The 72089-nt window shown below is 43.9% G+C and overlaps 2 protein-coding genes and 3 non-coding genes across 5 annotated transcripts in view; 3 read left to right on the top strand and 2 right to left on the bottom strand.

The window, feature by feature from the left end:
- The first annotated feature begins 16140 nt into the window (after nt 1-16140).
- Nucleotides 16141-16213, top strand: trnav-cac (transfer RNA valine (anticodon CAC)). Its single transcript has one exon. It is a non-coding gene; the product is annotated as a tRNA-Val (tRNA).
- Nucleotides 16214-27236: 11023 nt separating this feature from the next.
- Nucleotides 27237-27308, bottom strand: trnac-gca (transfer RNA cysteine (anticodon GCA)). Its single transcript has one exon. It is a non-coding gene; the product is annotated as a tRNA-Cys (tRNA).
- A 6895-nt stretch (nt 27309-34203) lies between these two features.
- Nucleotides 34204-34275, top strand: trnac-gca (transfer RNA cysteine (anticodon GCA)). Its single transcript has one exon. It is a non-coding gene; the product is annotated as a tRNA-Cys (tRNA).
- Nucleotides 34276-45074: 10799 nt separating this feature from the next.
- Nucleotides 45075-58479, top strand: LOC137312963 (probable G-protein coupled receptor 139). Its single transcript, XM_067979322.1, has 2 exons — nt 45075-45297; nt 57581-58479. Exons 1-2 carry the CDS (start codon nt 45075-45077, stop codon nt 58477-58479), a joined length of 1122 nt encoding a protein of 373 aa, XP_067835423.1.
- Nucleotides 58480-67293: 8814 nt separating this feature from the next.
- Nucleotides 67294-72089, bottom strand: part of LOC137312906 (probable G-protein coupled receptor 139) — a 13345-nt gene continuing 8549 nt past the window's right edge. Inside the window, exon 2 of the mRNA XM_067979280.1 lies at nt 67294-68204. Within this exon, the coding sequence (XP_067835381.1) occupies nt 67294-68204 (911 nt within the window). The remainder of the gene's footprint in view (nt 68205-72089) is intronic.

The raw sequence follows: 72089 nt of genomic DNA, 5'->3' as shown, positions 1-72089 counted from the left end.
TCATGAAACGATTTGGTGATCACCAACAGATAAAAACAAAAAACCCAGCGCTGCTCCTGTGTTCAGATCTTTAATGTTTAATGTTGTCAGACTGTTTGATATAACTGAACATTCTTAAAAACGTCATTTGTAATATAACTGGACAGTCGGTCTTTGAAATGAATTAAAATTTGCATATTGCACACACTGGATGTGAAGTTTCTGATTTTATAAATAATTCCATCACTGGTTGAAGTTACTGCAATCGATCGACATAAAGTCCGAAGTAGTTGCTCTACTGTCCGTGCCTCATGACCCCATGCACTTTGCAAAGCAACCGTTCCACACCACATTGGTACATGGCGGAGTTCCAATGTGCTTATGATTTTGTCTCCCCTTTAAACTCCAGAAATGTTTGCCTTGTCTGTTTCAGATTGATATCCAATTGACTCTCTGGTCTGTTTCTCCCATAGAAAGTTTCTCTTGCCCAAATATCACAGTCTAATTCGGAGCACGACCATCAAACTTATAAAGAGTTCCTTAAAATGTTGATACTACTGATTTCATCAGCGCTGTCCAATGATCCTGCGTGGACTCCATGGAATCAGACGACACGTGATATTGACTTCCATTTCCCTATTTAACAAACATTTTACTGGAGCAGTGAGAGGAAATATATTTATCATATTTAATTAAGATACAACAGCCAATTGGATAAAGCTGAAGGGGAAAAAATCCAGAATTAAGGGGGAATAGTGGAAATTGGGCTTCTTGGAAGGCGCATTCAGAGAGCTGGCAGCAGCACGATGGGCTGAAATGCCTCATTCTGTGCTTCAGGATTCTGAGATTCGATGATTTAGTGTTCTTGAGATTCTATGATTTTATGATTCTATGATATTGTGATTCTGTGATTCTATGATTCTATGACTATTTCTGTCACACGGGCACCTTTGTTCTGAGAGTTTACTGTAATTTGCTTGTCTTCCGCTGAATTGCAGTTAACTTAATGACGATCATTGTCCTGTCTCGTGGAAAGTGCGGACTCTCCAAATGTGTCACTCGCTACCTGGTGGCCATGGCAGCGGCGGATCTACTGGTCGTTATCATTGATCTGATACTGAAGCAGATCCCCATTACTTATCGTTCACAGTTCACTTTTCTATACCACATTGATGTGTGTAATATCCACGCCGTCCTGCTTTATGCAGTCACAGACTGTTCTGTCTGGTTCACCGTCACGTTCACCTTCCATCGATTTGTGGCCATTTGTTGCCAGAAGCTGAAAGCTAAATATTGCACCGAGAAAACGGCGGCTGTGGTTTTAGGAACAGTGACTGTGCTATTCTGTTTAAATAATATTTTTTGGTACTTTTTCTATAACGGTGATTATATGTTATCCAATGCCCCCTGGTTCTGTGGTGTGACAAGCGGTGCTCTATTCTCGCAGATGTGGACAGGCATTGAATTCCTTCATTATCTTCTAACTCCAGGTGTCCCATTTGTCCTGATTCTGCTGCTCAATGCTTTGACTGTCAAACATATTTTAGTGGCCAGCAGAGCCCGCAGGAGACTCCGGGGTCACAGCAATAGGGAGAGCCCCAGTGACCCAGAGATGGATAGCCGACGGAAATCCATCATTTTACTCTTTGTTATCTCGGGGAATTTTATCCTGTTAAGGGCGCTGTTTCTGGTGTTTGTCGTTTCTCAGCGAATATTTTTGGTGTGGTATCTTTCTGTAAATCTTCCTACATTCGTACAAGAAATGGGATTCATACTTCAGCTTCTGAGCTGTTGTAAGAACACCTGTATTTATGCAATAACCCAGACTAAATTCAGAGAGCATTTGAAGAATGTGGTGAAATATCCCTTTATTGTAATTGTCAGGTTAATTAAATAATTTAGAGAATGGAATAATCCTGACATTAGTTTCTTACTTGGACGCTATTCGATTCATCCTCTCCCCTGAACATCCATTCTCCAAAATGACGCACATTGTTTAATGTATATCCACAAGATGTCCACCTTCATCTTCCCAGGCAACTCGGCGTGGACAATAAAGGAGCCTTTTCATCTTCATCCTTATTCTGCAGAATTTTTCTTTCATTAGTGGTCTGTTAGTTTGACCAATCCATTCACTGCGGTCTCTGCGATTACAAATGAACAATGTTCAATATTCCAGCAAGCATTTTGTGATTATCATAGAATCATCAAATGTTTACAGCACATAAGCTTTCCATTCGGCCCATCAAGCCCTTGCCGGCTCTTTATAAGATCAATCCAGTTCGTCGCATTTCCCCACACTTTCCCTGTAGCCCTTCAAATGTTTTCCCATTAATTATTTACCAAATTTCACTTTGAAAGCCACGATTGAATCTGCTTCCACCACCCTTTCAGGCAACGTATTCCAGTTCACAATTACTCGCTGGGTTAAAATGTTTCCTCTCATGTCGTCTGCGGTTCTTTTGCCTTTCACCTTAAGTCTCTGTCCCCGGATTCTCAACCCGTCCATCAATGGGAACCGTTTCTCTTTATTTATTTATCGAAAATCTTCATGATTTTGAATACTTCTATTCAATCTCCTCTTAGCCTTCTCTGCTCTAAATAGAACAACCTCACATTCTCCAGTCTATACACAGAACTGTAGTCCCTCATCCCTGGAACTATACTATTAAATCTTTTCTGAAGCCTCTCCAAAGCCTTCACGTCCTCCCTAAAGTACAGTGCCCATAATTGGACACAATGCTCAAGTTGTGGCCGAACCAGTGTTTTATAAAGCTTCAACGTGACTTACTTGCTTTTGCACTCTATGTCTCTATTTATAAAGCCCAGGGTCCAGTATGATTTTTTTTTTTAAATTCACAACCTGTCCTGATACCTTCAAGGATTTGTGTACGTATACCCCCAGGTCTCTCTGTTCCTGCACCCTCTTTAGATTTGTAACATTTAGTTTCTATTGCCTCTCCACATTCTTCCTGCCAAAATGTAATCACCTCGCATATTTTGCGTTCAATTTCAGATGCCATGTGTCCACCATTGCAACAGCCTGTCCAGATACTCTTGAATTCTGTTACTATCCTCCTCACTGTTAATTACACTTCCAAGTTTGTGTCTTCTGCAATTTGAAATTGTGCCTGTACACCCAAGTTCAAGTCATTAATATATATCAACAAATCAATGGTCCTAGTACTAATCCCTGGGGAATATCGCCATATACCTTCCTCCAATACGAAAAACAACCGTTCACCACAACTCTCTGTTGCCTGTCACTTAGCCAATTTAGTATCCGTGCTGCCTCTGCTCTATTATTCCGTGGGCTTCAATTTTGCATATTTCAAAAGTTGACCAAAGTTTATAATACGTTCAGGAGAGAGACGAGCAGAGAACAAATGTAAGATGGAGCTCACAGTCCTTGTGATACTCGGATGAAGACGTCATTTAAGACAGTCCTCTGACATGCGTTTCATATCATTAATGAGTGTGGTTCACAGGGTAGAAAACTCATGAGTTTCAGTAAAAAAGGCACTTTCATCACCAGAAATTAATTTCCGCAATCTGGTCTCAGGGAGTTTATGTACAGCTTAAAAATGATAGATGCTCGGACTGATCCCTGAGGGAAACCATTGATTTGTTATCCCCGTGGCATGGTGCAGTCGGCTCTGTGTTCTCTGAAACTTCGGCGGAGGGCCTAATTGGTTAGTCTAAACACGGAAACAGATTGAGTGCTGTGGGGTTGAAACATGTGAGGAAAGCGGAATAGATGCAGGACAGAGGGGAAAAGTGAGAATAAGAAACCGAGCCAAACTAAATAATAACAAACAATCACGTGAACTGAGGTGCAAAACATGGAAAGTGGAAGGAAGGGACACGTATACCCTAATGTCCTGGGGCTGAGATGATGGTGTGTGAATCTTTAAACTCGCTGTATCAGTGTGCAGGTATTTAAAGTGGGATGGTGTGAGTGTGACGATGTGTAGCAGCATTCTGAATTTTCTCTCTCCCCTCTTTATCTTACTTTTTGTCTCAGTTCTCATTATCCTGTTTCAGTGCCTCCATTCTTCACCAGCTCTTTATTTCCGACCCTCCACCATCTTTGTTTCATTCTCTCTCAATCTGCTTCTTTCTCCTTGCTTTACCCTCTGTCGGCATTTCTCCCTTCTCTCTCGAGACGATGTGTCGCCCAGTTGCAACCCTATACATTTTCTCTCTCCTTCGAATCCTATTTCCCGCCCTCTTAATGTCCTCGACTGTCTCATTCTCTCTCTGTTTCACTTCCTTTTCTTACTCTAATCTCGGAACACGCAATTTACCTTTTCTCTCTCGCCACTCTCCTGTTTTACTACCTTCCATTCCTCTATCATTCTGTTTCCCGCTCTCATCTGTTGTGTTTGGTGACCGCATCTCTTCCACTGTCTTTGTTTCATTCTCTGTGAGTATTTCTCTATCTGCCCCTCTTCTTTGCATTGTTGCTTTCTCTCTTTAAAGGCTCTCTACATCACGGATTCTAAATGTTTTTTGTTCATGGGATGTGGGCGTTGCTGGCTATGACGGCATTTCATGCCCATCGCGCATTGCCCTTGAGAAGGTGGTGCTGAGTGATCTTCTTGAACCGCTGCAGTCCGTGTGGTGATGGTTTCTCCCATAGTGCTGTTGAGAAGGGAACTCCAAGATTGAACTAACGATGATGAGGGAACGGCGACACATTTCCAAGTCGGGATGGTGTGTTAGTTGGTTTTTGTGGTGTCCGGTTCTATGTTTATTACAACTGTTTTTTTTAAAGCGAGATTTTACAACTGAGCTGCTTGCTGGGCCATTTCAGAATCAACCACATTGTTCGGGGTCAGGAATCAGATAGAGGCCAAACCTGGGAGGGACGACAGGTTTTTACCACAATCCATTAATTTCACGGTCACCATTACTGATACTAGTATTTTAATTACACATTTTATTTAATTAATTGTTTTGGTTTAAATTCCCCAGCAGCAGTAGCGAAATTTGTATTCACAACGCCAAATTACGAGTGCTGTAACTTAACCACTATGCTACGGCACCCTTATGGAATATCAGCTAGTGAGAAGGGGTTGATTAATAATCTTGTCGTGCGTGGTCCTTGAGGGTAGAGTGACCATAACATGATAGAATTCTTCATGGAGATGGATAGTGAAGTTGTCCAATCTGAAACTAGGGTCCTAAATCTAAAAAAAGGAAACTGGGAAGGTATGAGGAGTGAGATTTCTATGATAGTTTGGAAGCTTCATCAAAAGGATTGATGGTGGATAGCCAATGGCTGACATTTAAGGAACGAATGCATGAATTGCAACAATTTTATACATTCCTTTCTGGTGCAAAAACACAAAAGGAAAATCAGCCAAACCATGGCTAACAAAAGAAATTATGGATAGTTTTGGATCCAAAGAGGAGACATATCAAGTTGCCAGAAAAATTAGCAAGCCTGAGATTTGGGAGTAGTTTAGAATTAAGCAAAAAAGGACCAAAAGATTGAATAAGAGGGGAAAATAAAATATGAGAATAAACTTGGAAGAAACATAAAAGTGGACTGTAAAAGCATCTCCATGTATGTAAAAAGAAAGCGATTAGTGAAGACAAATGTAGGTTCCTTACAGACAGAAACGGGAGAATTTATAATGTGGAACACGGAAATGGCAGAGCAATTAAACACATACTTTGATTCTGTCTTCACTGAAGAGGACAAAAATAACTTCACAGAAAAGCTAGGGAGACAAGGGACTGGTGAGAACGAGGAATTAAAGGAAATTAGTATTAGTAAATCAATAGTGCTGGATAAATTAATGGGACTGAACGCTGATGAATCCCCAGGGTCTGCTAATCTGCATCCCAGAGTTATAAAATAGGTCGCCATGGAAATAATCGATGCGTTACTTGTCATCGTCCAAAATTCGATAGATTATGGAATAGTTCCTGCAGATTGGAGGGTGGCAAAAGTAATCCCACGATTTAAAAGGATGGAGAGAGAAAAGAGGGAACTACAGACCGGTTAGCCGAACATCAGTAGTAGGGAGAATGTTGGAGTCCATTATAAAGGATGTGATCACAGGATATTAATAAAATATCAATGGGATTAGACAAAGTCAACATGGATTTATGAAAAGGAAATCATGTTTATTAAACCTACTGGTTGTTTTTTTGAGGATGTAACTTGTAGAATAAATAAGGTAGAACCACTGGATCTGGTTTATTTGTATATTCAGAAGGCCTTTGATAAAGTCTCACATGAGAGGTTAGTGCAGAAAATTAATGCACGTCGGATTGGTGGAATTATACTGGCATGGATTGAAAATTGGTTAACAGACAGGAAATGGATAGTCGGAATAAATGCTTCTTTTTCGGGGTGGCAGGCAGTGACTAGTGGGGCACCGCAGGGATCAGTGCTTGGGCCCCAGATATTCACAATATATATCAATGATTTGGATGAGGGGACTAAATGTAATATTTCCAAATTTGCTGATGACACAAAACTAGGTGGGATCGTGAGTTGTGAAGAGGATGCAAAGAGGCTTCAAGGCGATTTAGGCAAGTTGAGTGAGTGGGCAAATACATGGCAGATGCAGTATTAAGTGGATAAATGTGAAGTTATCGACTTCGGATGGAAAAACAGAAAGGCAGAGTATTATTTAATTGGTTATACATTGGGGAATGTTGATGTACAAAAGGGCCTGGCTGTCCTTGTACATCAGTCACTGAAAGCAAACATGCAGGTGCAGCAAGCAGTTAGGAAGGCAAATGGTATGTTAGCCTTCATTGCAAGAGGATTTGAGTATAGGAAAATGATATCTTACTGCAGTTATGCAGGACCATGATGAGACCACACCTGCAGTACTGTGTACAGTTTTATTCTCCTTAGCTAAGAAAGGATGTAGTTGCCAGAAAGGCAGTGCAGCGAAGGTTCACCAGAATGATCGCTTGGATGGCAGGACTGTTATGTAAGGAGAGATTCGGTCGACTCGTCCTGTATTCACTCGAGTTTAGAAGAATGAGAAGGGATCTCAATGAAACATATAAAATTCTGTAAAGACGATATGGACTAGATGCAGGGAGGATGTTACCCCTCGTTGGGAGTCCAGAACAAGGGGTCACAGCCTCAGGTTACGAGGTAGGACATTTAGGACTGAGATGAGGAGAAGTTTCTTCCCTCAGAGGGTGGTGAACCTGTTGAATTCTCGACCACAGGAGGCTGTGGAGGCGAAATCACTGAATATATTTGAGAAGGAGTTGGATAGATTTCGGAACACAAAAGGCGTCAAGGGGTATGGGGATAGAGATGGAAAATGGTATTAAGATAAAGGATCAGCCATTATCATATTGAATGGCGAAGCAGGATCGAAGGGCCGAATGGCCTACTCCTGCTCCTATTTTCTATGTTCTATGTTTCCTTCTCTATGACTATCTCTCTGTGCCTATCTCTCTCTCCGTATCTCTCTCTCTTTCTCTCAGTCTCTCTGTCCATGTCTGTCTCTCCATGTCTCTCTCCCTCTGTCTCTCTTCCTTTCAGTATCTCTCTCTTCTTCAGTGTTTGTTTATCATTCAATATCTAAATGTCTCTCTGTTTCGCTCTCTCTCTTGCTCTGTGTCTCGTTCCTTCTCTCTGTCTCCCTCTTTCCTTCTCTCTCTCTGACTCTCTTTGTCTCTCTCGGTGTCTCTCTCTGTCTCTGTGCCTCTCTCTTTCACTTTCTCTCTCTCTCGCTGTCTCTATTTCCGTTCCTCTGCCTCTCTCTCGCTCATTGTGATCTTTCTCTCTCACCGTCTCTCTCTCTGTCTCTATCAAACTCTCTCTCACTGCCTGTCTGTCTTTCTGTCTCTCCCCCTCTCTCTCACTGCCTCTATCCCTCTGCGTCATTCTCTCAGTGTGTCTCTCTGTTTGTCTCTCTCTCCCTCTCTCTGTTTCTGTATGTATGTATTTCTGCGACTCTCTCTACGTGTGTCTCTCTCTGTCCCCGCGCTCTCTGACTCTCTAAGTGTCTCACTCCACATGTCTCTCTTTGTTTGCTTCTCTCTCTGTGTTTCTCCCTCTCATTGTTTCCCACTTTCTGTCTCTCACTCTCTGTTTCTCTCTCTCTCTCTCTCTTTGTGTCCCCGTGTCTGTTTGTCTCTCTCTTCCTCTGTGTCTCTCTCTCTATTTTTCTTTGTCTAGTCTACCTAGCTCTCTCTCTCTCTCTCTGCCTTTCTTTCGCTCTCGATCTTTTACTCTCGATGACTCTCTGCCACTCTCTCTGTCTGTCTCTCTCTTTCTATGTCTCTCTCACTCTCTCTTCCTAATTCTCTGTGCCTCTCTCTCTGCCTATCTCTCTCTCCCTCTGTCTCTGTCTGTGTCTCTCTCTGGCTCTGTCTTTTTCTCTCCATTTTTATCTCCATCTCTGTATCTCTTTCTCTGCCTCTCCCTCTGTCACTCTCGGTGAGTCTCCCTCTCTCTGTGTATGATTCTCTCTGTCTCCATTCTCTGTCTATCTCAATCTCTCTGTCTATCTCTCTCTCCGTGTCTCTCACTCTGTCCCTTACTCTGCTTCTCTCTCTCTCTCTCTCCCCCTCTGTTTCTTTCCCCCTTTCTCTTTGTGTGTATCTCTCTCTCTGTTTCTTTCGCTCTATCTGTGTGTGTCTCTCTCTGTCCGTCTCTCTCTCTTTCTCTCTCTCTCTATCTTGCTCTCTCTATCTCCGTCCCTCTGCCTCTGTCTCGCTCACTGTGCCTCTTTCTTTCTCACCATCTCTCTCTTTCTCTCTCTGGCTCCATCTCTCTCTCTCTCTCTCTCTGATTCTCAAACTGTCCCGTTCCCTTTCTGTCTCTCTATCCGTCTCTCTGTCTCCTTCTCTCTCTCTGTCACTATATCTGTCTCTCTGTCTGTCTGTCTGTCTCTTTGTGTCCACGTGACTGTGTGTCTCTCTCTCCCTGTGTGTGTCTCTCTCTGTCTCTCTCTCCATTTCTCTCTGCCTCGTCTACCAAGCTCTCTCTCTCTCTCTCTGCCTTTCTTTCACTATCGATCTTTTTCTCTCGATGACTCTCTGCCACTCTCTCTGTCTGTCTCTCTCTTTCTATTTCTCTCTCACACTCTCTTCCTCCATCTCTGTGCCTCTCCCTCTGCCTATCTCTCTCTCTCTCTCTGTCTCTGTCTGTGTCTCTCTCTGGCTCTGTCTGTGTCTCTCCATTTTTATCTCCATCTCTGTATCTCTTTCTCTGCCCCTCCCTCTGTCTCTCTCAGTGAGTCTCCTTCTCTCTGTGTATGATTCTCTCTGTCTCTTTCTCTGCGTGTCTCCCTCTCTGTCTATCTCTCTCTCTGTCCCTTGCTCTGCTTCTCTTTCTCTCTCTCCCTCTCTGTTTCTTTCTCCCTTTCTCTTTGTATGTATCTCTCTCTCTCCGTTTCTTTCGCTCTTTGTGTTTGTGTCTCTCTCTGTCCGTCTCTCTCTCGTTTTCCCTCTCTCTCTCTTGCTCTGTGTCTCTCTGTCTCCCTTTTTCCTGCTCTCTCACTGACTCTCTTTGTCTCTCTCTCTCTCATTCTCTCTCTCTCTCTGCCTCTGACGTTGTGCCTCTCTCTCTTTCTCACTCTCTCTCTCTCTCGCTCTCCCTATCTCCTTCCCTCTGCCTCTGTCTCGCTCCCTGTGCCTTTCTTTCTCACCATCTCTCTCTGTCTATCTCTGGCTCCACCTCTCTCTCTCTCTCTCTCTGTGCCTATCGCTCTCCACCTGTCTCTATCCCCCTGGGTCAATCTCTCTCTGTCTCTCTCTCTCTTTGTCTCTCGCTGTCCAGAATGACAGAATGGTTAAAGCAAAGCAACTTTATTCACTACAATTATTTATCCAATTCCTTTTTGAAAGCCACAATTGAATCTGCTGCCACCACCCTTTAAGGCAGCGCATTCCAGATCACAATTACTCGCTGCATAATAATCTTTTCCCTAATGTCCCCTTTGGTTCTTTTGCCAATCACCTTAAATCTGTGCCCTCTTGTTCTCGACCCTGCCGCCAATGGGAACAATTTCTCTTTATTTACTTTATCTAAACCCGTCATGATTTTGAACACGTCGATCAAATCTCCTCTTTACCTTCTTTGCTCTTAGGAGAACAACACCAGCTCCTCCAGTCTATCCACGTAACTGAAGTCCCTCATCCCTGGAACCAATCTAGTGAATATTTTCTGCACCCTCTCAAAGGCCTTCACATCATTCCTAAATGTGGTGCCCAAAATTGTACACAATTCTCCAGCCATCTCTAAAGTATCGAATTATTTATGAACCAGAAAAAACTGCAGCAAAATTCAACCAAAGAGATGAGAAGTGCAGGCACTAGGGGCAGGAAAGACTGTAAAGGCTGAGGCTGCTTTCTCTGGAAAAGAGAAGTCAGAGAGGTGATCTATTGGAGGTCTTTAAAATCAGGGGAGAGTGCGGGTGTTAAATGGGGGAGAAAAAGAGATGATTCCACTTATGAGAGGGACCAAAACTCGAGGCCATAGATATAAGATAGTCACCAATAATTCCAATAAGTAATTCAGGTGAAACTTCTTCACCCAGAGAGTGGTTAGAATGTGGAACTTGCTACCGCATGGAATGGCTGAGGAGAATAGAATAGATGCATTTAATGGGAAGCTGGATAAGTACATGAGGGAGAAAGGAATAGAAGGTTATTCTGATAGGGTGAGATGAAGTATGATGGGAGGATTCTAATGTGGAGCAGAAACACCGGCATGGACCAGTTGAGGCGAATGGCCTGTTTCTGATGTAAAAAAAAATTACAAACGTTCAAAATAATTTATCGGTTCCACTTAGTGACTTGTCTCCGCCTGATCAGTGGTCTTATTGTTTGAGGTGAGTCAGTTAAAGTCCTTTGAACCCCCAACCCGCCACAATGTGGAACCAAAGTAGAGGTAAATATAAAGTAGCTGTTTTTGCTTCCAATCCAGAAGACCAGTCGAAGGCGGGCGAGCTAACAGTCTCTCTGAGGGATGGGACATTTTTTACATTTTAAAATATACTTTATGAATAAAATTTTAAAGGTACATACAATGCAATTCAAGTCATGCTTCAAAAATTACAATACGGGTCACTGAAACATAGAAACATACAAAACAGGAGCAAGATTTGGCCATTCGGCCCTTCAGGCCTGCTCCGCCTTTCAAAATGATCATGGCTGATCGTCCAACTCAGTACCCTGTTCCCGCTTTTTCCCCATGTCACTTGATCCATTTAGCATTAAGAAATATATCTATCTCCTTCTTGAGTACATCTAATGGCTTGGCCTCCTCTGCCTTCTGTTGAAGAGAATTCCACAGGTTCACCACCCTCTGAGTGAAGAAATTTCTCCTCATCTCGGTTCTAAATGACATACCCCCTATCCTGAAACTGTGACCCCTGGATCTGGACTCCCCAGCCATCGGGAACATCCTCCCTGCATGTTCTCTGTCTAGTCCTGTTATATGTTTCGATGAGATCATCTCTCATTCTTCTGAACTCTAGTGAAAATATTTTGCAACGGTACATACAGTACAATTCAATGGCCCCGGTACAATCAATACAGTTACGTGCCATACATGGTTTACGATACAAAGGAGGCGGGGGGGGGTGCGGTTGACCTTGCACGGTTACATTTCCCCATAGAGCCTTCGCGTAGGTTGCGCCTCACCTCAATGCGTCCCGCAGCACGTACACCTGGACCTTTGAGTGCGTCAGTCGGTAACATTCGGTCGTGGACAGCTCATTCAGCCGGAAGACCAGCAGGTTTCGGACGGACCAAAGCGCCTCCTTCACCGGCTTGATGGTCTTCCAGCCGCTTCTATTATCAGTCTCGGCGTGTGTCCCGGGGAACATCCCGTCGAGTTGAGGGATGGGCCATTCAACTTTCCCTTACCCCTGAGAGTCGTTTAAACCGGAGGAACCACATTCCAGTTGGAACCTGCAGCCCTGCTCCCCGCTGCACAACACTGTTGGTCACAAACTCTCTCTCTCTGTCCGTGGAGGAATTTCGGTCGCTGCCGGGTTCAGACAGTTCTGTCTGTTTCACATTTTTCCGTAAGTAAATGATGTTACTCGTGAACAGCAAATGTTACGTGAGGGACGAATATTGTGAATAAATCTCCTACCTCTCCCTTCCCATTTATAATGGGAGGTCCAAACATGCAGCCTATCAGCACGGGGCAATGGATAGCAAACAGGTCAATTTCCCATCTCTACCCAGATAGGAAGCAGCTATTTGTAATAACCCTACAGAATCATATTGAATCCTATAATGATACACCCAGAGAAGGAGTCCATTCGGCCCATCGTGCCTGTGCCAGCTCTTTGGAAGAGCTATCCAATTAATCCCATTCCCCTGCCCTTTCCCCATAGCCCTGAAAAAATTTCCCCTTCAAATATTTGTCCAATTCCCTTTTGAAAGTTACGATTGAATCTGCTTCCCCCGCCCTTTCAGTCAGCGCATTCAAGATCATATCAATTGCTGCGTAAAAAAAAAATCCTCTCATCTCCCCTCTGGTTCTTTTGCCAATTGCCTTAAATCTGTGTCCTCTGGTTACCGACCCTACTCTCAGTGGAAACAGTTTCTCCTTATATATTCTTTCAAAGCCATTCATGACTTTGAACACCTCTATTAAATCTCTCTTTACCTTCTCCGCTCTAAGGAGACCAATCCCAGCTTCTCCTGTCTCTCCACATAACCTAAGTCTCGCATCCCTGGAACCATTCTAGTAAATCTCCTTTGCACCCTCTCTAAGGCCTTGACGTTCTGCTTAAAGTGTGGCGCCCAGTATCGAACACAATACTCCAACAGGCGCCTAACCAGTGTTATATAAATGTTTAGCATAACTTCCATGCTTTTGTACTTCATGTCTCACTATTTATAAAGCCAAGGATCCCGCATGCTTTTTTAACAGCCTTCTCATCTTGTCCTGCCACCATCAAAGATTTTTGTACGTGGACCCCCAGGTCACTCTGTTCCTGCATCCCCTTTGAAATGGCACCATTTCATTTCTATTGCCTCTCCTCATTCTTCCTCCCAAAATCCGAGAGTCAACAAACAGACATCAGCATTGTCTGCGATTTCTGTGGAAAACAAGCTGATGACAGCCTGCAGGGGGCGATATTTTCATTTATTGTAAAGGACAAATTTTGTTTCACAAACTGTGAGAAATGTTGTAAAGAAAAACACTGATAGGAAAATACCTCTGACTGAAAGAGCGTGGAAACACCTACATATGAACGTAGAAACAGGAGTTGGCCATTCAGCCCCTAGAAGCTGTTCCGCCTTTCAATTATATCACGGCTGATGTGATAAATAGTGGCAGCAGTGGGATACAAACCCTCGTCCCTGCAGAGGCCGTAGCTTAAATCCAGAGACTATGCTGTGAATGGAGCCCAGGACGTCAGTTGAATGACTGTGGTAAAACCTTCTCTGCTCTGAGGAGAACAACCCCAGCTTCTCCAGTCTCTCCACATAACTGAAGTCCATCATCCCTGGTATCATTCTAGTAAATGTCTTCTTCACCCTCTCTAAGGCCTTCACATCCTTCCTAAAGTGCGGTAACCAGAATTGCCTTCTGTCTCTTAGCCAATTCTCTATCCATGCTGTCACTGTCCCTTGAATCCCTTGGGCTTTAATTTTGCTAACAAGTCCATTATGTGGTACTTCATAAAATGCCTTTTGAAAGTTCATATACACAACATCTACGCTCATCAACCCTCTCTGTTACTTTGTCAAAGAACTAAATCAAGTTAGTCAAACATGACTTTCCTTAAACAAATCCATGCTGACTTTCATTTATCAGCCCATACTTTGCAAAGTACAAATTAACTTTGTCCCAGATTATTGTCTCTAAAAGTTCCCCCACCATCGACATTAGGTTGACTGGCCTGTAATTGTTGGGTTTATACCTCTCCACTTGTTGAAAAAAGGGGAAACATTTGCAATCCTCCAGTCCTCCGGCACTGTCCCCATATCTAAGGAGGATTAGAAGATGATAGTTCACAAATCTCATGCAACAGATGTGTTTGAAACCTATTAAGGCCTCAGAAATATAGATGTGTCCATACCTCATAATGTGTTCTGCATACATGATCATCAGGAACATCTGCCCAGAACCCATATGAAATGGACGGTAAAAGGCAGGCTCACCAGTAAGGAGGAGGACAGGGAGATGGGACTACTTGTTCGTTCAAGGAAGAAGTTCATTGTGAACAATCAGGACTTTAAAGGAACCTCAATGACCTACACTTTCTTTGAAAATATTTTGCGAGTAAATGCGTTCACCATTGAAACCGCTCTCGGTTTTCAACTCACTGAAGCTGATTGCGGTCGCTTTGTATCTGTTAGCGTGTAGTTTGGTATGGGGCGCTTTCAATTTCTGATATCTCACGAAACACCGGGGAAAATAAACTCAGAATCAAACTGCCCCTGTAAGTGATGAATTGAAGGGAAAGGAGCTTCAAACAACATATTGGGAGAGATATCAAGAGCAGCAAGGGGACACAAAGAAAGTAGTAAGGGTTGCAAAAACGCAACATGAGAAGAAAAACTTGCAAGTTTTATCAAGGATAACACTAAAAGTATTTAAAAGTATATTAAGAGAAAAAGGGTGGCTAAGGGTAATGTGGGCCCCTTAAAGATAGGTGCAGGCGATATTGTAATTGAAAATAAGGAAATGGCAGACATGCTAAATAATTACTTTGTATCAGTCTTCATGGAACAGGAAGAGGATAAAGCACCAGAGACATGAGGAAGGCCAAAAATAAATCAAGTGGAGGGACTTACTAGATTTAATCTGAGTAAACAAAACGGTAATGGAGAAAATAAGGAGTGCCTGTGGATATTATTTATACAGAATTCCTATAGGCATTTGATAAAGTTCCACACAATAGACTACTCGCAAAAATGAAAGCGTATGGAACTTGACATTGGTAGAGAATTGGTTGGGAGGTATGAGACAGATAGTAGGGATAATGGGTAGATACTCCAATTGGCAGGATGTGACTAGCCGTGTCCCCCAGGGATCTGTGACTGGGGTCTCAGCTTTTCACCATGTTTATCAATAACTTAGATGAAGGAACAGAGAGCCGTATATCCAAGTTTGCTCATGACACTAAGTTAGGTGGTATAGTAAGTCGTGCAGATGCGAGTGGAAAGTTGCAAAGGAACATTGATAGATTAAATGAGTGGGCAAAACTATGGCAGATGGAGTTCAATGCGGGCTAATCCACTTTGGATCTATGAAAGATAGGTCAGGGTATTTTCCAATTAGTAAGAAGCTAGGAACTGTGGAAAAGCAGAGAGAATTAACGGTTCATTTACATAAACCAGTAAAAGCTAATGGATGGATCCAAAAATAATTTAAAAGGCTAACGGCATTTAAGCCTTTACCTCAGGGGCTGGAATATAAGGGAATGGAAGTTATGTTGCAGTAATATAAACCTCTGGAGTAACTGCGTTCAGTTTTGGACATTGAACCTCAGGAAGGATAGATTGGCCTTGGAGGGGGTGCAGAGCAGATTCACCAGAATGTTGCCGCGGCTAAAAAGGTTAACTTTTGAGGACAGGCTGCATAGAGTAGGCTCGTATTCCCTCGAGTATAGAAGATAGAGGGGCGGTCTGAGCGAGTTGTTTAACATGTTTAAATGATTCGATAGAATATAGAGAGAGAATCAATTTCCTCTGGGGAATCAAGAACGAGGGGGACATAACCTTAAAATTAGAACCATGCCATTCAGGTTCGAAATCAGGAAGCACTTTTTTGCACAAAGGGCAGTGGAAGTCTGGAACTCTGTCCCCCAAAAGGCTGTGGATGCTGGGGGTCAATTGAAGCTTTCAAGACTGAGATTGATAGATTTTTGTCGGGTAAGGGGATCGAGGGATCGGGAGCAAAGGCGGGTAAATGGATTTGAGTCACAGATCATCATGATCCAAATCAATGGCGGAACAGGTTCAAGGGATTGAATGGCCTCCTCCTGTTCCCAATGGAAATGATGAGAATAAGCTTGGTTGAGGCTGTGACGTCTGGGTCAACCCGTGTCCAAACAAGGCAGGCCACATTTGGGAGTTTCATAACTTTGAAATGAATATTTTTCTTTTTTGACTTGTGGAACTTCGATCAATTGAAGAGTTATGAAAGTGAATCAGTGCAGTCATTCTAACTTCTGGCTGATGAGAAATACAGCTGTTTCCGTAGTGTAGTGGTTATCACGTTCGCCTCACACGCGAAAGGTCCCCGGTTCGATCCCGGGCGGGAGCATTATGTTCGGGCACTTTTTTTTCTGTGTAATAGTCGGTTCTGTTAAATTTAACACAAATTCGTGGCCTCACGAGCACTGAACATATTAAACAGAGCCCTTAAAAATACAGTATGTAAAATGAGAAGGGATAAAAAGTTCATCGCATGCGAAGCACAAAGGAAATTATTTAAGTTTTCCACCTTCCCTCAGTAGCCTTTCATTCTGTCAAATAAGTTATCGATTAATTAATGGTGATTGAAACAATGATTGTTTCATTTTCTTACCATAGAGTTTGAGTAAGTTCATGCAATTAATATAACAAGTGTTCAAAAGTTGCGTTTCAGACCGGGAACCGAAACCGGCACAACTGAACGCGTCGAATCTTCACCACTTCACCACCAGCGGCAGCAAGTTTGGTGACAAGCTGCGTTGCTGCCCATTGCTGCGGACGCGAGATACTGCGGCCCGAGCCAAACCTCCCCATCCGCCGAGCACAGGCTCTGGAAAACCCGGGGAGATGGCATCCCGCTCACCGAGCCTTTCCAGCAGCACTTATCTTACCAAGCCCTGTCGTGAGTGAGACTTTTTTCGGGGGTCTCAGTGTGGAAAAGTGGCGAGTGAAGTTGCCGTTGTTAAGTCAGGGTGGCCGAGTGGTCTAAAGTGCTGCGTTTAATTTATTACCGCTTCTGGAGGCGTGGGTTCTGAATCTCAATTCTGACATTGGTTATTTTGACTCCGATTTTATTTGTACCTTGAGCTGCAGTTGATTTTTCGGCCCAGTTGATTTGCTCTTCCCGCAATACCCAACCCGGTCTCCATCCTCGGCACGTTTTGACGCCCATCGGCTGAGCCCCAAACCGAGCTTCAAACGAAAATATGCTGGAAACACAAGGCGGTCAATCAACAAATATGGATAGAACAGACAAGTGGGGAAATGTACCATGTGAACATAGGAACAGGAGGAGGCTATTCAGCCCCTCAAGCCAGCTTCACCATTTCATAAGATCATGGCTGATCTGTGATCTACCTCCATATACCTGCCTTTAGCCCATATCCCTTAATAGCTTTGGTTGGCAAAAAGCTATCGATCTCAAATTTAAAATTTGCAATTGAGCTAGCATTAACTGCAGTTTGCGGAAGAGTGTTCCAAACTTCTACCACCTGTGTAGAAGTATTTTCTAATCTCACTCCTGAAAGGTCTGGCTCTAATTTTTAGACTGTGCCCCCGAGTCCTAGAATCCCCAACCAGCAGAAATAGTTTATCTCTATCCAGAAATTGTCGATGATACCACAGTCAATGAAAGGTGCAGTTCAAGAAGGCGTCTCACCAGCACCTTCTCAAGAGCAATTAGGGATAGGCAATAAATGTTGACCTTGCCATTGACACCCACATCCCATGAATGAATACAAAAAAACTCACCTGCATGGACGAGTAGCCGTAATTTCCTGCTGTTAAACGACGGGAAGAATGGAACCATCGGCTTCTGTCCTTTGAACGAACTGTGTGCTCTTGCCGTCGAGCTCAATCCCCACTTGGTCCTCTGCCCCGAATATCCACTGCATCAGAGAATCCTCCATAACATAGAATCATAGCATGAAAACATCACAGAGGGAGGCCATTCGGCCCATCATGCCTGTGCCAACTCTTTGAAAGAGCTATCCAATTAGACCCACTCCCCTTCCCTTTCCCCATAGCACTGCAAAATTTTCCCTTCAAATATTTATCCAGTTCCGCTTTGAATGATATTATTCAATCTGTTTCCACCAACATTTCGGGGAGTGCATTCCAGATCATAACAACTCGCTGCATAAAAAAAAATTCTCCTGATCTCACCTCTGTTGCCAATTACCTTAAATTTGTGTCCTCTGGTCACCATCCTTTCTGGCACTGGAAATAGTTTCTCCTTATTTATTCTATCAAAACCGTTCATGATTTTGAACCCCTCTGTTAAATCTCCCCTTAACCGTCTCTGCTCTAAGGAGAAGAACCCCAGCTTCTCCACCTCACTGAAGTCCCTCATCCCTGGCACCATTCTAGTAAATCACCTCTGCACGCTCGCCAAGGCCTTGACATCCTTCCTTAAGTGTGGTGGGCAGAATTGTGTTGTGGCCAGCTGGGGCCGAACCAGTGATTTATAAAGATTTAGCATGAGTTCCTTGCTTTTGTACTCTATGCCTCTATTTAAAAAGTCAACGACTCCGAATACTTTTTTTTTACAATCTGTTCAACTTGTCCTGACACGTTCAAAGATTTGTGTACGTACATCCACAGCTTTCTCTGTTTCAGCACTCCCTTTTAAATTGCACCATTTAGTTTCAAGAGCTGGCACAGGCACGATGGGCCGAATGGCCTCCTGTGTTTCGTTATTCTATGTTTTTGATTACATGTCTATGAAGCGCTTTGGGACATCCCCCAGAAGTGGGCGTGAGCAGTTCACCTTCTCCCTTAACACTTCCATCTGACCTGGACTGGACGAAGTAGATGTTTTCGTGGTGTAATGGTTATCATGTTGGCCTTACACGCGAAAAATCCCCGGGTCAGAAACAATTTGCTGGAACTTGCTCCTCACAAACTTCCAGGCGCGAGCTTTCTCTCGTATTAATTGAGCAGCAATCCTTTCACATTTAACAACGGCTGCACCAGATTCCTGGTCTCATCACCACTGAAAGCTTTGAAGCAGACTCCTTAAAATAAAGTGCGTAAAATGAGAAGGGATGAAAGTGAGAAAAGTTAGCGTAGATTCAACAGTCATTCGGCAAACTTGTAAGAGTGTCGTTCGGTGCGAAACAGAAAATTGGGGGTTTATTAATGGTAACTAAAAGAATCATTCCGCGTGTCAGAGACTTGAATTATTTGGTGGAATTGAGTGAACTGTTTTGTCAAAACAAACTCCCTGACCGGGAATCGAGCCCTGGGCGCGGTGGTGACAGCGCCGGATCCTAACGACCATAGTCATAAATATATTGGGCTGCAGCCGTGTTGGATTAAAATTATATTTCTGATTTGTGAGATGCAAATGCATTTCATGACTGCTGCTTACAAATGTATTTACATGTATCTCTATTATTTATTCATTTATTGGGGTGTATATATTGTAAATGTATTTTCTGGATATTTATTTACCTATGTCTTATTTTTTCAATTACACACAAATACATAAAACAGCTACACACAGGTATAATGATAACCACCACACAGTTATATCCAAATGCATTTATAAGTGTCACAGATGCAATATGTATATTTATAACAAGATATAGCACATTATAAAAATAATCAAAATAAATTTATAAATGGCACACATGACATAAACACCGACTTGAAAGGAAGTATGACATCCATTTATGCACACCCATAGTTTGTATTTTCAAACCGTCCTGTTAGCAGTCCTGAACAAAATCCACAAACCGAAAGTCTCGGTTTTTATACAGATGCTGCCGGTCCTGTTATGCATTTTGAGCAGTTGTTTCCTGTGATGTGATGTTTCTGAGCTGTCTCCTTCCACGATTTTCAACTCAGCCCCTGGGCGGAGCTCGCAGCCGCCTCGTTGCAATAACAGAACAAATGGCGACTCCTCAGCTAGCTCATTCGGTATAGCATAAGACTCGGAATTTCAATGATCGTGGGTTCAAGCCCCACGTTGAGTGAATTCTGTTTTAAACTTTTCAGCTGCTTTCACGTGTGAACCCTCTGTTGCTTGACTGTCAGTGCAAGAGACGAGTCTGCAAGTGCCGCCTCGTGTGCAATGGTCAAAACTTTAAAAGGAGCAAGAAGGTGTTCGGGGTTCAGATCCACAAACCTCTCTGATGAGCCTGAGATTTTGTCAGAGGTTGCTGCCTCACCGACATCTCTTGCCCTCTTTCGAGGCACTTGCTCCGGTTTCAATTTACAAACTGGGTGAGTTGGTGATCGGGTGTAGGAGACCAGGTTGCTGATCTCAGTCGGAGACTCAGCGGCCACGGGTGAGACAAAGAAAAAAAATCAGTCCGGGACCCGCCCCAATCTGCGGATGTGGAAGAAAACAAGGGAGAGTGGGTGTGAACAAAGCTGGCCACAGTCACAGAATCAGAATGGCTACTTCCTGCGGGGAGGGCGGCCGGTTCACTTGGAAAACGATCCGGACGAGAATAATCTGATTGATAAGGTGAGGGGAGCGAAATTAGGGAGCTCCTTCAGAACGTTAATTACTTGAAAATGAAGACTTTTTCCTGTGTGGTTTGTGATGAATGAAATGTTTGTGAAAAGGCAACCGTGGAGAAGGATTGAGAGCTTTTAGGACTAGCGGGAAAAGGAGGAGATTTTTTTTTTCACACAGAGGGTTGTTACGATCTGGTAGCCACTCTCTGAAAGGGTGGCGGAAGCAGCTTTCATAGGAACTTTCAAAAGGCAATTGGACAGGTGCTTGAAGAGGACTGATTCGCAAGGTTACGGGGAAAGGGCTGGGTTTTTTGGACTAAATTGGACAGCTCTTTCAACGTGTCTGCTGGGCAACACGGCCGAATGGCCTCCTTCTGTGCTGTAGTATTCTATGATTCTGTTCCATGATTTTAGTGTGGGACAGTAGAGATGTTGTTTAAAGAGAGGTAAAACTGTCCCAATCAGAGAAGAGAGAGGTGACTGATCAGTTCCCTTCTGTCCAGTATAAGGCACCAGCAGTTTTTTTGTGGGGTAATGGTTACCAGTTCGCCTTACACGCGAACGGTCCTGGTCGGACAATTTATATTGCAATTGCTGTTTACATTCTATTCTAATGACTCAGATGATGGGACCGAGTGCAACGTATCTAAGTTTGCTGATGATACAAAGGTAGTTTGTAAAGTAAGCGGTGAAGAGGACGCAAAGGGAGGTGGACAGGTTAAGTGATTTGGTAAGAAGGTGGCAGTTGGAGTATTAGGTGGGAAAATGTGAAATTGTCCACTTTGGTCGGATGAATAGAAAAGCAAAATATTTTTTAAAAGGTGAGATTCCAATAAATGTTGTTCTTCAGAGGGAGTTATGTGTACTTGTAAACACATCGCAGAAAGTTAACATGCAGGTACAGCAAGCAATTCGGAAGAAAAATGGTATGTTGGCCTTTATTGCAAGGAGGTTGGAGTACAAGTGTAAGCAAGTCTTGCTGCAATTAAATAGTGCTTTGGTGTGAACACACCTGGAGTACTTTGATGTCGTGTACATGGATTTTAGCAAGGCTTTTGACAAGGTCCCACATGGTAGACTGGTCAAAAAAGATGTGATTGCACTAGAGAGGGTACAGAGGAGATTTACGAGGAGGTTGCCAGGGCTGGAGAATTTTGGCTGTGAAGAAAGATTGGGCAGGCTGGGGTTGTTTTCTTTGGAACAGAGGAGGCTGAGGGGTGATTTAATGAGGTGTACAAAGTTATGAGGGGGCGAGATAGATTGGGCAGGAAGGACATATTTACCTTAGCAGAGAGGTCAATAACAAGGGGGCATCGGTTTAAAGTGATTGGTAGAAGGATGAGAGGGGAGCGGAGGAGCAATTTTTTTCAACCGGATGGTGGTGAGTGTCTGGAACTCACTGCCTGAAAGGCTGGTAGAGGCAGAATCCCTCGTTACATTTAAAAAATATTTGGTTGTGCACCTGAATTGCCGTAACCGACAAGTCTACGGACCAAGTGCATGAAAGTGGGATTAGGCTGGGTGGCTCATTTTCGGCCGACGCGGAGGCGATGGGCCAAATGGCCTCCGTCTTTGCCGTAAATTTGCTTTGATTCTACAAAATTCGCACTTGTTTTTTGTAAGAGCAAATTCACTGAACGGGAGCCGAACCTGGGTCACAGGGGTGAGAGCGTCCACCAGGGAAGGCATGCAAGATTTCTGAACACATCTGGGAATGTTTGTATTCGGTGCAAATAATATTTCTGGTTTCGTAACTCTGTTAGTTGCAAATGTATTTACATGTGTCTGTATTATGTATTTATTTATTGGGGTGTATATATTGTAAAGCTACTTTTGGCGCTGATAAGAGTCTGTATAATTCCGCAATTCATGCTTTATTTGCGTTTTCACAAGAACAAGTCTGTCTCACTGGTTCCCCAGTGTCAGGGAGGGCAGCGTCTGATGCCCTCTTTTATTTAATGTTACAAACAGAAGACAAACACTCGTATTCGTTCAAAATCAACCTGCAGGTGGACACACACACACAGAGAAACAGAGCGAAAGATACAGACCTTCTGTTAGGATTGCTGCACAAGGTCACCCAGAGACGAGCTGACTGCAATGACAGACATGAATGGCTTTGTTGGCCAGGCTCAACGAACTCAATTGGTAGAACCTATGACTCTTAACCTCACCCATGTGGGTTCAAGCCCCACAGTTTCTGTTTTAAACTTTTTTGTTACTTTCAGGGGTGAATCCCACCTCTGACTCCCACCAGACCCGTGCAGTGTCAACCCGCACGTTGTGGCCGCGCCCGGGCTGATTTCTCTCTGTCTCACTGGGGACCGCTGAGTCTGCTGTACCGTGATCACCAACTCAGCCAGTTTGGAAATTTAAACCTGAACATGTGCCTCGCAAAGGGCAAGAGAAGGAGGGAAGGCTGCAACCTCTGACAAAATCTCATTCCCATCAGAGTGGTTTGAGTATTTGTACCCCCAACACTTTCTGCACCTTTTAAAAGTCTTGAAATTCACTGTACAGGACGCGGCACCGAGAGACAAGTCTCTTACACCAACAGTGATGCGCAGGGTCGTTTTCACTCGTAAACCAGCTCCTGTGATATTGCGATATTGTCCTGGACTCCCTCACCAGCTTGTCCATCGACCTTTAAAAATCCCAATAAAGCCTTCCATATTCCAGGGAATTCAAGTATGTAACCGCTCCTCATAATTTAATCGTTCGATCCCTGCTAACATTCTGGTAAATCTGGGCTGCGGTCCTTCCGAGGTCAATATACCATTTCACAGTAAAAGGGAATAAAACTTGAAATGAGCGTCATGAAGATCAGTTTTCTCTCACTCAAAGTTAACTGTTTACCAAAGTAAAAGATATATATTCCTCTAAAAAAAAACAACAAATAGTCAATAATGAAACATTGTGGATGAATAATGAGATAAGAGTAAAATTGAAATTGAGCAAAGGCATATTCTAACTACATGGACAATAAAGGAAAGGATGATAAAGGGGAAAATGAAGACGTTAGGAAGGATGTCAAAAAGCAATCAGGAAAGCAGAAAGGAAATACAAAATTAAATTATCAAGAAAATGTCAATTATTCCACAGAAACATCAGGATAGGGATACGGCCAACAAGGGATACACAAGATATACTCACAGGTAATGACAGTGAAATGGCTGGAATATTGAAAAGTTACTTTGCCTCAGTATTTATCAGGGAGACTATACATGCTAAACATAACGTCTCCGCATTTCAATTCCATCCCCCTGGAAATGAACCCCAGTGCTTGTTTTTTTTATGTCGTCACCACTTTTAGGAATTTGTGTATCTGTCGTCCGAGATCCTTGGTTAAACCAAACTTGGAGCACTGTGAACACTTCTCGTCTCCCTATTATAAAAAGGATATCGAGGAATTGGAGAAGGTGCAAAAAATGATGATGCCAGAACTGAAAGATAATACCTTTCAGGATAGATTTAACAGCCTGATGGCTGACATGATAGAGGTCTTTGAATAATGGAAGGGTTTGATTGAGTAGACGTAGACAAAATGTTTCCACTCGTAGGGGACACAAAAACTATCGGTTATCAATATAAGATAGTCACTAATAAATCCAATAGATAATTCATGGGAAACTTCTTTACCAAAGAGTTGCAAGAATGCGGAACTCGCTTCCTTGAGGAGCAGTTGAGGCAAATGACATCGATACATGAAATGGCAAACTAGATAAACACACGCGGGCGAAAGGAATAGAAGAGTGTGCGGATGGGGGTAAGTGAAGTAGGGAGGGAGGAGTATTGTGTGAAGCATAAAGGCTGGCACAGACCCGTTGGTCAAATGGCCTGGATCTGTGCGGCAAACTCAATAAAAACGACAGATTTTCTGACTCCTCAAAAGCAGAATTGAGAATGTATAATGGAGCGCCTGGATTCGAAACAGAGACCTCTTGATTTGTAGTTAAATGCTCTACCACTAAGCTAAACCCCCACATCTGTTACCCATTCTTGCACGCACAATGTAATGGAGCTCAGCAGCTGGCAGTCACCAATGTTGATATTACCAACATGAAAAGAAGCTTCATGAGTTATTCTGGGAGACAAATAATTACGGCAATCAGAAATGTTTCATGAATGGAGTGAGTCACATTATTGTGTACAGATGCGATGCACAACCCAACTTGGAATGCCTTGTCTCTCGGCTTTAGAGAACACATCTTTACTACCGAACGCGGAACTCGAAGCACCAGCCAAACAACATCAGAATTTCAAGTCGAGGACTTCAGCTGCTTTACAAATGCTCTGTTACTGTGCTCTGCCCACAGCTCTTTAGATACTTGCAGTCAACAAATGCAGTGCCAAGTTCATTGTGTGGTTTTCCAAGATCATGCTATCAGTGCCATATATGTAAGTGTACAGAATATAATAAAGATGCATTCAGCAGGCATTAGGCACGTGTGGCAGGAGGAGCTAGTGTGTGAAGCAACTGTAGTTAGGAGGCAATGCTGGATCTGGTTCTAGGCAATGAGATCGTTAATGTGGAGCAAGTGTCCTTTTTGGGGAGCATTTAGGGAACAGCGAACAGAGTATCATAAGGTTTAGAATAGCAATGGAAAAGGAGAAGGAGTAATCTAGATTTAAAATACTTAATTGGAAGAGGGTCAATTACAGATGATTGAGAACTGATCCGGCCCTGGTAAAATGGAATCAAAACTGTAATCGAGCAATGGGCGGCTTTTGAAGAGGAGATTGTTCGGGTAAAGTCTGTGTACATTCACACAAGAGGAAAAGGTAGGGCAACTAAAGCCAGAGTTCTCTGGATGACGAAGGAGATACAGAATAAAATGAAGTAGAGGATGTGGTCGTCTGACAGATGTCAGGTTGATAATACAAGTGAGAACCAGGATGAGAATGGAAAGTTCAGAGGTGAAGTGAAAACGGAAACCACACTTGAAGTAACGTGAACAATTCTGGTCTCCAGATTATAAGAAGAATGAAGAGGAATTGGCAAAGCTGAAAAAAAAAATCACAAGGGTGATAATAGAACTCGGAGCATATACTTCTCAGGAGGACTAAACAGGTTGGAGCTCTTTTCTCTAGAAAAGGGAAGACTGAGGGGTGACCTGATAGAGGTCTTTAAGATTATGAAAAGGTTCGATCGGGTAGACATAGAAAAAAAGTTTCCATTTGTGAGGGAATTCAGGAGAATCTTCTTTACCCAAAGGGCGGTAAGAATGTGGAACTCGCCACCAAAAGGAATAGTTGAGGAAAATGTCATCGATGCTTTAAAGGGGAAGCTGGATAAAGAGATGAAAGAGAAAGGAATGTATGGCTGATAGAACGAGATGAAATAGGGCAGGAGGAGACTCATGTGGTGCATAAATACCGGAATTGACCAATCGAGATAGCTAACCTGTTTCTCTGCTGAAGCTTCAATGTAAACAACAATCCTGCTGCTACAGGGAATTCAGACTTGCTGTCTGAATCACAAAATCATTTCGAAAGAAGAGGGAGAATCGGGATTTAAAGCAGCGATCGCTTGATTTACAATTAAACACTGCAAAAAAGCAATGCACCCACTGATATCATCCACAGACAAGGTAATGCAACGGAGTTCATTACCTGGCAGACATCACTGTTGAAAGAACCAATCAGAAAAGAAGCTTCATCAGTTATTCTGGGAGAAAAATAATTACAGCAATCAGAAATGATTCATGAACGGAGTGAGTCACACTATTGTGTACAGATGCGATGCACAACCAAACATGGAAAGCCTTGTCACTAAACTTCAGTGAACACATCCTTACCACAGAACGCGGGACTGGAAGCACCAGACAAACGACACCTGAATTTCAACCAGATGTTTCTCCAGCAGCTGGCAAGTGGTCACTCACTGTGCTCTGCCCCTATCTCTGTAGATCGTTACAGTCAACACAAGAAACAACAGTTTCAATGTGCAGTTTCACAAGATCATGCTCTCAGTGCCATATATGTAAGTGCACAGAATATCGAATCAACGTAATAAATAAGCACCCAGCAGGTATTAGGCAAGTGTGGACAGGAGGAGATAGTGTGTGAAGCGACTGTAACATGTGTTAAGTCAAAATATTCAGTTACAGGTTACGGAACAGAAGTTGGTTTCTCAAATGGAAAAGTGTATAAATTGCAGAATTCACATCCTAACCATGAAATAAGAGGCTGTGAGTGTCCAAAGTGGACAATGCTCAAAAACCTCTCTTTGGCCCTCCGGATTCGAGTAGAAATTGCTGGCCACAGGCTTGTGGCCGTGTTTCTCAATCATTATTTTAAATCTTGCCGCTCGTGCCTGGCTATTCTCCTACACTTGCTTCTCTTATCTCCAACGTTTCATTTTCCATTATTGGATCAGGCAGTGATTCCTCTCTTGCCTACCTGTCTCCCTTTTATCATTACATCGTTCCTGCCTGCTCTATCTGTCGCCCTCTCGCTCTCACTCATTTATTCACTCAAACGCTCACGAACTCACTCACTCCCTCCCTCCCTCACTCACTCACACAATCACTCCCTCCCTCAATCCATCCACAGTAAAAGATTGAGAAAGACTTAAGTAAGACAAAGAACAAAGTCATTGATTGGAAACAAACTAATTTTGAGGGGTTAAAAATGGAACTGGGGAAGGTGAAAAAAATGACAAAGAGATAGAACAGGAGTGGGAAATATTTAAAAGGGTGATAAATCTCTCTCTGGCACTCCCTCGGAGTCGAGAATGGAAGGGTCTGATGAACGAGGGAGGAAGGGGGCCCGTGTGGAGAATGGACGCTGGCATTGAGCAAGTGGGCCAAATGGCCGACTGTGGACTCAATGTCAATAACAATCTTGCAGCTGCAGGAACAGACGAACTGCATGACTTCCGACAGGGAACATTCAAAATATAAAGGGGGTGCTTGGATTTGAACCAAAGACCTCTTGATCTGCAGTCAAATGCTCTACCACTGAGCTACACCCCCACATCTGCATGAAATTCGCTCACAAACAAGGCAATGGAGCTTAGTACCTGGCCATCGTCAACATTGATCGCACCATTCTGAAAAGAACCTTTATGAGTTATTCTGATCGGCAAGAATATGACTCCAACTCCAGAGCCTGACCCGTCCCTTAGAATCTAACTATACCCTCCGAGCCTGCCTCCGCCCTCAGAATCTGACACGGCTCTCTGTGTCGGACCCCCTCCCCTAGCCTTTGACCTCTGCCCCAGAGTCTGACCCTTCCCCCAGAGTCTGACCCTACCTCCAGAGTCGGACTCCTCCCCCAGAGTCTGAACCTTGCCCCAGAATCTGACACCTCCCCCAGAGTCTGACCCGACACCAAGAGTCTGACCCCTGTCCCAGAGCCTGACTCCTCCCCCAATGACTGACTCCTCCCCCAATGACTGACTCCTCCCTAAGAGCCGGACATCTCCACGGCGTCTGAGTCCTCCCTCAGAGACTTACTCCTCCCTTCGAGTCTAATTCCTCCCCAAAGCCTTACTCCTCCCACGGAGTCTGACCCCTCCCCAGAGTCTGACTGTTCCCCCAGAGCCCGATTCCACCTCCAGAGACTGACTCCTCCCCCAGAGCCTGACTCTACCCCAGAGCCTTACTCATGCCTCAGAGCCAGAGCCCTCCCCAGAATCTGACTCCTCCATCAGGGCCTGACTCTTATGAGCAGATTTTAGGTTGACTCGGCCTGAATTCATTCGAGTTTAGAAGAATGAAAGGGGATCTCATTGAAACATATAAAATTCTGACAAGACTGGTTACAGTGAGGATATTTCCTCTGGCTGGGGCGTCCAGAACGAGGGGTCACAGGATACGGGGTAGGACATTTAGGACTGAGATGAGGAGAAATTTCTTCACTCAGAGGGTGCTGAACCTGTGGAATTCTCTACCACAGAAGGCTGTGGAGGCGAAATCACTGAATATATTGAAGAATGAGAGAGATAGATTTCTAGACACTGAAGGCATCAAGGGATATCTGGACAGAGCGGGAATATGGTATTGAGAAAGAGGATCAGCCTTGGTCATATTGAATGGCAGAGCAGGCTAGAAGGCCCGAATATGCTCCTATTTTCTATGTTACTTCGCCGGAGCAGCAGACGAGGGAGAAAGGAACGGAAGGGGAGGGAGATCGGGTGAGATTAAGTCTGGTGGCAGGATGCTTACGTGCAGCATCAACGATGGCAAAAACCAAACGAGTCGGCCTGTTTCCCTGCTGTCGACTCGATGCAAGCAACAATCTTACTGCTGCAGCGAAGGCAGACTGAGTGCACGATTCCCAAGGTAAGAAGTAAAACGTACACGGAGACGTTTGGATTTGAACCAAAGCTCTTGTAATCAGTAGTTGTATGCTTTAACACTGAGGCACACCTTGATATCTGTGATGATTTTTTGCACATACAAACTGATGAAGCTTCTTTTCAGGTTGGTTATTTTAACATTGCTGACTGACAGGTACTGAGCTCCGTTACGTTTTGTGTGCAAGAAATCATCACCGCTCAGTGGTCGAGCATTTAAATACAAATAATAATGTCGTTGGTGCAAGTCCAGATATCCGCTCTCCCTTTTTTAACTGCATCCTGTTGGGAGTCATTCCGTCGGTCTACCTTCCCTGCAGCTGCAGGTTTGTTGTTTATGTTGAGTAAAATTGAGTCGACAGCAGAGAAACAGGCCACTCGGCTCAACTGGTCTATGCTGGCATTGATGCTCCACAGGAGCCTCCTCCCTCCCTTCTTCATCTGACCCTATCATCATATCCTTCTATTCCTTTCTCCACCATATGTTAATCCAGCTTCCACTCCAATGCATCTGCACTATTCCCCTCAACTATTCCTTGTGGTAGCGAGTTCCACATTCTCACCGCTCGCTGCGAAAATAAGTTTCTCCCGAATTCCCTATTGGATTTATCAGTGACGATCTTATATTGATGACCTATGGTATTGGACTCCCCAACAAGTGAAATCATTTTCTCTGTGTCTAAAATGTTCATAATCTTAAAGACCTCTATCAGGTCACCCTTAAGCCTTCTTTTTTCTCGGGAAAGGAGCCCCAGCCTGTTCAATCTTTCCTGATAGATGTCTCATCTCAGTTCTGGTATCATCCTAGTAAATCTTTTATGCACCTTCTCCAATGCCTCGATATCCTTTTTACAATATTGTGTAATTTTATTATTTTATGTATTGTGTACAGATGGGGATGGGCAACCCAATGGTGTTTCAATATTGACCAGATTGTTTTTTGAGGAATAAATTTCTCCGAAACTCTATTGATCTCCGTTTTGACTATTTGCCTCTGCTGTTCTATCTCTTTGTCTGTCCAAATGTTTTACAGTTTATTTAACGTAGTTCCAATCTCATCCGCTGAAAATTAACTTTGTTCCAATCTATTACTTTGTCTTACTAATGACTTTCTCAATCTCTTCGGGTAGAGGGATTGTGGCAGTGAGTGAGTGAATGAGTTAGTGTGTGAATGAGTGAGTGTTTGAGTGATTGAGTGCACGAGGGAGGCAGGGAGAGCAGGCTGAAGCGATGAAATGATAAAACAGAGACAGGCAGACAAGAGATGAATCACTGCTGCATCTAGTAATGGGAAGTGAAAAGGAGGAGATTAGAAATGTCAGTTTCGGGGAACATCTAGGCAATAGCGATCATAACATAACAAAGTTTAGATTAATGATTGAGAAAGACGGCCACAAGCCTGTCGCCACCAATTTTTGCCTCCATCTGACGGACAAAATGAGACTTTTCAGCATTTTCCACTTTCTTTTCCTGGAGGATTCACACTTTGGACACTCACAGCCTCTCATTTCATGGCCAGGTTGTAAATTCTGCATGTTACACACTTTTCCATTCATTAAGGCCCACTTCTGTTCCGCAACCTGCAAACGAATGTATTGACTTAAAACAATTTACAGTCACTTAACACACTGTCTCCTCCCGTCCACACTTGCCTATTGCCTGCTGGACGATTATTTATTACATTGATGCGATATTCAGTAAACTTCCATATATGGCACAGAGAGCATGATGTTGTGAAGCTGCACATTGAACCTGGTGTTTCCTGTGTTGACTGCGACGATCCTAAGAGCTGGGGCAGAGCAGAGTAAGATTGCATTTGACTGCAGCTGCAGAAATCTCTGGTTGGAATTCAGGTGTCGTTTGCCTGGTACTTCGAGTTCCGCGTTCCGTGGTATGATGTGTTCAATGAAGCTTAGTGAGGAGGAGGCTCTGCAAACATCCCCATCCTCAATGATGGCGGAGTCCAGCACGTGAGTGCAAAAGACAAGGCTGAAGCGTTTGCAACCATCTTCAGCCAGAAGAGCCGAGTGGATGATTCATCTCGGCCTCCTCCCGAAATCCCCACCAACACAGAAGCCAGTCTTCAGCCAATTCGATTCACTCCACGTGATATCACGAAACGACTGAGTGCACTGGATACAGCAAAGGCTATGGGCCCCGACAACATCCCAGCTGTGGTGCTGAAGTCCTGTGCTACAGATCTAGCTGCCCCTCAAGCCAAGCTGTTCCAGTACAGCTACAATACTGGCATCCACCCGACAATGTGGAAAATTGCCCAGGTATGTCCTGTCCACAAAAAGGAGGACAAATCCAATCCAGCCAATTACCGCCCCATCGGCCTACTCTCAATCATCAGCAAAGTGATGGAAGGTGTCGTCGACAGTGCAATCAAGCGGCACTTACTCACCAATAACCTGCTCACCGATGCTCAGTTTGGGTTCCGCCAGGACCATTCGGCTCCAGACCTCATTACAGCCTTGGCGCAGACATGGTCAAAAGAGCTGAATTTCAGAGGTGAGGTGAGAGTGAATGCCCTTGACATCAAGGCAGCATTTGACCGAGTGTGGCACCAAGGAGCCCTAGTAAAATTGAAGTCAATGGGAGTCAAGGGGAAACTCTCCAGTGGCTGGAGTCATACCTAGAATATAGGAAGATGGCAGTGGTTGTTGGAGGCTAATCATCTCAGCCCCAGGGCATTGCTGCAGGAGTTCCTCAGGGCAGTGTCCGAGGCCCAACCATCTTCAGCTGCTTCATCAATGAACTTCCCCCCATCATAAGGTCAGAAATGGGGATGTTCGCTGATGATTGCACAGTGTTCAGTTCCATTCGCAACCCCTCAAATAATGAAGCAGTCCAAGCCCGGATACAGCAAGACCTGGACAACATCGAGGCTTGGGCTCATAAGTGGCAAGTAACATTCGCGCCAGATAAGTGCCTGGCAATGACCATCTCCAACAAGAGAGAGTCTAACCACCTCCACTTGACATTCAACGGCATTACCATCGCCGAATCACCCACCATCAACATCCTGGGCGACACCATTGAACATAAACTTAACTGGACCAGCAATATAAATATCGTGGCTACGAGAGAAGGTCAGAGGCTGGGTATTCTGCGGCGAGTGTCTCACCTCCTGACTCCCCAAAGCCTTTCCACCATCTACAAGGCACAAGTCAGGAGTGTGATGGTATACTCGACACTTGCTTGGATGAGTGCTGCTCGAACAACACTCATGATCTCGACACCATCCAGCACAAAGCAGCCCACTTGATTGGCACCCCATCCACCACCCTAAACATTCACTCCCTTCACCATCGGCGCACAGTGGCTGCAGTGTGTACCATCCACAGGATGCACTGCAGCACCTCCCAAACCCACGACCTCGACCACCTAGAAGGACAAGGGCAGCAGGCACATGGGAAAAACACCACCTGCAAGTTCCCCTCCAAGTCACACACCATCCTGACTTGGAAATATATCGCCGTTCCTTCATCGTCGCTGGTCAAAACCCTGGAACTCCCTTCCTAACAGCACAGTGGGAGAACCATCACCACACGGACTGCAGCGGTTCAAGAAGGCGGCTGACCAACTCCTTCTCAAGGGCAATTAGGGATGGGCAATAAATGCCGGCCTCGCCAGCGACGCCCACGTCCCATGAACGAATAAAAAAAAAGTCACAAGGCTTTCCATGTTGGGTTGTGCATCGCACCTATGCACAATAGTGTGACTCACTCCATGCATGAAACATTTCTGATTGTCATAGTTATTTGTCTCCTAGAATAACTTCGGAAGCTTCTGTTCAGGTTGGTTGTATCAACATTGGTGACCGCCGGATACTGAGCTCCGTCACCTTGTTTGTGCAAGAAATGGTCTTCGATTTAACGGGTGGGGTGGTGTACCTCAGTTGGCCGAGCATTTGATTGCAGATTAAGCGATCTTTGGTTCAAATCCAGTTTCCTCCTTTTAAATTCTTATCTCGGGAATCAGGCACTCAGTCCGTCCTTCCCTACAACAACAGGATTGATGTTTCTCTCGAGTCGACAGCAGGGAAACAGACCACTCATCTCCTTTGGTCCATCCCGCTGTTGATGCTCCACATGAGTATCCTCCCTCCCCACTTCATCTCACCCTATCACATTCCCCTTCCGTCCCTGTCCCCCATCCTGTGCTCATCCATCTTCCCCTTTCACCCACCTGTCCTGTTTACTCCGACTTCTCCTCCTGGTGGCGAGTTCCACATTCTCACCACACTGGTGACCATCTTCGAGCGATGACCTCTCGTTCTGGTTTTCCTCACATGATGGAAACATTTCCTCACTCCCTGTCCACCTTATTTAAGCCACTATTTATTTTAAGGAAAGTGTTTATGATCTGGAATGCGCTGCCTGATCGGACAGTGGAGGCAGATTCAATGGCAGCTTTCAGAAAGGTAATTGGATAAACACTTGAAGGGATTAAAATTGCAGGGCTACGGGGAAAGAGCGGCGGAATGGGATTAACTGGATTGCACTTATAAAGAGCCGGCACGGGCTCGATGGGCCAAATGGAACTGGGGAAGATCAACTGCAATAAATGTTGACGAACAACGAGATAGAACAGGAGAGGCAAATATTTAAAACGGAGACCAATAGAGTTCAGTGGAAGTATATTCCTCTGAACAGAAGAACAATCGGGCCGATAATAAATTAACACTTGTTTGTCGATCCTCGTCGGTACATAATACATGAGGACACTTCTTTACACAGCGAGTGGTTCGGATCTGGAATGCACTGCACTGGGGGCTGATGGAGGCAGATTCAATCATGGCCTTCAAAAGGGAACTGGATAAGTACTTGAAACGAAAAAATGTGCATGGCTACCGGGATTGGGTGGGGGAGTGGGACGAGCTGGATTCCTCTTGCATAGTGCTGGCACGGACCTGATGGGTTGAATGGCCCCCTTCCGTGATGTAACATATCGATGATTTTATTCTAAGTTAGTTAAACACGATTTGCCTTCAACAAATCCGTGCTGGCTTTCCATTATTAATCCACATTTGTCCAAGTGAGTATTAATTCTGTCCTGGATTATTCTATCTAAAAGCTTCCTCACCATTGCGATTGAACCCATTGGCCTGTCGGTGCCGGGTTTATCCAAACACTCATTCACTTCCATATATGGACAGAGAGCATGATGTTGTGAAACTGCACATTGAACCTGGTGTTTCTTCTGTTGACCGCAACGATCTAAAGAGCTGGGAGCAGAGCACAGTGAGAGAGCATTTGACTGCAACTGGAGAAAACTCTCGTTGAAATTCAGATGTCGTTTGCCTGGTGCTTCGAGTTCTGCGTTCTGTGGTAAGGATGTTTTCACTGATGCTGAGTGACAAGACTGTCCATGTTGGGTTGTACATCGCATCCGTACACAACAGTGTGACTCACTCCATTCATGAAACATTTCTGATTGCAGTAGTTATTTGTCTCCCAGAATAACTGATGAAGCTTCAATTCAGGTTGGTAGTATCAACATTCGTGACTGCCAGGTACTGAGCTCCGTTAACTTGTGTGTGCAAGAAATCGCCAGCAATGTGGGGGGGTGTAGCTCAGTGGCAGAGTATTTGATTGCAAATCAAGAGGTCTTTGGTTCAAATCCAAATGCCCCCTCTACCTTTTAAGTTCTTATCTTGGGAATCACAAACTCAGTCTGCTTTCCGTACAGCAGCAGGATTGAAGTTTCCGTCGAGTCCACAGGAGGGAAATAGGCCACTCATCTCGTTTGTTCCATGCCACGGTTGAAGCGACACACGAGCCTCCTTCCTCCCCACTTCATCTCACCCTATCACCCTCCCATCCAGTGCTCCTCAATCTTCCCCTTTGATCCGAGCCGAACGGAGGGAGCGTCCGATAAAAGGCGGGATTTCAGAGCGCTGAGAACAGCTGAGAGGAGCCGAGCCGAGCGGAGGGAGCGTCCGATAAAAGGCGGGATTTCAGAGCGCTGAGAGGAGCCGAGCCGAGCGGAGGGAGCGTCCGATAAAAGGCGGGATTTCAGAGCGCTGAGAACAGCTGAGAGGAGCCGAGCCGAGCGGAGGGAGCGTCCGATAAAAGGCGGGATTTCAGAGCGCTGAGAGGAGCCGAGCCGAGCGGAGGGAGCGTCCGATAAAAGGCGGGATTTCAGAGCGCTGAGAGGAGCCGAGCCGAGCGGAGGGAGCGTCCGATAAAAGGCGGGATTTCAGAGCGCTGAGAACAGCTGAGAGGAGCCGAGCCGAGCGGAGGGAGCGTCCGATAAAAGGCGGGATTTCAGAGCGCTGAGAGGAGCCGAGCCGAGCGGAGGGAGCGTCCGATAAAAGGCGGGATTTCAGAGCGCTGAGAACAGCTGAGAGGAGCCGAGCCGAGCGGAGGGAGCGTCCGATAAAAGGCGGGATTTCAGAGCGCTGAGAGGAGCCGAGCCGAGCGGAGGGAGCGTCCGATAAAAGGCGGGATTTCAGAGCGCTGAGAGGAGCCGAGCCGAGCGGAGGGAGCGTCCGATAAAAGGCGGGATTTCAGAGCGCTGAGAACAGCTGAGAGGAGCCGAGCCGAGCGGAGGGAGCGTCCGATAAAAGGCGGGATTTCAGAGCGCTGAGAACAGCTGAGAGGAGCCGAGCCGAGCGGAGGGAGCGTCCGATAAAAGGCGGGATTTCAGAGCGCTGAGAGGAGCCGAGCCGAGCGGAGGGAGCGTCCGATAAAAGGCGGGATTTCAGAGCGCTGAGAACAGCTGAGAGGAGCCGAGCCGAGCGGAGGGAGCGTCCGATAAAAGGCGGGATTTCAGAGCGCTGAGAGGAGCCGAGCCGAGCGGAGGGAGCGTCCGATAAAAGGCGGGATTTCAGAGCGCTGAGAGGAGCCGAGCCGAGCGGAGGGAGCGTCCGATAAAAGGCGGGATTTCAGAGCGCTGAGAACAGCTGAGAGGAGCGAGCCGAGCGGAGGGAGCGTCAGATAAAAGGCGGGATTTCAGAGCGCTGAGAGGAGCCGAGCCGAGCGGAGGGAGCGTCCGATAAAAGGCGGGATTTCAGAGCGCTGAGAACAGCTGAGAGGAGCCGAGCCGAGCGGAGGGAGCGTCCGATAAAAGGCGGGATTTCAGAGCGCTGAGAGGAGCCGAGCCGAGCGGAGGGAGCGTCCGATAAAAGGCGGGATTTCAGAGCGCTGAGAGGAGCGGAGCTGAGCGGAGGGAGCGTCCGATAAAAGGCGGGATTTCAGAGCGCTGAGAACAGCTGAGAGGAGCCGAGCCGAGCGGAGGGAGCGTCCGATAAAAGGCGGGATTTCAGAGCGCTGAGAGGAGCCGAGCGGAGCTGCGACCGAGTTCGAAGTGACGTCAGGAATCAGATCGGGACGCGACACAGGGGAGGCACCTGATTGGTGAGTAGGTTCAGGTGAGTATTTCTCCTTATCTTCAGTAACTGAAGTAAAAGGAAAGGGAAGGTCTGCAGGTCTTATAGGAAGTAGCGTTTATTTTTTAGTGAATCAAGGTCCCCAGTGTAGTTAACATTCTCTAAATTGAGAACAATTTAAAGGAGTAAACTCCTTAAAGGGAGTGGTAAGTAGTTTTTCTTTCCTTTTTTTTTCTCTTGACATTGTAGTTGTTCTTAAGCTAATTTAAGGGTTAAGTCATGGCAGGAGATCCCAGCGCCGTGTCATGTTCCTCTTGTGGGATGTGGGAATTCAGGGCTCCTTCCTGTATCCCTGATTCCTTCACCTGCGGGAAGTGTGTCCAGCTGCAACTATTGTTTGACCGCTTGACGGCTCTGGAGCTGCGGATGGACTCACTTTGGAGCATCCGCGATGCTGAGAAATTCGTGGATAGCACGTTCAGTGAGTTGGTCACACCGCAGATAAAAATTACTGAGGGAGATAGTGAATGGGTGACCAACAGACAGAGGAAGAGTAGGAAGGCAGTGCAGGGGTCCCCTGCGGTCATCTCCCTCCAAAACAGGTATACCGTTTTGGATACTGTTGGCGGAGATGGCTCACCAGGGGAAGGTGGCAGTGGCCAGGTTCATGGCACCGTGGCTGGCTCTGCTGCACAGGAGGGCAGGAAAAAGAGTGGCAGAGCTATAGTGATAGGGGACTCGATTGTAAGGAGAATAGACAGGCGTTTCTGCGGACGCAACCGAGACTCCAGGATGGTATGTTGCCTCCCTGGTGCAAGGGTCAAGGATGTCTCGGAGCGGCTGCAGGACATTCTGGAGGGGGAGGGTGAACAGCCAGTTGTCGTGGTGCATATAGGCACCAACGATATAGGTAAAAAACAGGATGAGGTCCTACAAGCTGAAATTAGGGAGTTAGGAGTTAAACTAAAGAGTAGGACCTCAAAGGTAGTAATCTCAGGATTGCTACCAGTGCCACGGGTTAGTCAGAGTAGGGATGACAGGATAGCTAAGATGAATACGTGGCTTGAGAGATGGTGCAAGCTGGAGGGATTCAAATTCCTGGGCCATTGGAACCGGTTCTGGGGGAGGTGGGACCAGTACAAATTGGACGGTCTGCATCTGGGCAGGACTGGAACCAATGTCCTAGGGGGAGTGTTTGCCAGTGCTGTTGGGGAGGGTTTAAACTAATGTGGCAGGGGGATGGGAACCGATGCAGGAAGTCAGTGGGAAATAAAGTGGTGACAGAAACAAAAGGCAGTAAGGGAGAGTGTACAGAACATGACCGGACAGATGGTCTGAGAAAGCAGGGCAAAGACCAAGGGAAGTCTAGATTAAACTGCATTTATTTCAATGCAAGAAGTCTGATGGGCAAGGCAGATGAACTCAGGGCATGGATGGGTACATGGGACTGGGATGTTATAGCTATTACTGAAACATGGCTAAGGGAGGGGCAGAACTGGCAGCTCAATGTTCCAGGGTACAGATGCTATAGGAAAGATAGAGCAGGAGGTAAGAGAGGAGGGGGAGTTGCGTTCTTGATTAGGGAGAACATCACGGCAGTAGTGAGAGGGGATATATCCGAGGGTTCGCACACTGAGTCCATATGGGTAGAACTGAAAAATAAGAAGGGAGAGATCACTTTGATAGGATTGTACTACAGACCCCCAAATAGTCAACGGGAAATTAAGGAGCAAATATGTAAGGAGATTACAGACAGCTGCAAGAAAAATAGGGTGGTAATAGTAGGGGACTTTAACTTTCCCAACATTGACTGGGACAGCCATAGCATTAGGGGCTTGGATGGAGAGAAATTTGTTGAGTGTATTCAGGAGGAATTTCTCATTCAGTATGTGGATGGCCCGACTAGAGAGGGGGCAAAACTTGACCTCCTCTTGGGAAATAAGGAAGGGCAGGTGACAGAAGTGTTAGTGAGGGATCACTTTGGGACCAGTGATCATAATTCCATTAGTTTTAAGATAGCTATGGAGAAGGATAGGTCTGGACCAAAAGTTAAAATTCTAAATTGGGGAAAGGCCAATTTTGATGGTATTAGACAGGAACTTTCAGAAGTTGATTGGGAGAGTCTGTTGGCAGGCAAAGGGACGTCTGGTAAGTGGGAGGCTTTCAAAAGTGTGTTAACCAGGGTTCAGGGTAAGCACATTCCTTATAAAGTGAAGGGCAAGGCTGGTAGAAGTAGGGAACCTTGGATGACTCGGGAGATTGAGGCACTAGTCAAAAATAAGAAGGAGGCATATGACATGCATAGGCAGCTGGGATCAAGTGGATCCCTTGAAGAGTATAGAGATTGCCGGAGTAGAGTTAAGAGAGAAATCAGGAGGGCAAAAAGGGGATATGAGATTGCTTTGGCAGATCAGGCAAAGGTGAATCCAAAGAGCTTCTACAAATACATAAAGGGCAAAAGGGTAACTAGGGAGAGAGTAGGGCCTCTTAAGGATCAACAAGGTCATCTAAGTGCGGAACCACAAGAGATGGGTGAGATCCTGAATGAATATTTCACATCGGTATTTACGGTTGAGAAAGGCATGGATGTTAGGGAACTTGGGGAAATAAATAGTGATGTCTTGAGGAGTGTACATATTACAGAGAGGGAGTTGCTGGAAGTCTTAACGCGCAAGATAGATAAATCTCCGGGACCTGATGAAATGTATCCCAGGACGTTATGGGAGGTTAGGGAGGAAATTGCGGGTCCCCTAGCAGAGATATTTGAATCATCCACCGCTACAGGTGAGGTGCCTGAAGATTGGAGGGTAGCAAATGTTGTGCCTTTGTTTAAGAAGGGCGGCAGGGAAAAGCCTGGGAACTACAGACCAGTGAGCCTGACATCTGTAGTGGGTAAGTTGTTAGAGGGTATTCTGAGGGACAGGATCTACAGGCATTTGGAGAGGCAGGGACTAATTAGGAACAGTCAGCATGGTTTTGTGAGAGGAAAATCATGTCTCACGAATTTGATTGAGTTTTTTGAAGGGGTAACCAAGAAGATAGATGAGGGCTGTGCAGTAGACGTGGTCTACATGGACTTCAGCAAAGCATTTGACAAGGTACCGCATGGTAGGTTGTTACATAAGGTTAAATCTCATGGGATCCAAGGTGAGGTAGCCAATTGGATACAAAATTGGCTTGACGACAGAAGACAGAGGGTGGTTGTCGAGGGTTGTTTTTCAAACTGGATGCCTGTGTCCAGCGGTGTGCCTCAGGGATCGGTGCTGGGTCCGCTGTTATTTGTTATTTATATTAATGATTTGGATGAGAATTTAGGAGGCATGGTTAGTAAGTTTGCAGATGACACCAAGATTGGTGGCATTGTGGACAGTGAAGAAGGTTATCTAGGATTGCAATGGGATCTTGATAAATTGGGCCAGTGGGCCGATGAATGGCAGATGGAGTTTAATTTAGATAAATGTGAGGTGATGCATTTTGGTAGATCGAATCGGGCCAGGACCTACTCCGTTAATGGTAGGGCGTTGGGGAGAGTTATAGAACAAAGAGATCTAGGAGTACAGATTCATAGCTCCTTGAAAGTGGAGTCACAGGTGGATAGGGTGGTGAAGAAGGCATTCAGCATGCTTGGTTTCATTGGTCAGAACATTGAATGCAGGAGTTGGGATGTCTTGTTGAAGTTGTACAGGGCATTGGTGAGGCCACACTTGGAGTACTGTGTACAGTTCTGGTCACCCTATTATAGAAAGGATATTATTAAACTAGAAAGAGTGCAGAAAAGATTTACTAGGATGCTACCGGGACTTGATGGTTTGACTTACAGGGCGAGGTTAGACAGACTGGGACTTTATTCCCTGGAGAGTAGGAGGTTAAGGGGTGATCTTATAGAAGTCTATAAAATAATGAGGGGCATAGATAAGGTCGATCGTCAAAATCTTTTCCCAAAGGTAGGGGAGTCTATAACGAGGGGGCACAGATTTAAGGTGAGAGGGGAGAGATACAAAAGGATCCAGAGGGGCAATTTTTTCAATCAAAGGGTGGTGAGTGTCTGGAACGAGCTGCCAGAGGCAGTAGTAGAGGCGGGTACAATTTTGTCTTTTAAAAAGCATTTGGACAGTTACATGGGGAAGATGGGTATCGAGGGATATGGGCCAAGTGCAGGCAATTGGGACTAGCTTAGTGGTATAAATTGGGCGACATGGACATGTTCGGCCGAAGGGCCTGTTTCCATGTTGTAACTTCTATGATTCTATGATTCTATGATCCATCTGTCCTGTTTGCTTCGACTGTTCTTCGTGGTGGCAAGTTCCACATTCTCACCACATCAGAGACCATCTGATATCGATGACCTCTCGTTCTGGCCTCCGCCGCAAGATGGAAACATTTCATCTATCTGTCTGCCCGATGGAACCTTTTAATTATCTTAAAGTAAGTGTTCATTGTCTGGAAGGTGCTGCCTGATAGGACGGTGGAGACAGATTCAATTGCAGCTTTTAAAAGGGAATTTGATAAACACTTGAAGGGGTTAAATTTGAAAGACTGCAGGGAAAGAGCGGCGGAATGGGACTAATTGGATTGCTCTTACAAAGAGCTGGCAACGGCTCAATGGACCAAATGGCCTCCTTCTGTGCTGTAACCAGTCTAAGATTGTAAGATTCTGCGTCTGTGCAGTGCCTGATCAAAGTCAAAGAAACTGAGGCAAGCGAAGGAATCAGGCTCAGGGGAAGGTGTCAAATTCTGGAGGAGGAGTCCGGCTTTGGTGGAGGAATGAGGCTCTGGAGGGTGATTCAGCCTCTGGGGGAGGAGACAGGGTCTGGGGGAGGGGTCAGAATCTGGGGGCGGAGTCAGACGCTGGGGGAGGAGTCAGACTATGGAGGACGAGTCAGACATTGGGGAGGTGTCAGAAAGGGTGCGGGGGCGTCAGGACTCTGGGGGCGGAGTCCGGACTCTGGGGGCGAAGTCAGACTCTGAGGGTGGAGTCAGGCTCTTGCGGAGCGGTCAGGCTCTGGAGGAGGAGTCAGGCTCTGGGGGAGGAGTCAGACTCTGGAGGAGGAGTCAGGCTCTTGGGGGCCGGTCAGGCTCTGGAGGAGGAGTCAGGCTCTGGGGGAGGAGTCAGACTCTGGGGGAGCCTTCAGACTTTCAGGGAGGTGACAGGCTCTGGGGCAAAAGGCAATAGGAAGAGGTGAGTAAGGGTGTCAAAAAAACAATTCAGAAAGCAATGAGAAACTAGGAAATTAATTCTGAAGGAATATAAAAAGAAATAATAAATTATTCTACAGGCACATCAATAACGAAAGGGTACTTACCAAAAGCATTGAGCCACTCAGGGATACACAAGATAAACTCACAGACAATGACAGTGAAATGGCAGAAATATTGAATACTTACTTTGCCTCAGTATTTACCAGAAGAGACTAACAAGGTGCGCAGGACATTAGAAGAAGAGATCAGAAAAGTTGTAAAGACATTTAAGAAAGAAAGGGGGAGTTAATTGATAAACTAATCAAACTTAGAGAGGATAAAACCTCCGGTCTGGAGAAAGTGGATCAGTACATATCAAAAGTAGTGAGGGAAGAGCTAACAGAGGCACTAATGCAAATATAAATACATTGACTAGAAAAGGGAATAGTGTCAGAGGCCTGGCGGATAGGTAATGTTATTCCTAAAACAAAAAGGGGAGATCGAACAAGCCCAGTGGACGATCAACCAGTTAGTTCAACGTAGGCGGGAAAAAAAATGATAATTGAATCTTTACTCGAAGATGAAAGAGAAAAATATCTAGAAAACTGAAACATAATGAAGAGTCGTCAGAACGGATATCAAAAGGGAACGTCATGTTTGACCAAACTTATTGAATCCTTTGACGAAGTAACATAAAGAGTAGACAAGAGTAAAGTAGTAGATGTAATATATTTGGATTTACCGAAGGCCTTCAATAAGTTACCAAATTGCAGACGCATGATTACGACCAGGGCGTGTGAGTCAGGGGACGGGTAGCAGAATGCATAGCAAGCTGGCTGCAAAACAGAAAACAAAGAGTAGGGGTTAAAGATAGTTACTCAGACTCGCAAAAATTGGGAAGTGATGTTCCACAGGGATCGGTGCTTGGACCACTGTTCTTCGACTCGGAAATCAATAGTACAATTTCGAAATTTGCAGGCATTGCGATATTGGCGAGTGCAGTTAATGCAAAGGAAGAATGGGTTAAATTGCAAGAAGACATTAATAAACTTGCAGAACGGGCGTGAAATTGGCAAATGAATTCCAATGTAAGTAAGGGTGAGATGGTGCATTTTGGTAGGAAGAATAAGGAGGCCACATACTGCTTGGTTAAAAAGAGTGTAAATGGGGTGGAGGAGTAAAGGGAACTGGGGCTCCAGATTCTCAAATTAATAAAAGCAGCAACAAAGGTTAAAATGGCCTTCAAAAGGCAAACCAAGCACTGGGGTTCATTTCTAGAGTGATAGGATTGAAAATTAGGGAAGTTACGTTCAACTTGTATCGAACTTTGTTAAGACCACACTGTGTAGAGATCTATGCTACATATTATACAAAGGATATAGAGGCATCGGAGAAGGTGCAAAAATATTCACTAGGATGATACCAAAACTAAGAACATATATCTGTCAGGAAAGTTTAAACAGGCTGCGTCTCTTTCCTCTGGAAAAGAGAAGACCGAGGGGTGACCTGATGGAGGACTTTCAGATAATGAAAGGGTTTGACAAGGTAAACGTGGAGAATATGTTTCCATTTGTGTAAGGCGTGGTGGTGTGTGTCAGCTTCACCTCTGACTTCTGAGCGGTCCGAATCGCTCCCACTCCCTGGGTTCTCGACCTTGGAATTATTTGGGGGTTGTGACAAAGTGCAGCAGAAAACTGGTTTTCAGAAAAAAAACTGGGTTTATTGAAGTCACAAATGAACTTATAACATCAGGATAACACTGAGATTATGCAGACATACAAAGTACACATAGTTAAGAATGGGGAACACACGGCATAACGAGGGAAAATCACCCTACTAATCCCCTTACCCTTGTCCCACCACCAAATCCTAACTAAATTGAACTAGGAGAGGTCGGGGATCATGCTCACCAACCAGGGTTCCTTGACAGTTCGAAATCCAGCCATGTAAGCCGGTTGCAGTTTTTGGGTATGCTCTTTGTGTCCTCTGGGCCCTGCCACCAAAACCAACTTAAAACCTGCTCCAAAACTGCTGCTCCAAAACAGAACTGCTGAGAACCTGCCCCAAAACCAACTTAAAACCTGCTCCAAAACTTCTGCTACAAAACAGAACTGCTTAGAAGCTGCTCCAAAACAACCCCCCCACCACCTCCCCCGTTCGTAACTGGTGGCCCAGTTATACTGTTTTTCGAATTTCTTATCTGAATCCAAAACAAGGTTAGTTCTTTGTCTGAGTATGATGGGCTTCTTCAGGTGATTGTTGGCTTCCTGTCCCCGTAACTAGTCTTTAACTGAAAGCCATTGTATTGATTGGTTTGCATAATTGCATAGATTGCTACCTTCCCTGGTTTAGTCGTTCGCAGCCATAATTTATGCAAGGTTTTGATGGGCTTTAGTTTCGTGTAAGATGAAGTCTTTCTCTGGGTTGATTGTTTTAAAGGGAAGAATGCGTGTTATGTCTTCTCTCATTGTCTGGTTTTCAGGAACAATCCACACTGCACCCAACAAGCCCGGGCATGTCCAGTCCCAGTCCCAGGATTGTGATTTTTTGGAATTCTCTACCCCAGAGGGCTGTGGAAGCTCAGTCGCTGAGTACAGTTAAAACTGAGGTCGATAGATTTTTGGACACGAAGCGAATCAAGGGATATGGGGATCAGGCGGGAAAGTGGAGTTGAGGTTGAAGATCCGCTGTGATCTGATTGAATGGTGGAGCAGGCTCGAGGGGCCAGATGACATCATGCTGCTCCTATGTCTTATGTTCTTATGTATAGGTGTACCGTGGAGAGTACACTTTCGGTCAGTCCCTATAATGTGATAGTGAGTCTCAGGGAACGCACAAATATTGAGAACGGGTGTAGTTAGTGTTTAAATATAACACTAGAAAACTGAGAGACTCTACCAATATTCACAAAGGCTACGTATTCTTGCTACTAACTTATGAGAGGGCAAGGGAAAACTCATATTTAAGGAGATTCACACACTCTACAACGGTTGCAAAGCGATCCAGACAATATACCAATATTTACAAGTAGATCCATAGACTGCACTAAACTTTACTGGACGTGAAGAGACTGGAGTAATATTTACATGGGATCCAGAAACTGTTAGTATTTGGAGAATGATGCAGAGTTGGTGCCAATATTCATGGGGAGTATCCAAAGATGTTTCAACAATAATGGGAAATCATGAGATGGCCCAATGATTTTAGAATTATCCAGAGCCTTTATTGTTGCCTGTAGTAATATTTGCAGGGAAACCCATAGACTGTGCTAATATATACAGTACAATCCAAAAATTGTACCGTTACTTAAAGGTAAACTCAGAGACTTTACCAGTATTTCCAAGATAATCCATTGACTTAGCAATATTGACGGGTTATCCAGAGATTACACCAATATTGGCAGGGTGGTCTTCAAGCTGACTGGTAAAATGATTCTGTTTCTATCTCTGAGTTTAAACCCAACCCTTTAGAAATGGGTAGAATCTAACTGAAATTAATTAATAAATCACGTTCAGAAATAATCTGCAATCTATAATTGAAGCTGCTCTCGCGTCACACCGATGCTATCAGATTGCGGGTCTCATAGTTTCTGTTCTTCCAAATATTAATTTAAGTAATGTGCTGAGCTTTTAGATTGACAACTGTGAAATATTTGGATAAATATATGTTGTGATATAAAATGTATTGGGTTGAAAGGCGTTAACTGAACCTGTTTATTCAGTGACTGTACTTCAATCAGCCTCCACGGGCCCTAATTGTTTCACTGGAGAGTTTCCCTTTTCTATAAATAAGGAGCTCCTTGCAATGTGTTATCCCATATTGTCAGGTGAAGTCCCAACTCCGGCCTTAACAGGGATCAGCGGCTCGACAGAGAGTGGGAGAAAGCGTCTGAATCTGAGAACAATAAATTGGAAAGTGACAAGAATGGGCCATAAACTGAGGACAGTAGATTGGAATGTTAAAACAATGGGTCATAATCTGGTTACAATAGATTGGAATGTTACAACAATGGGCAGGAGTTTCTCCTGGGAGTTTGATTATCTTTCTGCAAATTATGATAGACTAAGATTAGCTGTTCGGATATACTTGGCACTTCTGATTATACAAAGGATTTACTATCCCATCCTCGCTGTTGCAGGTGTCCCTGGTAATATTCTATATTATTAATTCCCTCAACCATGTTTAACTTTATTACTGTTCTTCTCATTTACTTCCCCTTCCTTGATGCTGTTGCTGCGCCTGGTCATTCTCTGTATCAAACTATCGATTCTATAATCCACGATTAACTGTACGCATATTCCTCTCATTTATTCCTTCAAGTTCGCTGATTTTGGTGATCCTGGTGAGTTCAATATCGAGCTGTTATTTATATGTCCCACGTTTCACCGTATTACATTTCTTGTGAGTTACCATCCCCTCCTTTCTGCAGTTAGTGTTCCTGGATAGTCTCCATATTCACCCATTAACTCGAGAAAACAGGTTTCACTGTATTATTATTCTTGTCATTTACAATTCCCTCCTCGCTTCTATTGGTGTCCCTGGTAATCCTCTATATCCTATTTCCAGCTATTAGTTCTCCAAGCCACGTTTCACTGTATAACTGTTCTTGTAAATTACAATCCCCTCCTCGCTGCTGTTGGTATTCCTGTTAACTTCTATATCAGCTATTAATTCTATAACACGTGTTTCACTGTGATACTGTTCTTCCCGTTTACTGTCTACTCCCCGATGATGATGCTATTGTTGATAAGCCTCCATATCCAGCTGTTAGTTTTGTAAACTACTTTTCACTGTATTACTGTTCTCGTAATTTACTGCCGCATCTTCACTTCTCCTGGAGCTCCTGCTTAGCATGCATATGTATATGGGGGATTCGGGACGCAAGGTGTAACTACGATGTTTGCTGGTAAGTTTCTATATCTATATGCGAACTCTGGGAAGGAGATGAAATTACGGGATCTCCTGGTAGATCTTTATATCTACATCTGTTTCCAGGATGCGAGATGTAATTACGGCGTCTCCTGGTAAGTCTCTGCACCATCATGTGTTTCCAGGATGCGAGATATAATTACGGGGTCTCCTGGTCTCTATATCTACATGTGTTTCCAGGATGCGAGATGAAATTGCGGGGTCTCCTGGTAAGTCTCGATATCTACATGTGTTTCCAGGAAGCGAGATGTAATTACGGAGTCTCCTGGTTTGTCTCTTTATCCATTTGGGGTTGTCGGGATCGGAGATGTAATTACGGGGTCTCCTCGTAAACCTCTATATCTATATCGGTTTCCAGGATGAAAGGTAATTACGGGTTTTCCATCTAAGTCTCCATAGCTACATTATTTATCCGGGATGGGAGATGTAATTCTGGGCTGTCCTCTTCATTCTCTGTATCCATATGGGGTTTCTCCGATGGGAGATATAATTACGGTGGTCTCCTGCTGATAAATTATATCCATATGGTGTTTCCAGGATTGGAAATGCAATTAAGCGATTCCCTGGTAAGTCTACATCTGTATCTGGTTTCCAGGATGGAAACTCGGCCTCCTTGGATGTGTCTAAATAGGTATGGGGTATCAGGAATGGGAGTTATAATTACAGGATTTCTTAGTCTGTCCCTATATCTGTATGGGTTTTCCGTGATGGGAGATGTCATTACGGGGACTCCACGTAAGTCTCTATCTCAATATGGGTTTCCGGGATGGGCGATGTAATTTTGGGGTCTCCTCGTAAGACTTTGCACCTATATGGGGTTTCTGGAATGGGTGATAAAATTACGGGATTCTGCTGCTAATTCTGAATATCTATTTGGGGTTTCTGGGATGTTAAATGTAATTACAGGCGTCTCCTGATAAGTCTTGCTATCGATATGGGGTTTCCGGAATTGGTGATCTAATTACCGGCACGCTTCTTAGGTCGTTATATCTTGAAGCGGTCTCTGGGATAGGTGATGTAATTGCGGAGGTGTCCTGCTAAGTCTTTATATCTATGTAGGGTTCCAGAATGGGAGATGTAATTCCGATATCTACTGGCATGTCCCTTTATCGATATGGGTTTTCTTGGATGGGAGATGCAATTACGGGAATTCCTGCTGATTGTCTATAATTTATATGGATCTTCTGGGAAGGTAAATGTAATTGCATGGTCTCCTGGTAAGTCTCTATATCGATATAGGGTTTCTGGGATAGAAGAGATATTACATGGTCTCCTTGTATGTCTCTATATCGATATGGGGTTTCTGGGATAGAAGAGAAATTACGGGGTCTCCTGGTTTCTGGGATAGAAGAAAAATTACGGGTCTCCTGGTACGTCTCTATATCGATATGGGGTTTCTGGGATATAAGGTATAATTACAGGGTCTCCTGGTAAGTCTCTAAATCTATTTGTTTTTTTCGGGGTGGAAGTTTTAATCAGAGGGTCTCTTGGTAAGTCTCGATAAAGATATGGGGTTTCCCGGATTGAAGTTGTAATTACAGGGTCTTCCCGTATGTTTCGATAAATATGTGGGTTTTTCCGGTCTGGAAGTTGTAATTAGAGGGTCTCTTGGTAAGTCTCGATAGAGATATGGTGTTTCCGGGATGGAAGTTATAATTACGGGGTCTCCTGGTAAGTCGTTAGATCTATATCAGGTTTTCCGGAATGGAAGATGTAACTGCAGGGTCTCCTGCTGAGCCTCTATTACCAAATGCGATTTGGAGGATGGGAGCTGTGTTTACCCAGGTCTTCTGGGTGTGAGATTTCATGCAACATGTGTCCCTGGGAGTTAAGCTCTGTGATCAGGAGCCTGTGTGTGAGGTTGCTTTAAGAGGGCCCTTGGGGTGTGTCAGTATTTACAGTGGGTTCTGGACAGAATGTCACTATTGATAAATAATCCCTGGGATTGTGTCAATATTCAGAGGAAATGTAATTGAAGTTCTCAGTATTTGCAGAATGTTTGGGAGTGGTTGAGCGTTTACAGGGTTTGGTAAAGTGAGACAGGATTCTCAGGGAGTCCCCGGGAATGTTTTCAATCAAGTTCCGAACCTTGGAGTGTCTCAGAGATGCCATAGAATCCTCGGAGAATGTCATTATTAATAAACAGTACAGGAAGTATGTCAGTATATACACAGGGTCTGGGAGTATGTCAGTATATACACAGGGTCTGGGAGTATGTCAGTGTTTTCAGCAGGTTGCGAGCTGCGTTACATTATTCGTAGGATGTTCGCAGGCGAGTTCCAGGATTTATAGGATGTTTCTCAGTGAGTATCAGTATTCACTGGATGTTCTTTAGTAAAGTTCAGTATTTAAAGAATGTTCCTGCACGAGTGCCAGTAATTAAAGCATGTCGCTAGGCGAGTCATGTTATTCACTAGATTTTCCTGCATGAGTCTCAATAAATAGATGAAGTAACGTATGGAGTATTACTATTTACAGGATGCAGTTGTGAGGGTGACCGCATTTAGAGGATATTCCTGAGTGAGTGTCAATATTTACAGGATGTTTCTGAGTGAGTGTCAATATTTACAGGAAGTTCCTGAGTGAGTGTCAATATTTACAGCATGTTACTGAGTGAGCGTCAATATTTACAGCATGTTACTAGGCAAGTGTCAGTATTTACAAAATGTTCCTGAGTGAGTGTCGCTCTTTAAAGGTTGTTCCAGATGGAGTGTCTGTATTTAGAGAATGTTCCTGGGTAAGTGTCAATATTACAGAGTGTGAGTATTTCAAGGAGTTTCCTGGGTGAGTGTCAGAATTTACAGGTTTTTCCCGAGAGAGTGTCAGTATTAACTGAATGTACTTGTGTGAATGTCAGTATTTACAGGATGTTCCTGAGTGAGTGTCAGTATTTACAGGATGTTCCTGAGTGAGTGTCATTATTTACAGTTGTTACTGAGTGAGTGTCAGTATTTACAGTATGTTCCAGAATGTATGTCAGTATTGACAGGATGTTCCTGGGTCACTGTCAGTATTTACCGATTATTCCTGGGTCACTGTCAGTATTTACAGGATGTTCCGGAGTGAGTGTCATTATTTACGGATTATTACTTGGTCAGTGTCAGTATTTGCTGCTTTTTTCCTGAGTGAGTTTCTATATTTACAGGATATTTCTGTGTGAGTGCCAGTCCTTACAGGATCTTCCTGCGTGATGTTTGTATTTACAGCATGTTCCTGGGTGAGTGTCTTTATTTAGATGATGACCCTGGGCGAATGTCAGTATTTGCAGGATGATCCTGAGTGAGTGTCTGTGTATACAAGATGTTTTCGAGTTAGTGTCAATATTTACAGGATGTTCCTGAGTGAGTATCATTATTTATAGGATGTTCCTGAGTGAGTGTCAGTACTTACAGTATGATTCTGAGTAAGTGGCAGTATTTACAGGATGTTCTTGATTGATTGGCAGTGTTTACAGGATGTTCCTGAGTGAGTGGCAGTTTTTACAGGATGTTCGTGAGTGAGTGTCAATATATACCGGATGTGCCTGAGCGTGTGTCTTTATTTACAGGATGTTGCTGCGTGTTTATCACGACTTACAGGATGTTCCTGGGCGAGTGTCAGTGTTTACAGCATGTTCCTGAGTGCGCGTGAACATTTACAGGATGTTCCCGAGTGAGTATCAGTATTTAAACGATGTTCCCGAATGAGTTTCAGCATATACAGCATGTTCCTTGGTGAGTGTCAGTATTCACACGATGTTCCCGAGTGAGTGTCAGAATTAAACGTTGTTCCTCAGTGAGTGTCTGTGCATACAGGATGTTCCTTAGTGAGTGTCAGTATTTACGGATTATTCCTTGGTCAGTGTCAGTACTTGCTGCTTTTTTTTTCCCTATGTGTGTTTCTACATTTGCAGGATGTTCCTGTGTGAGTGCCAGGACTTACAGGATCTTCCAGCGTGATGTTTGTATTTACAGCATGTTCCTGGGTGAGCATCTTTATTTAGATGATGACCCTGGGCGAATGCCAGTATTTACAGGGTGTTCCTGATGGAGTGTCTTTATTTACAGGATGTTCCTGAGTGAGTGTCTGTATTTACAGGATGTTCCTGAGTGAGTGTCACTATCTACAGGATGTTCCTGAGAGTGTCACTTTTTACAGGATGTTCCTGAGTGAGTGTCTGTATTTACAGGATGTTCCAGAGTGAGTGTCTGTATTTACAGGATGTGCCTGATTGAGTGTCACTCTTTACAGGATGTTGCTGAGTGAGTGTCTGCATTTACAGGATGTTCCAGAGTGAGTGTCTGTATTTACAAAATGTTCGAGAGTGAGTGTCTGTATTTACAGGATGTTCCAGAGTGAGTGTCTATATTTACAAAATGTTCGAGAGTGAGTGTCTGTATTTACAGGATGTTCCAGAGTGAGTGTCTGTATTTACAGGATGTTCCAGAGTGAGTGTCTGTATTTACATGATGTTCCTGATTGAGTGTCTGTACTGACAGGATGTTCCTGAGTGAGTGTCAGTATTTACTGGATATTCCTGAGTGAGTGTCTGTACTGACAGGATGTTCCTGTGTGAGTGCTTGTATTTACAGCATGTTCCTAGGTGAATGTTCTTATTCACAGGATGTTCCTGAGTGATTCTCAGCAATTACATGATGTTCCTGGTTCTGTGTCGTAATTTGCAGGATGATCCTTACGACTGTCAGTATTTACACGATGTTCCAGGATGAGCGTCTGTATTAACCCGACGTCCTGAGTGAGTGAGAGTATTTACAGAAAAGCCCTTGAGTCAGTATCAGTATTTGCAGGTATTCCCTGAGTGCATTTCTGTGTTACAGGATGTTCCTGTGTGAGTGTCAGAATTCACAGGATCTTCCTGGGTGAGTTTCATTATTTACAGGATGAACCAGGTGAATGTCAGGATTGACAGGATGTTCATGAGTGACTGTCAGTGTTTACAGGATGTTCCTGGGTGAGTGTCAGTATTTCCATAATCGTCCTTCGTGATGTTCGATTCACAGGATGTACCAGGTGAATGTCAGTATTTATAGGATGTTCCTGGGCGAGGGTAATTATTTGAGGATATTCTTGAGTGAGTGTCAGTATTTACATAATATTCTTGTGTGAATGTCAGTATTGATAGGATTTTCGTGAGTGAGTGTCAATATTTCAAGGAGCATCCTGAGTGAGTGTCTTTATTTACACGATGTTGCTGAGTGAGTGTCAATATTTACAGGATGTTCCGAAGTGAGTGTCAGTATTTACCGGATATCCCTGAGTGAGTGTTAGTATTTACAGATCATTCCAGGCTCATTGTCAACATTTACAGGTTGTTCCTGGGTGAGTGTCAGTAATAACAGGGTTTTCCTGAGAGAGTGTCATTCTTAACGGGAAGTCCTTGTAGAGTGTCAGCATTTAGAGGTTGTTCCTGAATGACTGTTAGTAGTTACAGGATGTTCCTGAATTTGTGTCAGTATTTAAAGAATGTTACTGAGTGAGTGTCAATATTTACAGGAAGTTTCTGAGTGAGTGTCATTATTTGTAGGTTGCTCCTGGGTGAGTGTCAGTATTTACTGATTATTCATGTGTCATTGCCAGTATTTACAGGATGTTCCTGATTGTGTGTCAGTATTTACTGGATGTTCCTCTGTGAGTCTCAGCATTGACAGGATTTTTCTGAGTGAATGTCAGTATTTAGAGGATGTTCCTGAGTGAGTGTCAGTATTAACAGGTTATTCCTGGGTCATTGCCATTATTTGCAGGATCTTCCTGACTGTGCTTCAATATTTACTGGAAGTTCCTCTGTGAGTCTCAGCATTGACAGGACTTTTCTGACTGAGTGTCAGTATTTAAAGGATGTTCCTGAGTGAGTGCCACTATTTACAGGATGATCCTGAGTCAGAGTTATTATTTATTGAATGATCCTGAGTGAGTGTCAGTATTTACAGGAGGTTCCTGATTCAGTATCAGTATTTACAGGATTTTTCTGATTGAGTGTCAGTATTTACAGTATATTCCTGAATGAGTGCCCATATTTACAGGTTGATCCTGAGTGAGAGTCTCTATTTACAGAATGTTCCTTAGTGATTGTCAGTATTCACGCGATGTTGCTTGGTGAGTGTCAGTATTTCCTGGATTCACATGGAGAGCATCTGTATTTACAGGATGTTTCTGAGTGAATGTCAGTGTTGACGGGATATTCCTCTGTGAGTCCACTATTTCCAGGAAGTTCGTGCGTGAGTGTCAGTAATTAAAGGCCGTTCCTGAGTGAGTTGCAGAATTTACAGGACGATCCTGAGTGAGTGTCAGTATTTACAGAATGCTCTTGAGTGAGTGTCAGTATTTGCTGGATGTACCTGGTAAGTATCTGTATTTACAGGATGTTTCTGAGTGAATGTCAGTGTTGACGGGTTATTCCTCTTTGAGTCCATTGTTTACAGGATGTTCGTGCGTGCGTGTCAGTATTTCCAAGATGCTCCTGAGTGAGTGTCAGTATTTACAGGAAGCTTCTGAGTGCGTGTCAGTATTAACAGGATGCTCCTGAGTTAGTGTCAATATTTACTGGTTGCTCCTGAGTGAGTGTCAGTATTTACAGGATGTTCCTGAAAAAGTGCCAATATTTACAGGATGCTCCTGAGTGAGTGTCGATATTTATCAGATGTTCCTGTTTGATTGTCGGTATTTACAGGATGTTCCTCGGTGAGTGTCAGTATTTAGAGGATGTTCCTCGGTGAGTGTCGGTATTTGGAGGATGTTCCTCGGTGAGTGTCAGTATTTAGAGGATGTTCCTCGGTGAGTGTCAGTTGTTGCAGAATGTTCCTGTTTGAGTGTCAGTATTTACAGGATGTTCCTCAGTGAGTGTCAATTTTTTCAGGATGTTCCTTAGTGAGCGTAAGTATTTGCAAGCTGTTCCTGGGTGAGTGTCAGTTTATACAGGATGTTCCTGGGTGAGTGTCATTATTTACAGGATGTTCATGGGTGAGTGTCAGTATATACAGGATGTTCCCCGGTTAGTGTCAGTATTTCAAGAATGTTCCTGAGTGAGTGTCAGTATTTACAGGATGTTCCTGGGTGAGTGTCAGAATTTACATGATGTAGCAGGTGAGTGTCAATAATTACAGGATGTTCCTGCGTGATGTTTTATTTACACGATCGACATGGTGAGTGTTATTTTTTACAGGATGTTCCTGGGTGAGTGTCAGTATTTACAGAATGTTCCTGGGTGAGTGACAGTATTTGCATGGTCTTCCTGCGTGATGTTTTATTTACAGGATGTACCAGGTGAGTGTCAGTATTTAGAGAATGTTCCTGGGCGATTGTCAGTATTTACAGGATGTTCCTGAGTGAGTGTCAGTATTTACAGGATATTCCTGAGTGAGTGTCAGTATTTCCAGGATATTCCTGAGTGAATGTCACTATTTCCAGGATATTCCTTAGTGAGTGTCAGTATTTACAGGATGTTCCTGAGTGAGTGTCAGTATTTACAGGATATTCCTGATTGAATGTCAGTATTTACAGGATATTCCTGAGTGATTGTCATGATTTACAGAATGTTCCTGGGCGAGTGTCATTTTTTACAGGATGTTCTTGAGTGAGGGTCAGTATTTACAGAATATTCTTGTGTGAGTGTCAGTATTGATTGGATGTTGCTGAGTGAATGTCACTATTTACAGGATATTCCTGAGTGAGTGTCAGTTTTTACAGGATTTCCCCGAGTGAGTGTCAGTATTTACAGGATGTTCCTGAGTATGTGTCAGTTTTTACAGGATTTTTCTGAGTGAGTGTCAGTCAGTATTTACAGGATGTTCCTGACTGAGTGTTTTTATTTACACGATGTCCCTGAGTGAGTGTCATTGTGTACGGAACGATCCTGAGTGAGTGTCAGTATTTAAAGTTCGTTCCTGGGTGAGTGTCAATATTTACAGGATGTTCTTGAGTGATTTTCAGTATTTAAAGGTTGTTCTTGAATGAATGTCAGTATTCACAGGATGTTCCTGAGTGAGTTTCAGTATTCACAGGATGTTCCAGAGTGAGTGTCAGTATTTGCAGGTAATTCCTCCATGAGTGTCAGTATTGATAGAATGTTCCTCAGTGATTTTCAGTATTTACAGGATGTTGCTGAGTGAATGTCAGTATTTGCAGGATGTTTCTGTTTGATTATCATTATTTACAGGATGTTCCTGGGTGAGTGTCAGTATTTTCATGATGTCCCTGAGTGTGTGTCACTGTTGACAGAATGTTCCTGGTTGAATGTTTTTTATTCACAGCATGGCCCTGGGTGTGTGTCAGTATTTACAGGATGTTCCTAGGTGAGTGTCAGTATTTACAGAAGGCTCCTGGTTGAATGTCAGTGTATACAGTATATTCCGAGGTGAATCACATTATTTACAGAATGTTCCTCGTTGACTGTCTGTATTTACAGCAGGGTCCCGGGTGAGTGTCATTGCTTAAAGAATGTTCCTGGGTGAGTGTCAGTATTTTGGCGATGTTCCTGTTTTAGTGTCAGTATTTGCAGGAATTTCCTGTTTGACTGTCAGTATTTACTGGATGTTCCTAGCTGAGTGTCATTATTTACAGGATGTTCCGAGGTGAGTGTCAGTATTTATAGATTGTTCCTAGGTGGGTGTCAGTATTTAGACGATGTTCCTGGGTCAGTGTCAGTATTTACAGGATGTTACTCGATGAGTGTCAGTATTTACAGGATGTTACTCGGTGAGTGTCAGTATTGAAAGATTGTTCCTAGGTGAGTGTCAGTATTTATAGATTGTTCCTAGGTGAGTGTCAGTATTTATAGAATGTTCCACGTGAGTGTCAGTATTTATAGATTGTTCCTAGGTGAGTTTCAGTATTTATAGATTGTTCCACGTGAGTGTCAGTATTTAGACGATGTTCCTGGTTCAGTGTCAGGATTTGCTGGATGCTCCAAGTTGAGTGTCAGTATTTCTAGATTGTTCCGAGGTGAGTGACAGTATTTATAGATTGTTCCTAGGTGAGTGTCAGTATTTATAGATTGTTCATAGGTGAGTGTCAGTATTTAGACGATGTTCCTGGGTCAGTGTCAGTATTTGTAGGATGTTACTAGGTAAGTGTTAGTATTTATTGATTGTTACTTGGTGAATGTCAGTATTTAGAGGATGTTCTTGGGAGAGTTACAGTTTTATCAAGATGTTCTGGGTGAGTGTAAGTATTTGCAGCCTGTTACGAGGTGACTGTCAGTATTTACAGGTTGTTCCCAGGTGAGTGTTAGTATTTACAGGATGTTCCTCGCTTAGTGTCAGTATTTCAAGAATGTTCCTGTTTGAGTGTCAGTATTTAGAGGATGTTCCTTTGTGAGTGTCAGTATTTACAGGATGTTCCTGAGTGAGTGTCATTATTTATAGGATATTCCTAGCTGAGGATCATTATTTTCACAATTTTCCTCAGTGAGTGTCATTATTTACAGGATGTTCCTGGTTAAGTAACAGTATTTATGGAATGTTCCGAGGTGAGTGTCAGTATTTAAAGGATGTTCCATGTTGAGTGTCAGTATTTACAGGATGTTCCTGGTTGAGTGTCAGTGTTTACAGGATGTTCCTGGTTAAGTGTCACTATGTACAGGATGTTTTTGTTGAGTGTCAGTATTTACAGGTTGTTTCTAAATTTGTGTCAGTATTTGCTGGATCTTTCTATTTGTGTGTCAGTAATTATACGTTATTCTCAAGTGATTATCACTCTTTACTGGATGTTCCTTTGTGCGTGGCAGTACTTGTGGGATGCATAAACTTTTTTTGTATTCCCGTTAGTTTAAAATCTGAGAAGTTATCTAATCGACGTGTTGAAAGTCACAAATGGATTGAATCGGGTAGATATCGAATTTTTTTTTCCATTCTGGTGGAATCCAAAAGTATAGGGCAAATTATTCCATTTAGGAGCGAAATCAGGAGGCACTTTTTCACATAACGGGTAGTGGAAACCTTGAACACTCTTCCCCAAATGGATGTGTGTATTGGATCAATTCACATTTTCGAGACTGAAATCGATAGTTTTGTGTTTATTAACAAATTATATGGATCAAGAGGTCGGTAAAAGGAGTTGAGATGTAAATCAGCCATTATCTTATTGGATGGTGAACAGACTCGAGCGGCTCAATGGCCCACTCCTGGTCCTTTGTTCTAGATTCGCATTGACTTATTGTTATAGAACCTATATTTACCAACGCACTCGGGCTTTGCCTGAATGGGCACGCACCCTGGTAACCCTGTAAGTATTGACTCACCCACCCATGTAAACACTGACGCATTCTGGCGTCTGCCTGAATATGTACACGCTCTGGTACTGTTTCGTTCGGCCTCAGCTGGAGTATTGTGCCCAATTCTGGGAACCATACTTTAGAAAGTTCGTCAAAGAAAGAGTGCAGAGGCCATTGGCTAAAATGGTGGCAGGGATAAAGGGTTTCATTATGCGGAGAGACGAGTGAAGCTGGGATTGTTCACTTAGAGCAGAAAAAGCCATGCGGAGATTTAATAAAGATGTTCAAACTAATGAGGGTTTTTGATAGAGTAAACAAGTAGAAACTGTATCCACTGGCAGGAGGGTCGGTTACCAAAGGAACGGATTTAAGAAAATTGGCAAAGAAAGCAGGGGAAGATGGGGAGAATTTTTTTTTCATGCAGCAAGTTGTTATGATCTGGAATGTATTGTCTGAAAGGTGGTGGAAGAATATTTAACAGTAGCTTTCAAAAGGTAATTGGATACATACTTGAAAAGGAAACATTTTCAGGCCTTTAGGGAAAGGGCAGGGGAGTGGGACTAACTGGGTAACTCTTTCAAAGAGCCGGCACGGGTACGGTGGACCGAGTTTCCTCCTTGTCTTTATGATTCTTTTACTGTTTGAAATATTGACACTGTCCACCGACCCTTTTCTGGACTGACACGGTCTGGAGACTGAATGAAAAGATCAACATTAATGGGGATTTCGTGAATGTACCAATTGTTCAGAGGGTTTCAGGGACTATACCACATTAACACGGGATCCAGAGACTGTAGGAATATTGAAAGTTGGATTAATGGATGCCCTGAATGTTTATAGGGGCGCTTAGAATCTGTGGCCATATCGACAAGAGTTAAAGGGACGGTCCGATTTTAACAAGTGGGTCCACAGATTATGAAAATATTTACTTTAGAATCACGGATTGTGTTAATATTTACACTTGATTCAAAGGATCTACCAATATTTACAGGGGGATCTGTTTCATTGGAAACCTATTGTCTTTCATGTGTAATTTAATCCCGTTCATTTATTTAGTTCTCAATCCACTCCTGATTCCAGCAGAAATCTCTGTTTGTTTCACTATTCCCCAGTACAATCACTATTATTATATTTAAACTCTGTCTCCAGTGGAAAGCCGTATCACAAGTATAATAATCAGATCCATCACTGGATGCAGTAATAAAGGAGCAAATTTCACCACGAACTTCATCAAACTGTTGCTTTTGCTCCCAGCCTGATGTATAATTTCCCTGTTTATTTCCCTTCCTTACAGTTAACTTAGTGACAATTGTGATCCTGTCCCGAGGAAAGTGCGGCCTCTCCAAATGTGTCACTCGCTACCTGGTGGCCATGGCAGCGGCGGATCTATTGGTCGTTATCATCGATCTGATTTTGAGGCAGATTCCCATTGCTTATTACGAACTATTACTTTTACTCGATAACATCCCCGTGTGTAATATCCACGCCGTCCTGCTTTATGCAGCCACAGACTGTTCTGTCTGGTTCACCGTCACTTTCACCTTTGATCGATTTGTCGCCATTTGTTGCCAGAAACTGAAAACTAAATATTGCACCGAGAAAACGGCGGCTGTGGTTCTGGGAACAGTGACTGTGCTGAGCTGTTTAAAGGACATCACCTGGTACTTTATGTTATCGCGTTGGTATACTCTTGGCAACGTCCCCTGGTTTTGTACTGTCGAGGGCAGTGTTAACGATTGGCGGGTATGGGGAGCAATCGAAATTCTTCATTATATTCTAACCCCGGGGGTCCCATTTCTTCTGATTCTTCTGCTCAATGTTTTAATCGTGAAACACATTGTAGCGTCCAACAGAGCCCGCAGGAGACTCCGGGACCACAGCAGTGAAGAGGGTCCCAGTGACCCAGAAATTACGAGTCGAAGGAAGTCCATTATTTTACTGTTCGTCATCTCGGGGAATTTCATTCTGTTATGGGCGATGTTTACGTTGTATTCTATATGGATGCGGGTGTTGGGTTTCACAGATCGGAATGTAATACCGCCTATCTTTCTCATGGAACTGGGATTCATGCTCCAGCTCCTGAGTTGCTGCACAAACACTTGTATTTATGCTGTGACCCAGACTAAATTCAGAGAGCAGTTGAAGAATTTGTTTAAATATCCCTTTTCTCTAATTGTTAAAACCATTAAATGATGAGAAGAACGGAAGAATTCCCAGCATCAGAACTCAATCCTCTTTCATATTCTGTCCGACCCGCTCCGCCCCCGGGGTCTGTGCTATAGAGATATTGGGGTCAATCGGCTATGACACTGAACCAGTCCAAAATGCGATCATCGGTTCCCAATTTGAATGGAGGTTTGGGGACGATCACAACCTCTGAGCTCCCTGCAGTGCTTCTTGAATGGGGCCGGGAATTTCACTACTGCTTCCTGTCGAGACATTGTGGGACTGGCCAATCGTTGGAAGATGCTTTAAATTATTGATATAAATTGTCTATTAAACGTTCAGTAACATGACGGAAGACTCCTTTGAATATTTGCAAACTTAATTGGACAACAAGTGAACATTTACACAGTCAAGAAACACCCGGTAAACATTAACAGACTCAAGTAAATACGTTGTAATCATCAACAGTCGCACAGAATGGCTCTTTCGGTATTAACCTTCTCACAGGAACAACCTGTAAACATTAACATTCACATAAAACACCTGTCAACATGAACAGTCTCACAGAAACACCCTGTAAACATTAACCGATTCACAGAAACAGGTTGTAAATAATAACATACGCACAGAAAGACACTGTAAATATTAAGAGAATCATAGAAACACTGTAAACTTTAACAGACTCACAAAAATACACTGTAAACATTAACAGACTGTCAGAAACATTGTAAACATTAACAGATTCAAGGAAACACCCTGTAAACATTGAAAAGTCTCACAGATACACGCATCAAGCCCTGAAATACTGACATCTTTCCATGCTAATACATTGCCAGTCACTTCCTGTCAGCAAGGAATCACTCCCTGAGACCCCAGGATGAGTTAATAAAAGAACATAAGCATCCTGTAAATATTACAGTTGATGAACAGACACCCTGTACCAACCACAACACTGCCAGAGAATTCCAGTAAACAATAACATACTGCCAATGATTCATGAATATTAACACACCGATAGATTACAGAGCTTAATATTAACACTCTCACTGAGACACTCTGTACTTCATCGCCCCCGCCAGAGACACCATGTGACCTGTAAAAGACTCCCACTGATCTCAGGAATATTAACACCCTGACAGAGATATAGGTGAATATTAACAACAATAACTCGCATTTATACAGCGCCTTTAACGTAGTGAAACATCCCAGGGCGTTTCACAGGACCGATTATCAAACAAAATTTGAGACCGAGCCGCCGAAGGAAATATGAGGACAAGTGACCAAAAACATTGGTAAAGAGGGAGGTTTTAAGGAGCGTTTTAAAGGGGGAATGGAAGGCAGAGAGACAAAGAGGTTTTGCGACGGCACTTCAGAGGTCAGGCAGCTGAAGGCATGGCCGCCAATGGTGGGGCGATGAAAATCGGGGAAAGGCAAGAGGCCAGAATTGGAGGGGCGCAGAGATCTCGAAGGGTTGTCGGGCTGGTAGAAGTTTCAGAGATAAGGTGGGGCGAGGCCGTAAATGGATTTGAAGACAAAGATGAAAATTTTAAAATCGAGGCGTTGCTGGACCGGGAGCCAATGAAGATCAGCGAACACAGAGGGGTGATGGGAGCACGGGACTTGATTGGAGTGGGAATTCCGGCAGCAGAGTTTTGGGTGAGCTCAAGTTTGCAGAGGGTTCAAGGTTGGAGGCGGGCCGGGAGAGCATTGAAGTAGTTGAGTCTGGAGGTAACAAAGGCATGGATGAGGGTTTCAGCAGCAGATGAGCTGAGGCAAAGGGTGGAGACGGGCGATGTTACAGAGTCGGAAGTAGGCGGTCTTGGTGATGGAGAGGATATGGGGTCAGAAGTTCATCTCAGATTCAAATTGGGCGATAAGGTTGTGAACGGTTTGATTCAGCCTCACACATTGGCCAGGGAGAGGGATGGAGTCACTGTCTAGGGAATGGATTTAGTGGCAGGGACCGAAGACAATGGCTTCGGTATTCCCGACGTTTAATCGGAGGAAATTTCTGTTCAACTAATGCTGGATGACGGAGAAGCAGCCGAACAAATCAGAGGCAGTGGAGGGGTCGGGAGAGATGGTGGGCATGTGGAGCTGGGTCTTGTCAGCAGCCTGAACTGGTTCCTCCCGTACTGAGCAGGAATACTATTGCAACAACAGGTCTACGTGGTGTGAAACTAACCTTTCTCACGACGGTCTGATCGGAGTTAACGTTCAATATTAGCGTGTGAACAATCCAGCGCTGGGTGAATTGTCCCTCATAATGATAGGAACAGCCAACATCGAAGGATCAAAAAGCGACATCCCGATGAGCGCTTGATCGCCACAGGCCGTCTGGAACCTGACGTTGTGTTTTCGGATGATCTCGGCGAGTCGCAGCATGTCGAGGATAAATAGGCGGGGGCCAAGGGGAGAGCAATGGGGGATTGCGGGTGTAAATGTGCGGGAGCGGGAATAGAAGCAATTGCAGTTGATTCTCTGACGATGACTGGAAAGGTGGGAATGGACCAGGCGATGGCATTCCGTCCTCGGCAAAGAGTGAGGGGAAAGACCGTACCAAAGTGAGAGGGAAAGGGAGACACACAGTGCAAGAAGTGGTGAGAAATAGAGCGGGATAGATGAGAGAGTCAGAGAGACAGAGGGGGAGAGAATTAAACAGAAACAGAGTAAAGGTGTGACACAAACTCAGACAGAGCACGAGAGAAAATGAGCATCGCACACTGGTCCAGAATTAAAATATAGAATTGCAAATAAGACAAGGTTCAATCGGCCCCCTGAACCCTCTATTTAAACCTCCTTTTTATACCAATTTTATCCCCCCTTATTAAATCCACTTTAATTTATCATTTGAAACTTCATTAAACCCCTTTTAATCCCTTTTAAACCTCATTTTTAAACCCTACTATTTAAGTCATTTTGGCCCCTTTTTAAACCCATTTTTTGGAGAGACTGTCTTTCTCCAAACTCTCCGACTGTGGTTCCTTTTGAAACCCATCTCTTTCTCACCGCGCTCACAGTCTCTCTCCTAACCCCTTTTAAACCCTTTACCGCCCGTTTAACTATTTAACCTCCTTAAACCGCTTACAACTGTCCTTTTTAAACCTTTTAACCTCTTGAACCACTTTTTTTCCTCGAACCCCCTTTTAAAAGTTTAACCCCCTTTTTAACCTTTTAACTTATTTAGCCCTCTTTTTAACCTCTTTAATACCATTTCAACCAGTAACTTATTTAACCCCGTTTAACCCTCTTTTTAATCCACTTTATAACATTAGTCTCCTTTTAAACCCTTTTGAAGCTCTTCAACATTGTTCTTAATCCCCTCCTGTGAGAGAAGCAAAGCGACCCCCAGACATTGAGAACAATGGAGGTCTGCAGAAAGGGAGAGGGGACAGGGGCTCTGGCCTCGGTGCGACTCACAGGAAGTGACCTCGCCGCGTAAGACAATGATGACCCAACATGGCCGCCTCCAACGCTGCTGCCACGCCCACTCCGCATCCGACATTTTGTCCTTTCCCAGAAGTGAGCTCGCCACGTCGATGCCAGCTCAACGTATCCACCGCTGGGATGATCCGGATATAATCTTGATGATGGACATTGAAATTCCCCCATCCAGAGTACATTCTGTGCTCTTTCGACTCTCAGCGATTCCAACAAATGATGTTCAACATGAATGAGTACTGATTCATCAGCTGAGGGAGGACGATAATGGTCATAATCCGTGAGAGGTTTGAGCTGAAGAAATGACACATCATGGGGTCTGTCGGCAATGTTGAGTAATCACAAGGCCACTCCCCTTTTCAAGTAGATATCCAATTCCCTTTTAACAGTAACTATTGAATCTGCTTTCACCTCCCTTTTAGGCAGTGAATTCCAGTTCATAACAACTGGATGCGTAAAGAAATTGCTCCTCATCTGTCTTCCGGTTCTTTTGCCAATTATCTTCAATCTGTGTACTCTGGATATCGACCCTCCTGCCAGTGGAAACTGTTCATTTTTTTCTCTGTCAAACCCTCTCTTAATTTTGAACACCTCGATTAATTTTCGCCTTAACCTTCTCTGTTCTCAGGAGAACCATCCCAGCTTCTCTAGTCTCTCCACATAACTGTAGTCCCTCATCCCTGGAACCATTCTAGTAATTCTCTCCTGCTTCATCTCCAATGCCTTGACATCCTTCTGAAAGTGTGATACTCAGAATTGTACACAATACCACAGCCGAGACCTAACCAGTGATTTGTAAAGGTTTAGTATAACTTCCTTGCTTTAGTACTGTCTGCCTCTCTTTCAAGCCGAGGAACCCACATTATTTTTAAAAGCCTTCTCAACTTGTCTTGAGACCGACAAAGATTTCTATATGTTAACCCTCTGGTCGCTCTATTCCTGCACCCACTTAAAAATTGTACCAATTTTTTTACATTGCCTCGCCTGTTTCTCCCTTCAAAAATGGAACACTTCTCACTTCAATGATAGCTGCGTGAACTTATAACTATTTACAGGATGTTTCTCTGTGTTTGTCCATATCCATATGACAGTTGTGTGAATCTATAAATAGTGATAGGTTGTTTCTCTCGGTATGTTTATATCTATATGTTAGTGGTCTGAATCTATAAATAGTGACAGGTTGTTTCTCTCGGCATGTTTATATCTATATGTTAGTTGTGTGAATCTATAAATAGTGACAGGTTGTTTCTCTCACTGTGTTGATACCTATAGGAGAGCTGTGTGAGTTTATACATATTTACAGGGTGTTTCTATGAGACTGTTAAAGTTTACAGTTTTATTCTGCGAGAATGCGAAAGTTTGCAATGGGTTTCATGGAGTGTTCCGATGTTTCCACGCTAATTATTTCATTTGTTAATATTTTATACGTTTTCCTTTGATTCCTTGGTGTCAATCCTTTGCTTCTTTTATTTTTCCACCCCCTCTGTAAACACCATGATATGTTTGTCTGGGTAAGGTCACTCTTTGGAAACATGTTGTTGTTGTCTTGTTCTAGTTTAAGGCCTGAGTTGGGAGCAGCTCATCGTTCCATCGCCGGGATCTGTGCTTGGTAAGATTCTGCAATTTCGGAAGAGTTGTTTATCGTGAAATGTGTACCCTGATATCTTGGGATGGATTAAAACAGAGAACCAGTTTCTGCGATCCAGATATTTTCCCGCTGTCATTCCTTGCTTTTTTTCTATCAATATCTCGTATTTCTTCCTCCGCTTCAGCTCAACACAGGAGGAGGAACTCGGTTCTTTCCGTTTTTTCCTCGGTATTTTATGGGCAGTTGAAATATTTCGCATTCGCTTACCATCAATTTAAAAATGTGTATTATATGTTAAGCTAGATTCTGTTGTAGAAAAGTATTACGGTGACAACAAGTCTGTTTGTTAAATGCCTGTGATTAATGCTCCCTGCTTTAAATAAGGAGCTCCCTTCGCTGTGTGAACTCATACAGTCAGTTCATTGCTTTCGCATAAAAGCCATCAGTCACTCTCACAGAATTACAATCATGGATTCGCAGATCGATTTTCCATACCTTTTTCGAACAAATATTTAAAGTATTTCAGGATATACAGAAGATTTACAATCCCCTCCTCGCTGCTGCTGGTGTTCATCGTCAGATTCTACGTCCAGTTATTCATTCTATAAACCATGTTTAACTCTAATATTATTCTTCCTGTTTACCATCAGTTTTAATGGAATTCTGTGCTTTAACTTTTTGTGTCTTTGTTAATGCATTGATTGATAAATAAAAATACTTGCTTATCTTTGCTGCTATTGGTGTGGCTGGTAAATCTCTATATCCAGTTAATAATTCTGTAAATCCTGCTTAAATGTGTTTCTCTTCTTGTCATTTCCCAAACTATCCAGGCTTCTGTCGGCTATTGATTCTGTATGTGGTACGGTGTTAACAAGATTCAAATATTCTCTATCAAACTCCAGCAATGATATTAGACGAGTCTATTTATTGAACAACTTTCAGTCTACTATCCACGCTGAACATGTCTCACAGATCAAACGAATGTGCTCATGGTTTAGGACACTTTGCACGTTCTGCTTCCTGTCATTACTGACAGAGTCACAGGACAAATCCTGGCCCATCACAAACACGCCTTTAAATGTCTGAAACTTTCCGCGAATGGTTCAGTTCCAGTCATAATATCAAAGAAGGTACAGCACCGGAAGTGGACATTCGGCCCATCGTGCCTCGCTGGATCTTCAAAAGAGCTATCAAAATATGACCATTCCACTGCTCTTTGCCCACAGCCCTGTGTTTTTGCCCTTCAAGTGTTTATCTAATGCCCTTTTGAAAGTTACTGTTGAATTGCCTTCCTCCATCCTTTCATGCTGTCAATCCCAGATCATCACAACTCGCTGGGTGAAAAAATATTTCCTCATGTCGCCACTGGCTGCTCTGCCGATCACCTTATACCTGTGTCCTATGGTTACCGGCCCTTTTTCCACTGGAAACACTTTGTCCTTATTGATTCTTTCAAAACCGTTCATGATTTTGAACAGTCAGTGTCTCCTTTCCTAACATCTCCAGTTCTGTATTAGTGCCGCAGTTTCTGCCGGTTAGAATAGGATTACAAGTACAATTTATATTCTCACAAAATGTTCAATTAGTTACATTGCAATATATTAATTTTCCATCTTTGTTTTGAAATTACAGTTGAATCCTCCGCCTGTCTGGCACAGTTGAGTGAATCTCTCATTGAGTCCCAGAGTGTCCCTTTATTGTCTTCTGATGTACTTTAGGATCAGCGATCTCAGCTGATGGGAACGGACGTACTGATGATAGGAAAACACGTTGGGATTTCCTCGTCTGTGTTTTCTCTGCACCATTGTTGAAAAACGTACCAGGATAAACCTCTCCCATTTGTATTCGGATACTTTACAAAATCAATCGCCGACCACTTTGGCTAGTGGATAATTCGTCTGATTTCGATACGAATCAATGCATTTAGTGGAACATTTCATGGTCAATGATATTAGACTATTAGAAGTCAAAGCCCATTGTATTCATGTTATTGTGATGTTATTTGGAAAGATTTCCTTTCAGTGAGCTGAAATTTGTGTATTTCCACAAAAATGGAGAAAACTCAATCTTCAAAACAATTTTTTACAGACTAGTTATCTTTACAACTGCACTGCACTTATATTCATCATCTTAATATTTACACGAGTGCATTTTAAACACAATTACCTGTAATTATTGCATGCCAATGTTGCATTTTATGCAGTTTACTGTTCCATTAATTTCAGTTCTCAATATGCATTAATATTCTAACCAGAAGCAGGAATCCAAGTGGCATTTCCAATTATCTCATGCAGGACACAGAAGCGAACCGCATCGCTCCAAATGTTGACACAATACTCCTCCTCCGTTTGCAGTTCCGACAATGCAGCACACCCGCAGTGCTGCACTGAAGTGTCAGCCTCGATTATATGCTCGAATCTCTGGATTACGGTTCGATACAATGACCGTCTGGCTCAGAATCGAGAATTCAACCGCTTAGTCAAGGCTGACAGTATAAAGGAACAAATGTTAAATTGAGCGAACGGGAGAACAGGGCAATAGATGGCGGATTGGGAGAAACACACCGCGGAGATTTGCTGGTTAAAGTAACCTGTAATACCAAATGATCCCACCTGTATTTATAAAGAAAGGGGTTTTTGAAGATTATGATACTGAACAGGAAATGACCCGCCTGAAAGTGGAACTGGCCCAATTGAATCGGCTGGAATGAAGGCAAATTCAACGGGACCAGCTGTGGGGCAGGCTGAATACCAGATCGATAAAGAACAGGTTAAAGGCCGAATGGGTCACATCACTGACAGAGGTTCCAGGGGTAAACAGGGAGGTTGTCACAACATGAGATAAAAGAAAGGGTTTTAAAATCTGGGGTGGTATTTTCAGGAGATAAATGTGCACACAGATTGGCAAAAGTCAAATAAGACATGAGTGAGGTACAATTTTCCAAATTGGAAACAATTGGGTATTGCAAGCCAAGAAATTCGTGAATAAACAGAGAGGTCTGAGCTAATAACATGTTAAAATGGTCAATGTTACTGAGTAACAAAGTGGAACAAAATGTGATTTATGAAAAGAACAGAATGCAAAGGATTTGCTTGGCGACAAAAAAAAGATAAGTGATCAACGGAAAGGAACGCACCAAGCGTTATTCGGAGCATTTAATAAAGGGAGTGTGTGCTTACAGAGTAAAGCATCATCAGAGCTTTGAGACAGGAAGGGGTAACTGAGACTCTCCCACAGGCGCGATGTTGGCAGATCGTCTTTGTGATCTCACGCAGGCGCAGAAGGTTAAGTGGTGTTTTGATTGAGGTTTTTTCCGATTTTGAAAGGAATTGATGTAGTAGATCGAGATAAATATTGTTCGCTGGTGGAGGAGTCTATGACCAGGGGGCATAACCTTAGAATCAGAGTCAGGTCATTCAGTAGAGAAGTTCGGAAAGGGGTGGTGGAAGTGTGGAAATATCTCGCCCAAAAAGCAATAGTTACTCGCTTAATCAATAACTTTAAACCTGAGATCGATAGATTTTGGCAGCAATGAGTACTAAGGGATATGGAGCGAAGGCGGGTAAGTGGAGTTAGGATACAGATCAGCCCTGATCTCATTGAATGGCGGAACAGGCTCGAGGGACTGAATGACCTGCTCCTGTTCCGATGTTACAATGTATAGAACATGCGGTCTTTATCACATATTTCCCAGTGTTGGGTTTGGGAAGCGTCGGGAAGGAGAGCCAACCTGCTGGGACCCGCTAAACCCATCGAGGAGCACAGGGTGGGATATGAGACGGAATAAAGTTCCAATGCCGGGAATTCTGCCGCTATTGTCCTCGTTTAACTAATTTAATTATTAATTTGAGAGGATATTTCACCCCATTCTTCAGCTCCTCTCTGAATTTAGTCTGGGTCACTGCATAAATACACGTGTTTGTGCAGCAGCTCAAAAGCAGGAGCATGTAGCTGGTTTGATCTGCGATAAACATCGGGTCATTGAAACGTGTGCGACAATAACGGTTTGTAATTCGCACTGATAGGAAAAATAAAACATATGTCATCCATAGCAGTATGAAATTGCCGGAAATAGCAAACAGTAAGATGATGGATTTTCTTCGGTTCTCCATCTCCGGATCATTGTGATTCGCATCACTCTTGCTGCCCCTGAGCCTCCTGCGGACTCTACTGGCCACCAAAATGTTTCCTACAGTCAGAGAATTGAGCAGCAATATCAGGAATATTGGGAGCAGTGGAGTCAAACAGCGGTGAATCCATGTAAATGCGACCCATGCAGCTGAAGTATAACAGTCTGGTTTTACAATACAGCCCCAGGGTACGTTCTCCAATATAATGTATGGTTCAAATGCAAAGTACCAGGGGATGTTTTTTGAACAGAACAGCGGGCACAAAGTTCCTATAACCACGGCTGCAGTTTTCTCGGTGCAATATTTAGTCCTCAGCTTCTGGCAACAAATGGTTATAAAACGATCAAAAGTGAAAGCGACTGTTAACCAGACAGAAATGTCTGAGACAGCATGGTTAAGGGCAGTTTGGAAAGAGCACACAGGGGTGAGGAACAGGAAGTTAGTCGGGAAATAATACTCATTAATCCGAAACAATATTACGTCATTGATAATGACCAATAGATCCGCCGCTGCCATGGCCACCAGGTAGCGAGTGACACATTTCGAGAGACCGCACTTTCCTCGGGACAGGATCACAATCGTCATCACGTTAGCTGTGAAAGGGAAAGAAACAGAAACAGTGAATCACACAACAGGTTACAGCAAAAGAGCCAATTTCACAGTATTTTGTGTGAAACATACATCTTATGAGAGTATATGAGAGTGCTGAGTAAATAATAACAAATAAACATTCCCAGTAAAGAGGAAGGAATGAATCGAAGATATTCTCTGTGAATTTACTCGGAACTGCACCCTCTCTGACGCCGTAAGTTCGCCAGAGGAGCAGTGTAAACCCGGCGCAGCACCAAGGATTTTTAATTCCATTGATGAACATTAGCCAAAACAAAGCGAGATAATATGTTATAAATAATTACAATCAGTTGTAAGTCAGAAGGGCAAATGACATAATGGAAAGAAAACGTAAGAATATAGATTGCAAGTAAGTAATAAATTGACAACTATAAATTGGGAGAAAATTATTCAGTGCGGAGCAGTGAAAATGAAGCCAGCTCAAAATGCGGTCAATGCAAAATGGGGACCCCGAAGGGTGATCTCAACTGGCTGGGTTTGGACCCGTGAGCAGGAGAGGGGAGTGGACCAGGTGGTGGTCGGAAATAGTTCGGAGTTGTCAGATTTTATTCTCAGACTGGAGGTCGTGACAACAGATTGCATCAAAATTCTGCTGTCAAACATCATCATACAAGGGACCTTGGCAGGTTTGAACTCGACCAAGTTGCAGCAATTTCGTTTCACAAACCCCAGCTGAACCGTTCACATGGTCAACAGACTTTCCATCGCTGCAAAACCCATGTCTGTCATCGACAACTTCCACAGTCCAACACCATCTGGGGAAACTCCAACAATGTCCGCAAGGGGCAAAGGGTTAGAAATGAGCAGCAACGGACAACTTTATCTTGTTCGATTATGCCTAAAAAACAAATGTACCTTCCAAGTACAGGATGCAACAAGGGACACAATCCGACCTCAAATGGAAGTGATGGCAGCGATCCCGAGATCGAATAATAGACCAGTGCAAGTGACAACAGAGGCTGCAGTTCAACCCGGTCCCCGGATTACAGTACAGACCAGTGCAATTGATAATAGAGTCTCTCGTTCTACCAGGTCCACGGATCGCAGAACAGACCAGTGAAAGTGACAATAGAGGCTGGAGTTCCACCAAGGGTAACAAAGTACCTGCCGAGATTCAACTTCAGAAAGATTGTCTGGGACATTCATACCTCTGAATTGAATCCATCTGTAATATCGCCCCGACAAAAAATCGTTATGAAGAATTTGTCTCCATGGTCTGGAATGAAGTAATTGAGGAAATTGCAGCTGTTTTCGTAAATAGTCTTCAAAATCTCATTATTCATTAATTGTGCTGTTGGATTGGAAAATTACAATGGACTCTCCAATATTTGAGAAGGGTGGGAGATAGAAACTAGACAACGATATACCTGCCGCTCCAAAGTCAGTTGTGGGAAAATTACCAGAATCTGTTAATAGGGACAGAGTGACTGAGCACTTGGACAAATTTGAGCCACGTGCTAGTGAAGAGAAACACAGGGTAATTCGGCACCAACGCGTGGCGAAGGCTCTGGTGTCGGGACTCAGGCTTTCGTTTCCTCAAACAGTGGCACTCCAACGACATAGGTTGGACTAAGAAAGAGGTTCTGCTGAGGGAGTTTGAGCAGCTGTAGACTGAATTATAAAGCAGAACTACAAAGGTGATAATCTCTGGATTATGACATGAGCCAGGAACAAATTGGCACAGAGTAAATCAGATCAGAGAGAAGAATGCGTGGCTCAAAGATTGGTGTGGGAGAAGTGGGTTTAGGTTCCTGGAGCACTGGCACCAATACTGGGGAAAGAGGGAGCTGTTCCGTTAGGACGGGCTTCACCTGAACCAAGCTGGGACCAATGTTCTGGCAAACCGAATAACAAGGGCGGTAGAGAAGGCTTTAAACTAAATAGAGTGGCGGAGGGCTCAGGTGGGATGAAGTTTAGATTAATAAAAAGAAAAGACAAGGAAGTAGTACAGGAAAGCGATGGGGGTAAAGATAAACAGAGTGTGTCAGGAAGGGACAGAGCGTACAAACATAAGAGTGCACTAGCAAATGGGGCCTGGGTAGGAAAGAATGGTAAAAAAGACAAATTTAAAGTTTCTTTATCTGAATGCATGCAGCATTCGTAATAAGATCGAAGAATTGACGGCACAAATAGAAACAAATGGGTATGATCTCGTGGCCATTACAGCGACGTGGTTGCAAGGTGACCAAGTTTGGGAGCTAAATATTCAGGGTTATTTAACATTTAGGAAGGATAGGAAAAAAGGTAAAGGTGGTGGGCAGGCTCTGTTAATAAAGGATGAATTTGGTATAATATTGAGAAATGATCTTCGCTCAGAAGATCAAGGTTTCGAAACAATTTGGGTGGAGGTAAGAAATTACAAGGGAAAGAAATCGCTGGTGTGAGTAGTATATAGGCCCGCTAACAGTAGCTACACTGCAGGGCACAATACTAATCAGGAACTAAGGGGGGCTTCTAAAAAAATGTAATGCAAAAATCATGGGCGATTTCATGTTTCACATAGATTGGACAAATCAAATTGGCAAAATAGCCCTGAGCAGCAGTTGACAGAGTGTATTCGCGACTGGTTCTTAGACCAATACGTCGGGGTACCAATCAGGGAGCAGACCATTTTAGATCTGGCAATGGCTAACGAAACAGGATTAATTAACGATCTCAAAGTGAAAGATCCCTTGGGAAGCAGTGATCACAACATGATAGAATTTCACATCCAGTTTGAGAGCGAGGATCTTGGGTCTTGCTTTCAACTGGTTAAGTTCAATTTTAAATTGTACATTTTTAAGTTTCTGTCAGGCTTCAGCAGAGAGAGCTGCTGTAGTAAGTAAATTGGTTAGCTAGATTAAACTGGTACCTGAAGGTGGGGCAGGGCTGACTCATCTGAGTCACAAACTGTAGAAATACAGGGGCATGTCAGTGCGACAGCAAGGAGTGCGGCAGGACAGAGTGGCTTGCTGAGCGTTTTGTGAGTGTGGGAGTTCGGTGAAGTGGGGGAAGGAGGTGCTGCTTTGCCTTGCTTTTCCTAACTTTTTCCACAGAGCGGCAGTGGACCTGAGCGTTGAAGACTGAGATTAGGGAATAAAAGCAGCAACAGACCTGCAACAAGAGAAAGGAACTGTGCAACGTCACAGGTGAGACAGGAGAGTCCGAGAGGTGAGCACAGTATAAAAGGAGAGACCGAAAGCGGAAGGAGAGTCTGAGAGTCTAAGGCAAGTCATGGCAGCACAGCTCGCACTCGTGATATGCTCCACCTGCACTATGTGGGAAGTCATGGACACTACCAGTGTCCCTGGCGACCATGTGTGCAGGAAGTGTGTCCAGCTGCAGCTACTGGCTAACCGTATTTCGGAGCTGGAGCTGCGGGTGGGTTCACTGTAGAGCATCCGCGATGCTGAAACTATCGTGGATAGCACGTACAGTGAGGTGGTCACACCGCAGTTAAAGATTTCACAGGCAGAAAGGCAATGGATGACCACCAGGCAGAGTAAAAGGACTTGGCAGGTAGAGCAGCAGTCCTCTGGGGCCATCTCCCTCTCAAATAGATATTCTGCTTTGGATACTGTTGGGGGAGATGGCTTATCAGGGGAAAGCAGCAAGAGCCAAGTTCGGGGCACCACGGGTGGCTCTGCTGCACAGGAGGGGAGGAAGAAGTGTGGCAGGGCTATAGTGATAGGGGATTCAATTGTAAGGGCAACAGAGAGGCGTTTCTGCGGCCGGAAACGTGATTCCAGGAAGGTATGTTGCCTCCCTGGGTCTCGGGTCAAGGATGTCACGGAGCGGCTGCAGGGCATTCTGGAGGGGGAGGGTGAACAGCCAATAGTCGTGGTCCATATTGGTACGAACGACATAGG

This window comes from Heptranchias perlo, unplaced genomic scaffold (assembly GCF_035084215.1).
Source record: "Heptranchias perlo isolate sHepPer1 unplaced genomic scaffold, sHepPer1.hap1 HAP1_SCAFFOLD_44, whole genome shotgun sequence".
In the NCBI taxonomy this organism is placed as follows: domain Eukaryota; kingdom Metazoa; phylum Chordata; class Chondrichthyes; order Hexanchiformes; family Hexanchidae; genus Heptranchias; species Heptranchias perlo.
The sequence above is the reverse complement of the archived record's forward strand: the minus strand, read 5'-3'. Positions and strand labels throughout refer to the sequence as shown.

Bases quoted from the DNA above. Each gene is read 5' to 3' on its own strand.
- LOC137312963 (XM_067979322.1), top strand. From the start codon at position 45,075: ATGGGCCATAAACTGAGGACAGTAGATTGGAATGTTAAAACAATGGGT. The intron at 45,298-57,580 runs GTAATATTCTAT...CCTTCCTTACAG, and splicing joins CGCTGTTGCAGGTGTCCCTG to TTAACTTAGTGACAATTGTG.